At 45.7% G+C, this 72,089-nt stretch overlaps 2 protein-coding genes across 2 annotated transcripts; both read left to right on the top strand.

Moving 5' to 3' along the window:
* Positions 1-39,436: 39,436 nt before the first annotated feature.
* Positions 39,437-41,470, top strand: LOC115321534. Its single transcript, XM_040208703.3, has 3 exons — positions 39,437-39,494; positions 40,519-40,704; positions 41,072-41,470. Exons 1-3 carry the CDS (start codon positions 39,461-39,463, stop codon positions 41,308-41,310), a joined length of 459 nt encoding a protein of 152 aa, XP_040064637.1. The 5' UTR covers positions 39,437-39,460; the 3' UTR covers positions 41,311-41,470.
* Positions 41,471-53,295: 11,825 nt separating this feature from the next.
* On the top strand, positions 53,296-55,550 carry LOC115329681 (piggyBac transposable element-derived protein 3). Its single transcript, XM_042290582.1, has 2 exons — positions 53,296-53,381; positions 53,629-55,550. The coding sequence occupies exon 2, from the start codon at positions 54,365-54,367 to the stop codon at positions 55,265-55,267; it is 903 nt and encodes a 300-aa protein (XP_042146516.1). The 5' UTR covers positions 53,296-53,381; positions 53,629-54,364; the 3' UTR covers positions 55,268-55,550.
* Positions 55,551-72,089: the final 16,539 nt, after the last annotated feature.

The following is a 72,089-nucleotide window of genomic DNA, read 5'->3' as shown; positions in this document are numbered from 1 at the left end:
ACCCATTGTAGCTCTAAATGTTATAAAATATTTTATCATAGTTTAATTATTTCTTCAGCGGCATTTGAAGTACCATGCCTCGAAGCACAGAAAAGTTCTACGTTTGATATAAAATATCTAAACAAAAAAATTTTACACAACATTAATTTTTTTTTGCATATTACCAATTATAAGCACTACATCTGTAGCTAATTTCATTGCCCTACCGCGTGTCATTAAAAACATATTTGTGTTGAAAAATGTCAATTTTAGGGACATATTTGGAGTGATGAAAAAAACAAAGTAGTGCAAATGCCATAAAAGTGTATCGTTACATTCTGCTCCGACATCATCTTAACAAAACTGCTATATTGGAACCGTGTTATCTTTAATGGATCGTTCATAAAACATGAACTAGCGGAGCAAGTGAGGGTCCGCACCATCATATTCGCAACGCTACAAATGCGCATGAGCAGTAAAAACCAACACATACATAATATCAAATGAAAGAGAATTTCATTGCCTTTCGAATGACATCACTCCAACAAGACAGTATTTAAAGGGAGATGAGTAATGACCTGCCAAAAAGTACCTAAACTGCCAGATTCAGTGGGACTACAGTGTTCTAGAGGGTGTAGTGGCAAGAGCGGCGCCCGCTTACAATGAAGCGCGTGAAGACGGTCGACGTAGATACCGCGAGTGGCGCTGGAGTTCTGTGCCCTAGGAGAATTAATGGCACGTGCGCGATGAACGAAGAAGACGACGAGGGTGACGCGGTACGCTTCTCCAAAATGTAGCACCGTAGAACTTCTTTCGCAGCTATTAAGCCTGCACCGCAAGTGATAGCGTTGCTGAACGATGTGTCAGTACTAGTACTGGGGGGGGGGGGGGGGAGGGGGGGGTCGATATTTATTAAATAATCTCCCTCAAAACACGCGAATATTTCAAGTAGAGGATAGCACACACTCTAGAGGCATGAGTTCAAATGCAGAACTACAATTTACTATACTTCGTTTCACCTTATGTTGTACCGCAGCGTAGGCTAGAAGCGCGAGCTCATAGCGTTGGCAGCTGCTCTTAATTCACGAGAGCTTGTGCCGCCGAGATGTGCCCCAGAGCAAGGAGCTCGCGCTTGTAGCCTTTCCTGCGGTACATCATAAGGTGAAACAGAGTTTAGAGAACAACATTAGCAGTTGTTTCGCACCGCGAAAAGCTCCAGTCAAACCACAGTAGTAAGCGCCGAACAGCGCTGATGATGGGGCTGACGGGGGCGCGCTCCTAGGGCACAGAACAGCAGCGCCATGGTGTCGTCTACGCGCAAAATCTTCACAAAGCGGCCGCCGCTCTTGCCACTACAACCCCCTCTAGAACACTGTAGTGGGACTGTGGCCTTAAGGCTGGTTCACACATTTGCAACGGTTGCGGTCGCATGCAACCGAAACGACCGTAACGACCAAAACACCGTAAAAACCGATACTCTGGATGGCTTCGCGAAGCTACCCCTCGCATCGCTTGCCATGCTGTGTATACGGCGAACACTTGTCCCGGTGACTTTGTCGTTACAGTCGTTCCGGTTGCATGCGAACGCAAACGCTGCAAATGTGCGAACCAGCCTTTAAACTGACACAAATGTAGGAGCGTGCCTGCTCTGGTGTAAAACGCGAGATTATGAAGAAAATACAAAGAAACAGTAAAATTCGAATGCCGTCGAAGCACTGGTCAAAGCTAAGGCGCTAAAACCGTGAGCCGGAAGACGCCGTTTTACGCGTTCCAAAGTAAAAAAAAAAAAAAAAAGACGAACAAAGAACAATGAATGTTCGGGACGCCAGATGTTATGACGTCTCTACCTCTGTCTCTACCTAGATATAAGAGACGTATACTCTAGCGGTGGTGGCATGCATATGGCACTTTTGATTGTTTTGTGACGTTGAATCTAATAACAGGCTGAAGTTGAGCTAGTTGGTACACAATTCAAAAGTAAGCGGTCAGCTATACGATAGGAACAAAGCACAGACAGGGAGAAACAGAAACAGAGACATACACACACTCTAAAAAAAAGGGTGTAGTACTTACACCCAGTGGGGTGTATGTGACTTGTCCCATATACGACACCCCCATGGGTATATATGCGACACCCCAAAAAGGGGTGCATACATGCACCTCATTTGGAGGTGCACATGTGCACCTCAGCGGGTGCATAAGACACACCCCACCCCGGGGTGTACATATATTCCGTTTCTCACTTACTGGGAATACTGATGCACCCCATTTTTAGGTGTACATATATTCCGTTTCTCACTTGCTGGGAATACTGATACACCCCAATCTTAGGTGTACGTGTATTCCGTTTCTCACTTACTGGGAATACCGATACACCCCATTCTTAGGTGTACGTATATTCCGTTTCTCATTTACTGGGAATACTGATACACCCCTCTTTTAAGTGCACATATATTCCGTTTATCACTTACTGGGAATACTCATACACCCCATTCTTAGGTGTACATATATTCCATTTCTCACTTACTGGGAATACTGATACACCCCATTCTTAGGTGCACAGATATTCCGTTTCTCACTTACTGGGAATGCAGTTACACCCCATTCTTAGGTGTACTTATATACCGCTTTCCACACCGTTCTCACTTACTGGAAACCGATAAACCCCACTCTTAAGTGTACACGTGCGAAGTCAACAAAACTAACTCTAGAACATTTTCCATCAAATTGACAGGAAGTGTCTTTGCAGCTCTTTTCCAAGCTTTTAACCGTCAAACGACGGTGTTTTGTGTCATTTTCATGTCCCATTTGTCAACCCGAAAACAATTAAGCTGGCAATCCCACATTCTATCGTCATTTCATGATGTGGCCTGGCATCATTTTGACGTCCTAACTGTCAACCTGAAATACAATTGAGAGCTTTTGTGTCACTCCTGCGAATATAATATTGTTAGGATCATGCAATATTTTATAAAATAAGCTACGAAAATTGGTATCTGTTCCTACATATTTATTGCTCATAAACACTGGGTGAAACATACTACAAAAATACACATTGAATGCATGCGCCAGAAACGTCGCTTGTTTCCTTTCTTCTTTTTGCATGTCTTATCTTTTAGTCTTGTGCCTTGGGTGTTGACCACCAAAAAGAGCCATGGAGCATTCCTGAAAAGCAAAACCCAGTTGTATGCCATGATTGGATACATATAGGAGTCCAGACCCTGTCTCGTGCGAGTCCAGCTCCCAGTCTCGTGCCCCGTGCAAGTGGGAGCACATCATCTTCACACGCACCTGGTTCGCTCTGGCCACACCCATGGCGAGTCGCTACCACACACTTCCAACATTATTAAAACTTTGATGAAGTGTTTAGTGCTTCACCAACTTCACGATAGACTAGTTTCGAAAACTGTAAACTCGGCGTTTATTTTTTAATCAGCCGTGTTGTGTCGATCTCCATGTATTCTCCCATAGAGCGGGCCACCCCTTGGAACCCTGAGTACCACGTGACTCGCGCCGAGGTGGTCTGTCGGCCATGTTGTCGGCGAAACACGCGGATCAAAGGATTGCGCTACTCTGCTCCGTAGGAGCTATATAGGGAGTATTCACTGGCGGCCATATCTGTATGCGCGACTGCTGAGCACGTGCTGACGGCGAGCTTCCACAGTTCTTTTGCCACGTGCATTCCGCACCATCAAGATAGCCGGCCTTAGCAAGCTATTAATGTGAGCTCGTTCTGAGCATGCGCTCTAAACATCAGCCTCAAATATGGCGTCCAGTGAATACCCCCTATAGTGCTCTAGTGAAGACCATAGCAGCGGGGCATTTATCAGCTCATTGCCATGCGTGTAAATGCAGAACAGCGCTCAACAGCATAGCAGTGCTTGCACGATACAAGAATTCGTATGCACGCGAGATGCTTGAGGCACTGGTAATCGAAGAAAGAATGAATGACGTTAGAGCGCGGCTATTGAGGAAGGTACGGGGAGGAGGGTGTCCTTCCCTCCTCCTCCATACCCTCTCCTCCTCCCCTCTTTCTTGTCTCCTCCGCCTCCCTTCCGCTCGTCCTCCTCTCCTCCTTCCTCGTTCTCCTCCCTCATCCTCTCCTTATCCTCGTTCTACTCCTCCTCCCCCTTCATCCTCCTCCTCCCTTCCTCCTACCTCGTGACGTCACTCGTGACGTCACAAAGGTCACTAGTGATAGTGAAGGCCTTTGTGAAGGTGGTGACCTTCGTCGTGACCTTCACCCGTGACCATCGTGACACCACTTGTGACCCTCGTGACGTCACCGGTGACCGTCGTGACGACACACGTGACGTCACGTGTGACGTCATTATGAGAAATGTCATGTAATGCAACGCGCGGTTACGCCGACGGCGACGGCAACGCCGCTCAATCCGGAAACGGGCGCTAAGAGCCGCGCTCTAAAAGCAGAAGAGTTTGTTAGCAGCGACAAGCATAGCACTCCTAAGACAGAGAAACGATATCTGTGGTGTTTCAAGCCTCAGTAAACTGTGTTGTAATGTGCGTGTGGATTACCTTTGACTTTTATCTTATTTAAACTAGGGTGCCTTCACTAATTTACACTAATGTGGTATGTGTAAAAGCTTTTTGAAAACGAAGTGATCAGGGTTAAAGACGAAAAGAAGGAAGTACTTACGGTCGAAAAGGAACAAAATGAAAACCGAGTTTTCAGTCAGCGTTGTGTTTATCCCTTTTTATCCTTTGTGTTCGTGTCTATGTTTAGCTAACGCCTATACCTATGCTGAAATACTTTGGAGCCAAAAGCTTAAAGGTGGTCATGAAACGAATTTGCTACTTCTTCCTCCTTAGCTTTAATCCTCAACTCAAATGCGAATTGTGAAATCACGTGGTCGTGACATTCCTTCGGCCAACGTAGCAGCTTGGGCGAGTTGGTTGCACATGATTACACACACCACAGCGCACTATAGCAAACAACACTCACATCTTTCACAAGAAAAATAAAGCAAAATTTTGCTTTATTTTTCGTGTGAACGGTGTGAGTGTTGTTTGCTTTAGTGCGCTGTGGTGTGTGTATTCCTTCGGCACCGGTGCGACGACTCCTAGCTTCCACCGTGCTTTTTATGCACACCATAGAACTTGTCATTCACCAGTGACAATAGTTCCGTCAGGGCACTCATTGGCCACGAACGCGAATCCAAATATTCGTCGACAGATTCATTGTTGACGAGCGCATACGTCCGAGTGACGGATTCTCGTCTCCAATGCGTGAGCTGGGCTCTGCTGACGTCAGTTTGGCGCCGGTAACGCGCTTTTGGAACCGCGGATGTATCATAGTGAAAAGGCGGAGAGCTTTCGAAGGCAAGAAGGTACAAAATAGTCCGCTATATTTTCAAATGTTCGTACCGAAAAGCTGGTTTTTGACTTTTTAGCCTCTTTCTTTTGGCCAACTAAACGATATGCGATTAGTAAAGTCCCAATTTAAAATAATTCATCCAAACCAAAAATTTGTTTCATGGCCCCTTTAAAGGTCGCACAATTCTAGGCTTGTTTTAAAGAAAACGTAAGAAACAAGAAGTCTATGCACAGATAAAGGCGGGATGTGTAGAGGCAGATTTAACTTTGTATACATAACACATGATAAAATATTGTCTCCTCTCCCCTAGAGACATTTTGTGAGTATCCGCGTACGAGCCCGTGACAGGCAAAGTCCGAAATGTTCCTGTAGCAAATTGAAGGCCGAGATGAAGGACAGGATCTAGCATTTTCAAGATAAAGTGCCGTGGTGATTCGTACACAACTCCACCATAGTCCAGGCGGGAACGAACCAGGGATTTTTACAACTGGCTGATCCAGCGCATGTAAGAACGGAAATAAACAGCGCGCAGAAATAGACAAGGACGAAGGGAAGATGCGAACGACAAAAGCGCTAGACTCACAACTAAACATTTATGAAAAAAACACCAACGAAGTAAACCGCACTATCACGTCAGCACGTGTCAAGATAAACATTTTTTTTTGTGTGAAGAAAAACCGATATTTGGCTGATGCATGCAACTTGCCCCTCTTTTCTTATTGCATACGCTTCCAATAATTCTTTGGTGTTTTTGTCTGCGCCCCTCCTGATAATGGTGATGTCGTTTAATTTGGTTTGACATTTACAAGCAGCACAATTCAGTCAGATGACCCGCCAGTTTGGCCGATGTACAGTCTTCCGCAACTTAGTGGTATCCTGTATACCACCCCAACCACGCAATCAACATACTTGTTCCTGTGCTATACGGCGCATTGACTCTTGACCCCAGCCTTTTCCGTAAATGTAGGGCAGAGTTGCGCCAACTTTTGAGGTGCCGAAAATACAACGGGGACGTCAAACCGCCCAGCTACCTTTTTGTCGTTCGCATCTTTCCTTCGTCCATGTCTATTTTTGCACGCTTTTTGTTTCTGTTTACCATGAACCAACTCGCCTACATCATAAAACTAGTCCATGTCAAAACCCCAGGACATGTGGGAAAGTACTTCGACGATCCCTCGACGTGAGCCAAAAAGGTAAGTTTCGTGAATAACACTTATAAATGTGTGCTATTGCTTTACAGGTATACAGCAGTGCTATTGAGTTGCAATCGAGGCTCAAGAGACAGACAGCGATGCAGTGAAAAGGGCACGAACACTGTCTTATCAGACTAAAATTAAAACCATTTTCATCGGCCCATTTACTCATTTTATTTATCGATACCTTAAGTTGGCGCTCGCAACTTGAGAGATTGCCGGACGAAGACGTATTCTGCTCTTTTTCTTAACTGCAAACAAAGTAACACTCAATACATCCCCTTGGGGGACCCTGCTTTCTTGAATAAAAAATATTGGAGAGCCTGGTGCCAAACCTAACCTTAAAGGTTCGGTTAGTAAAAAAATATTGTATACAACGCATCACTCTGACACGTATGCCATACGTATGCAAGTCCTTAAGAACCTTGTACCGACAGTTATTGTCGTAAGCGTTCTCTAGGTCGTAAAATAACGACACGCAGTGCGGTCTATGAACAAAAGCTTTATGTATGAAAGTTTCCAGGTGAAAAAGATGATCCAAAGTTGAGCGACCCATTTTAAATCCCCACTTATTGCTATCTAAGACTCTTTCTTTTTTTAAAAAGTGCTCCAGTCGTCTATTTATCAGCCGCTCGTAAGTTTTCCCGAGACAACTGTTAAGCGCAATGTGACGATAACTCTTGAGCAGCGAAGAGTTTTACCGGGTTTCAGGAAGGGAATATGAGCTTGTTTCCAGCACCAAATAAAAACAGAAGGTACGCACAAATGGTCAGAAGGTTTAAAATATTCTCGGGATTCAAAGGACAAGTTTCTAAGTTTCTCAAAAGCTGTATAGAGAGAAAAATAAACCTTCAATTACTTTCCGTTCTACAGTTAAGCTCTCTTTTAATGTTTGAACCAACGAGGTAGAGGGGCTTAGAGCGATAAACCGGGGTTCCGTTCCGCACACGGAAGTGACCCCTCCCCCCAGGCCGCTGCCATTGTACGCAAATGCGACTACTCGTCATGTGTCCATACCAAATACGTGACGTGAAAGGGAACATGGCAGCGCCCAGGCTGGGACAGGCTCCAGCTGAGCCGGATTATTGCCTGGAGCTTGTCTTATTCGTCGTTCGTTGTCGTTAGTCTGAGCGAGTTGATTTCAGATGCGGAAGCTGTCATATGAAGCCAATCGAAAACGACTTCTGTGTTCAGCATGGTCTCTCACGTCGGTATAACGTGAAAATATGGAGCAGTGGTGGGCATTTCGCTGGCGATCGACGGGGATATAGGCCTCCTGCGTTGCCCAGGGGACGCTGCGAAAAGGAACTTGTTAGGACATGTTTTAAGCATTACAAATTTGAGCGTCTTATACTGAACCAAGGAATTCAGTGTCCATAATAAGTGGCGCACGTTCTTTCCACGATCCAGCAGCCGCAGGTGTGCGCGAGCACACGCAACAAAAAGGACGTCAAAGACCTCCATTCGCAGTTAAGATGACAGTGAAATGTATGGGCTTCGGGCCAAAGGAGAATAGAGACAAGTTTTTCATCTACACAGTGGTGTCTGGTGTAAAAAATAAGCAATTAATTGGTCTAAAAAGCACGTAGCTTTCATTTGTAGAGATGAAAAGCCTGTCTTTGTTCTCCTTTGGTCCGAAGCCCATGCATTTCACTGTCCTCTTAAGCGCGAATGGAGGTCTTTGACGTCGTTTTCGTTGCGTGTGCTCGCGCACACCGGCCGCTGCTGGCTCGTGGAAAGAGCGTGCGCCACTTATTATGGGCACTCAATTCTTTGGTTCAGTATCCCTTTGAGGCTGCGGTCCCACGGCAGGCATCTTGAACTAGGCGTTAGTTCAACAAATAGATGGCGACACGCACCCGTAGGGTGGAGGGTGCCTAGATGTCTGTCTGTCTCAGGGTGAAGACATCCATTGTTGTCCGGAATGTGCCAGCGCGTGACGCTCTCGCGCACTCGGTGCGTGACTTGGGCGGTAAGATGGCGTCTATGCATCAGCCAAAGCTACGCGCTCGAGCTGAGTGACACCGGATTGCGCGCACTTCAAAATGCATAAAAAAACGATTGGGCGGAAAAATGGCTGAGATGTCACCACTCAAGCAAAAGCGCGCGTGTGTATGAAGGCACTCTAGTAGGGTGGCCGAAACATTGGCTACGTTTACATGAATGCGATCGTAGCGGATCGAATCGAGCAGGGACCAATCACACGGCGCCTTTTTTCTTACTTCTTCCTCTTCTACCCAACTGCTACCAATCAAAATGATGAAATCTCGACTCGATGCGCTACGGTCGCATCCATGTAAATGCAGTCATTGGTTCACAGTGGGATGGCTCGAGCACCATCACGTTCCCCTAGTGGCCTTGCTCGCGCCGCTGCCAGCTGTGCTCAGCTAGCTCAAGTAGCGTGGCCCATCAAACGGATGTATGCGAGAATGTCAGGCTGGGTATAAATTGTTCTCTGATATAGGGACATGCGGTTCGGCGGTTGTAACGGGCTTTCGCAATAAATCTTGCCAAGAGGGAATCAAATGTTGATTGACGTGTCAATATTCTATCAATGAATATTTCCTCTGCAGGAATGCACGCTCAGTAGACTCAATCTTCCAAGACACCAGTGGAAGCGGACGTCAAGTAAACTGCTTCACATTTTAATGACGACTAAAAAGTGACGTCACAAAATATTATGTTTTACGGGATCCGGGAGGTGTTGTAAATGTTGTTACAGTACAGTTCCCAGAAAACAAACGCCGTTCCAATATTTTCGGAAGTACCGACACACATAATGTTGTAAGTACAGCTTAGGAGCAATATGATGAAAACCATCAGAAGAAATAGGAAGACGTTTATTTGCGATGAAGACGCTATGAATGAACAGCGTTTAGCGACGGCAAGTTATGAGCGTTCGGGAATATATAAGTTGACGTGATTGCTAATTATGGACATACGGACAATGAAGACCAGTTTTGTCGGGAGATGGCGTTGCGGTGATGACCTGATTAGACCTGATATCGGACGACTCATGGCAGACGAACAAGCAAGTTTCTTCTCAGCGAATGGTAAGTGTCCAGTGTCAAGCACAACACGTGGCTACCGATGTTGTCGACGTTTCGAACACTTACCGCTTTCAACAAAAGTCCAGGCACCTGGGCTAACTCTGTGGAAAGACTCGAAGTCTTCCTTGAGTCCAACGCCATCATGAACAGTAACTGAAAACGATTCACTATTCAGTCGGTGGGTGGCGAAACGTATCCACATCTGCGGAGTCATGGGCGATGCGTACTCTAAGTGGCTGGAAGTTTACACGATGCCTACCACGACGTCCAAACACGTCATTGACGTTCTACGGTCTCTTTTACCTACTTTTGCCCTACCGAAAATACTTTTCTCTGATAACGCGCCAAATCTTGCTTCAAATAAAATAAACAAGTTTTTGAAGAAAAAAAACCGGCATCAGGCATCACATTAGTGCACCATACCATCCTGCAACTAACGGGCAAGCAGAACAGATGGTGTGCGAAATGAAAAAAAGGCCTTTTGAAGCTTACGGAAGAAGCAGTTCAATGAAGAATCTCCAGGTTCTTGTTCCGGCAGCACGCGACGGTCTTATCTTACACGGAAAAAAACCCCGACGAAGCAATATTCCGCGGACGAAGAGCCACACCCCTCAATCTCATGATACTATGGCCTACGAACAAAGATCGAGAGATTCCCAGATCGGGAGTAATGGCAGCTTATTCGGTCGGACAACTCGTCTACGTGAGGAAGTTCAGCGGAAGTCGGGCCTTCCATGTAAAAATTGAGTAGAAAAGGCTCTATGTTGGTTGACCAGGAGGTGTCATCTCTTTGAATACGTTGGATATCAATGCCCTTAAGTGCAAACATAACTAAATCGCTAAAATCTCTTTGTGTATTGTGTAACTGCCCTTGTATTTGATAGTAGAAGCTATGGTGGTGATTTTGATATTTCGCACCAGGCTCCTTGTTCTTATTTTTCGCGTCATACTCCTTTGCGGTTTAAGTATGCTTCAAGAATCTTTTGGAACGGGGACACTTTACGTCAACGAGGCCACTTGTTCCAAGTAATCAACCAGGGAATGCTGCTAGAAATCCGTCCCTCATATTAACGAATAAACCGCACTTCTGTACAGTGCAGTTTTCCTATTCCACGTACAGTTGTAAAGCAGCATCCTCATTGATTCTACCATATACTGTTGCGGGTGAAGAAGGTCTTTGGGTACACGATACTTGAAACAAGTCTGGCAGTGTACGTTGTGATACGACACCCACTAATGTCGTCGTCCTTATAGAGCCTCATCATTTAATCATTACCTCGTCACCTCATACTTCTCTTCATCAACAGTAAGTGCAATAGGCTACCGCCATATTACAATCCAAGAATTGAACAATTTAGTCGTTCAGTCCTTCAACAAGTTTATAATTTATATAATGTTATTACGTTACATTACCTCGAGACGACCGACGTCCATCGTCGATCTTCAAATACTTATACCTGTATATAAATTAGACGCACAAGGGGGGGGGGGGGGGGGAGAGGGGTCGGTGGCCGAGTGCATGGTCTAGCGCACACCAGCTAGTACTTGGAGCGAAAGCTCGCGCTGCAGAACCCACCCCGCTCGTGCCCGTTTCGATCTGGAAGAGCATCGTACCAGCGTGGCGGTCGTGTATCACTACTGCGTGGTGCACGTTAAAGACCCCAGGTTTGTGTTTGTACCGCACTGGCTAAATTGCTCATCTACAGCTGAGGCACCAGACGCCCACTAAGGCAGACTAACTGCCGAATTCAGAAACCTCACTCGAACTACACTCAAACTGAAGGGCCCTTCCAGTTCCTCGAGGAAGGCGCGAGGGCCGGCGCTGGCCAATCGCGACGGCGGATCCGTCCTCGTGATTGGCCACCGCCGGCCCTCGCGCCTTCCTCGAGGAAGTGGAGGGGCCCTTCAGTTTGAGTGTAGTTCGAGTGAGGTTTCTGAATTCGGCGGTAACTTCCGGCTGTATAAATATACACACAACAATTTGCAAATAGACGCATAATAACAAAGAACACAGCGTGCCGCCTCTTTTCTTTGGATGCCTTTTTTTTTTTAAAACCAGCGCAAGCTGGTGCGTTCTTTCTTTTGAGACGGTTAGAACGGTCGCACATAAAACCCGCGTTTCTCCAACCCGCCCGCTTCCTCCTCTCATTATGTGTATCTGGTTATAACTAAATAAGCTATAATAATGGTGTATTATTCACATTTCCTTTCAGTTTCAGTCAGGGAAAAGGAGTTTCGCGGGAGCTAGAGCCAATAAATGAGCTGCGCTTAGGGTATTGGCACTCTCTTCCCCGACAGTGTTGTGAACGCCGCCATTTTGGTGCTTGTGCAGAGCAGGCGCAACTGCCGATCGTCATTTTTCAAAAGTGCGACATCCTCAGCATTAGATTCGGTGTTAAAAAGCTCATGTAAGATTGCTTTGCTTTGTCGCAAACTGTTTAAAGTGGAGGACGGAAAAGCGTTTCTTGTGATTTCAGATAAAGCTTCAAATAACTGGCAACAATGATTTTAAGAGACAATAAGGCCAAGTGTTGCTGCTCTGAAGCGTAGCTTATTTAATGACACTATTCATGCTCTTGTTCAAGAGGCTTGTAATACCTGGAGGGGCCATGAGGTGAGCCCCGTGGATTCCACAGGCCACTACCTTTTGACACCTGCCTCTTCTTCATTGTTCCCGCTTGTGCCAGTAAATTAGCTACGGTTCAGAGTAACGACACTTGGCCATATTTTGGCTAAAAATCATGGTTGCTAGTTATATGAAGCTTTATCTAAAATCACAGGAAACGCTTTTCCGTCCCTCACAAATGTTTAAACAACCCGCGACAGAGCATTGCAATATTGCATCAGCTTCCTAGCACCGCATCTGATGCTGAGGAAGTCGTACTTTTGGATCATGATGATCGGCAGTTGCGTTTGCTTTGAGCAAGACCCAAAATGGCGGCGCCCAAAACAATTTTGGGGAAAGGAGGGGCGATCCTTTAAAGCTCATTAATGAGACTAGGCATAAAGTGAACTCATTCATTTAATGATCAGGAAAAAACAGAGAAATTAACCGAAGAAGTCTCGGTTGGCTACTCTGCGTGGGGATGGGGAGTGGGATAACAGAGGACAGGGAAGAGGAAAAAATAAAGGTAGCAAAATGTAGAGCGCATACAGTCTGGTGCAAAAAAATCAGTTATCACAGAATAGTGAAAATTTGTAAATATATACAAAATGAATAGAAAAAAAAAGATCGCTTTTGTAATGCGACAGTGTTAGTTAAAAAGCCCATCTTCATGTATAACAGTCTGTAGCATTCAACATTGTGTTCTGTCGAGTTCAACCGTGAGGTCTCCGGACACTTCACACCGTCACATAAGAGATGTCACAATGAAGCACATATTCAGATACTCCTACAGTAAAAAAAGATGGGGGCTCAGTGACTGCCGTTTCTGCCTCATAAAGTATCTATTGCACACAGCGTCACCTTCCTGCGTTATCAAGAGCTAGAAGTTATTTGGGTAAGAAATTTAAATCAAAGACGGCTAATTAGGTCTGTTTTCTCTAAGTAAACCACTAAGGCGTCTATAGCGCTCTGTTGGCTTTTTCGATCGTTCCAAGGGTTAAGGATCTTGTTTAGGCTGAATAGATCGCTACTTAATTTCTGAATAGTGTCGTGAAGTGCGCGTCTCTCAGTGTTAAACAACTCGCACTCACAGATGACGTGGTGGAGGTCTTCAGGAACGTTGCATTGTAGACAGTTTGGACTTGAAATAAACCCGAATTTGTGCATCTGAATATTTGTGAAAGCAGAATTCAAGCGACATCTATGCAAACAAGTTTCCACGTTTCGAGGTAATTTTTTAGGAATAGAGTTTTCTAGTCCCGGGTCGATTTGATGGAGGTATGGGTAGCAGTTTTTGGTGGACGACCATTCACCCAGGAAAGTGTTTTTACCGAATGATGCCACATGTCTTGCAGCCTCTTGTCGAGTGAAAGGAATGCTTTCAGATGGAGCAAGGTTATGCGCATTTTCTGCTTCAGCGTCAGCCGACTCGTTCCCAGGAATTCCTGTGTGTCCGGGTACCCATTGAAAGTCAACTGTATGACCCTTGTTTGTTGCTGCGGCATAGTTGTAAAGTGTTTTCATAACCAGCACTGGGTTTGATGATTTTAAAGGTGACCGTTGTAGCATTTGTAATGCCGCTCGTGAGTCGGTGAATATCGTCCATCTCCATCTCCTTGTAGACTTGGTAATGTAGCATAGGGCCATGTTCAGCGCGCAGAGTTCTGCTGCGGTAGAGGAGACAACTCGACAGTGTTTCAGTGCCTCCACAACACCTAGTCTAGGTATGACGAATGCAGATGATGAACTTTCCGAGCGCGTGGACCCGTCAGAGTAAACATGAGTACTGTTACGGTACTTGTCATGTAGAAGGTTTAGTACGTGTTGCAGTACGACTGGTTGAGCTTGAGCAGTCTTTTTGGTAAATCCAGGAATATTAAAATTTACGTGGGGTACGGCTAGAGTCCACGGGGGGCACCTTGGGACTGCATGGAATTCAGCATATATTTTGGAACGTTGCTGTTACATATAAATAATATTCTGCCAAAACTTGACATTGGTCGCAGATTTGTTATGTCTGACAAGTGATGTTGACGGTGTTGTAATTTGTGTCTCAAGTGAATACGTAATGCTTCTTGTTTTGCCATAATCGCTAGAGGCAATGCCCTTGCTTCGGCAATAGTGCCGATACTTGATGTGCCCGGGGGTACACCTAGGCAAGTCCTGAGGGACTTACAAAGCTCTGCCTCAATGATTTTTGTGCCCGATACACATATGTTAGTTAAAACTGGCAAGCTATATCTGAGAAGGCTATTAATTAAAGACGTTTGCAGCATTAGCATAGATTTAGAGGATTTTCCCCACGTGGTGCCAGTCAGGAAGCGTAGCACGTTGCCGGCTGAGGCCAGCTTGGATTTTAGTTCTTTTGTATGGTGATTCCAGGCTAGGTGTTTGTCTATTGTAAAACCGAGAAATTTGTGTTTTAGAACAAATGGAATTACTCGTCCACCAAAGACAATAGGAAATCGCTTCATCGACATTCGAGTGAAGGCTATGGCTACCGTCTTCTCGACCGATAGGCTCATACCACAACGATTAAGAAAATGATTGATTTTTATGAGTGATTTATGGAGTTTCCTTTGAGTGACAAAGCGATTTGCATTGGTGGCCCATAAGCAAATATCGTCAGCATATATTGAAAGGCGGACGTCTTTAGAAACCTGACGGGGTAAGTCGAAGAGCGCAAGATTAAAAAGCAGCGGACTCAGGGCTCCCCCTTGTGGTACTCCTCTTTTTACATTATGTAAGGTTGTTCGGCCCTCAATCGTTTCCATAAAAACAGTACGTTCACTTAAGTAGTTTTGAACCCAGTTGAATATTCTGCCTCCAAAACCTTGATTTTTCATGGCGTTTAGGATACAGTGATGGTCAATTGAGTCAAATGCTTTCTCTATGTCTAGAAAAACGGCCGACGTTATCTTGCGTTCATGCAGGCCTTGTTCGATAGAGCTGATAAGTTCAATGACGTTGTCTACAGTTGAGCGTCCTGCTCTGAAGCCAGCCATCTCCTTTGGATATAATGATCTGTTCTCGAGAAACCATGACATTCTTGCGAGTATCATGCGTTCCATGACCTTACATATGCAGCTAGTGAGTGCAATAGGTCTGAATGATCCAAGGTCGAGAGGAGACCGACCGGGTTTAAGGATAGGAACAATTTTTGCCTGCTTCCACTCTGTGGGAAGTGTGCCCGTGAGGAATGATGTATTATAATATTCCAGGAGTCTAAGTCTTGCAGATTCGTTTAAACAGGCCAACGCAGAATAAGTGACCCCGTCTGGGCCAGGGGAAGTGTGCTTTTTGATATCTTGTAAAGCGTAGTTTAGTTCATTTAATGTGAGCGGAAGGTCACAAACTCGGGTGTATTCTTTTCCTCTTCGTCTTCATTGTTTATTGATTTCAATCGTATCGAATAATGAACAGATTATATCACGCTACGCTTGTGTAAATATTTTTCTTAGATTTATTAGCCTGACCCAGTACTTAAACCATTCGGTTGTCGATAGTGAATCTTCCAATATATTTTTAAATGTGAGGGTAAAAAGACACGGGAATTGATGATGATACAGACGCCAACGCCGCCCTCGGAAATTTTCTGAACATTAGAAATCAGCAGTTTGTCTGCCATCCGCCAGGTAGCGCAACAAAACACGCAAACAGTTTTTAATTGGTCTTAAAATTAGCTAAGTTTACACCTATTAAGAAACCAAAGCAAGATCATTGTGAAAATTTAATACATCGCAATGTATATATATTCCAAACAATAAATATTATTAGATGCCAATAAATCTGTTTGATGTCCAAAAAAGATATGCGTCAAAACCGGTAAGTTTGAAACGCTCCAGGAGCGTTATGACTTTGAAAATGAAAAAAAGCCATCGTCCACCTCTTGGGCACCCATTGTAGCTCTAAATGTTATAAAATATTTTATCATAGTTTAATTATTTCTTCAGCGGCATTTGAAGTACCATGCCTCGAAGCACAGAAAAGTTCTACGTTTGATATAAAATATCTAAACAAAAAAATTTTACACAACATTAATTTTTTTTTGCATATTACCAATTATAAGCACTACATCTGTAGCTAATTTCATTGCCCTACCGCGTGTCATTAAAAACATATTTGTGTTGAAAAATGTCAATTTTAGGGACATATTTGGAGTGATGAAAAAAACAAAGTAGTGCAAATGCCATAAAAGTGTATCGTTACATTCTGCTCCGACATCATCTTAACAAAACTGCTATATTGGAACCGTGTTATCTTTAATGGATCGTTCATAAAACATGAACTAGCGGAGCAAGTGAGGGTCCGCACCATCATATTCGCAACGCTACAAATGCGCATGAGCAGTAAAAACCAACACATACATAATATCAAATGAAAGAGAATTTCATTGCCTTTCGAATGACATCACTCCAACAAGACAGTATTTAAAGGGAGATGAGTAATGACCTGCCAAAAAGTACCTAAACTGCCAGATTCAGTGGGACTACAGTGTTCTAGAGGGTGTAGTGGCAAGAGCGGCGCCCGCTTACAATGAAGCGCGTGAAGACGGTCGACGTAGATACCGCGAGTGGCGCTGGAGTTCTGTGCCCTAGGAGAATTAATGGCACGTGCGCGATGAACGAAGAAGACGACGAGGGTGACGCGGTACGCTTCTCCAAAATGTAGCACCGTAGAACTTCTTTCGCAGCTATTAAGCCTGCACCGCAAGTGATAGCGTTGCTGAACGATGTGTCAGTACTAGTACTGGGGGGGGGGGGGGGGAGGGGGGGGTCGATATTTATTAAATAATCTCCCTCAAAACACGCGAATATTTCAAGTAGAGGATAGCACACACTCTAGAGGCATGAGTTCAAATGCAGAACTACAATTTACTATACTTCGTTTCACCTTATGTTGTACCGCAGCGTAGGCTAGAAGCGCGAGCTCATAGCGTTGGCAGCTGCTCTTAATTCACGAGAGCTTGTGCCGCCGAGATGTGCCCCAGAGCAAGGAGCTCGCGCTTGTAGCCTTTCCTGCGGTACATCATAAGGTGAAACAGAGTTTAGAGAACAACATTAGCAGTTGTTTCGCACCGCGAAAAGCTCCAGTCAAACCACAGTAGTAAGCGCCGAACAGCGCTGATGATGGGGCTGACGGGGGCGCGCTCCTAGGGCACAGAACAGCAGCGCCATGGTGTCGTCTACGCGCAAAATCTTCACAAAGCGGCCGCCGCTCTTGCCACTACAACCCCCTCTAGAACACTGTAGTGGGACTGTGGCCTTAAGGCTGGTTCACACATTTGCAACGGTTGCGGTCGCATGCAACCGAAACGACCGTAACGACCAAAACACCGTAAAAACCGATACTCTGGATGGCTTCGCGAAGCTACCCCTCGCATCGCTTGCCATGCTGTGTATACGGCGAACACTTGTCCCGGTGACTTTGTCGTTACAGTCGTTCCGGTTGCATGCGAACGCAAACGCTGCAAATGTGCGAACCAGCCTTTAAACTGACACAAATGTAGGAGCGTGCCTGCTCTGGTGTAAAACGCGAGATTATGAAGAAAATACAAAGAAACAGTAAAATTCGAATGCCGTCGAAGCACTGGTCAAAGCTAAGGCGCTAAAACCGTGAGCCGGAAGACGCCGTTTTACGCGTTCCAAAGTAAAAAAAAAAAAAAAAGACGAACAAAGAACAATGAATGTTCGGGACGCCAGATGTTATGACGTCTCTACCTCTGTCTCTACCTAGATATAAGAGACGTATACTCTAGCGGTGGTGGCATGCATATGGCACTTTTGATTGTTTTGTGACGTTGAATCTAATAACAGGCTGAAGTTGAGCTAGTTGGTACACAATTCAAAAGTAAGCGGTCAGCTATACGATAGGAACAAAGCACAGACAGGGAGAAACAGAAACAGAGACATACACACACTCTAAAAAAAAGGGTGTAGTACTTACACCCAGTGGGGTGTATGTGACTTGTCCCATATACGACACCCCCATGGGTATATATGCGACACCCCAAAAAGGGGTGCATACATGCACCTCATTTGGAGGTGCACATGTGCACCTCAGCGGGTGCATAAGACACACCCCACCCCGGGGTGTACATATATTCCGTTTCTCACTTACTGGGAATACTGATGCACCCCATTTTTAGGTGTACATATATTCCGTTTCTCACTTGCTGGGAATACTGATACACCCCAATCTTAGGTGTACGTGTATTCCGTTTCTCACTTACTGGGAATACCGATACACCCCATTCTTAGGTGTACGTATATTCCGTTTCTCATTTACTGGGAATACTGATACACCCCTCTTTTAAGTGCACATATATTCCGTTTATCACTTACTGGGAATACTCATACACCCCATTCTTAGGTGTACATATATTCCATTTCTCACTTACTGGGAATACTGATACACCCCATTCTTAGGTGCACAGATATTCCGTTTCTCACTTACTGGGAATGCAGTTACACCCCATTCTTAGGTGTACTTATATACCGCTTTCCACACCGTTCTCACTTACTGGAAACCGATAAACCCCACTCTTAAGTGTACACGTGCGAAGTCAACAAAACTAACTCTAGAACATTTTCCATCAAATTGACAGGAAGTGTCTTTGCAGCTCTTTTCCAAGCTTTTAACCGTCAAACGACGGTGTTTTGTGTCATTTTCATGTCCCATTTGTCAACCCGAAAACAATTAAGCTGGCAATCCCACATTCTATCGTCATTTCATGATGTGGCCTGGCATCATTTTGACGTCCTAACTGTCAACCTGAAATACAATTGAGAGCTTTTGTGTCACTCCTGCGAATATAATATTGTTAGGATCATGCAATATTTTATAAAATAAGCTACGAAAATTGGTATCTGTTCCTACATATTTATTGCTCATAAACACTGGGTGAAACATACTACAAAAATACACATTGAATGCATGCGCCAGAAACGTCGCTTGTTTCCTTTCTTCTTTTTGCATGTCTTATCTTTTAGTCTTGTGCCTTGGGTGTTGACCACCAAAAAGAGCCATGGAGCATTCCTGAAAAGCAAAACCCAGTTGTATGCCATGATTGGATACATATAGGACACTGTCAAGGCCCCACACCTTACTTAATGAGCATTACCAAAAACCAGGAACTCAGCCAACTTCATAAATATTTTGCACACCATTGAAGAATAGTGGGGTGGAAAGTTTACCAGTTTAGATACAGGCGCAAGGCTGGCAAACCGAAAACACAGATAAAAAGCATGTGTTTTCAATATACTTAAACAACTGATTTTGGCGGTTTTCAACAATGCCAGCCTGTTTCTTATTGCAACTGTGTTTATTTTTTACTAATAAAATGCACAATTAGCCGAAAAATGCCATAAGCAACCTTGTACTGTGGCGCCTAACCAGATAAACGAATGTCAACATCAGAGGTGTCCTAATGCAAGCTTCCTTTAACAAAATTTTGGACCATCTAAAACTGTGCTCTCAAACACATTTGAGTGTAGAGGCCAGATAGCCCACCCCCAAAAGATCGAGGGCTTCTGTAAGGCATGGGGGTCAAGAAATTTGTTAAAGGGACCTTGCGCTCTCCACATTTTGTAACTTGCAATCTTGACAGTGACATTTTTAGCCGTGATTCATTTGTAGTGCTCCCCTTATCCCTTTCCTGATGCAATCACAAGAATTAAAGTGGTACTGCCGCCAACATACTGGCATTTTGTAAGAGGACAAGAGAACAAGTACACTGTTGTTGCCGTTGCTTATTTCACTCAGGATATATTCAAGCTCAACATGTCTCGAAAGAATGCCTTTTGCTTTTCTGAGAATTTCTGATAGCACCAGTCTGAGCGAATACTTGTATTTTACTGGAGATATTTTCTGAGGGCGAGAATCCAGAGCTCATGAATTTATCTTTGGTGGTTGCTTCGGACAAGCGATAGTTCATGCAGTTGAAGTGCATCCTTGGGCAAAGAGCTCGAGGTTGCAGCCTACCAGCGGAATTGTCGTGCAGGTGCTAAATACTAAAAAAAAGACGGGAAGGAAAAATAGAGACTAAACACCTGAAAAATAAAAACGAAACTACATTAACTATGGGGATATGTTATAAGAGCATAGCTACGTTTTCAGCGTAAATGAATAGACCGATCCCACCAAGTTTTCCACGTATGCGTGACGCCGCCATAACTGCAGTTCGTAAGAGGCAGACTCCAGTTCACGCGACAGGTCATGCTGCCTCGTGGTCTGCTCGCGCAAACCTCCAGCATGGTTGTCGCGCGTGTAGAAAGACTACAGCTCCCACGATGCATATCGGCAGCGGTGGCGTACTCAAACTAGCTGGTGAGATCGGTCTATTAGCGACATATTATAATGCATGCGATTTGTAATGCTCGCTATGAGAACGGGAGGTTGCAGCTGGTTTCCTGTGGGCCGTGTTCAAGCAAGTCGCGAGCTGCGCCTTCAAGCACTGAGCAGATTAATTTTACCCAGTTATCTATTACCTGCCAGTGCATCATAATCTGTACAATGGTGAATTTATTCCGAGTCACTACTTGCGCGCCGCACAGGCTAAGGCAATGCCCGAAGAGGGGAAAGGGCAAGCGCTAGAAAGGCGGGTGAGGAGAGTAACCTCCTCTCCTATCTAACATTCGTAGTGCTTTCCCCCTCTCCCCCAGCCCTGCCCTCCCCTCCCATATGCCTTCCTATACTCCGTTTCAAACATAGCGTGCAATGTAGTCAAAGCTAGCGCGCCGGTTTGCACAGCCGACCGCGACTACGTTCGCTCCACAAAATAGTGCGGCCCCTGAAAAAAACAAAAAGTAGAAAAGTGTACATCTTTGGAGCTAATAACTAATAGTGGCGTTATGATTTCGAGGGAACACCGATTCTTTTTCAATAAAAAGGAAAAGATAATGTAAACTACTCCAAATTATTTTCCGTTTTCGTTCGTGCGGCACTCGCACTCGCTTCGGGTTTTCGGGTTGTGCGGCTGCCCCTGCCTCGCCGGTTTCGTGAAGATGGCGTCTTACGCGGGAAGCTTTCTTTTCCTGCTCGGATATTTTCGAAGATTCGTTGTGTAAAGATCTCGCAAAAGTGCAAGCAGGTGATCGCCAACGTGTACGCGAGTTCAAGAACGTGTTTCCCGGAGACGTCGGTCCGTGAGGTCCTGGAGACGGTCAGTAACGACACCGGAGTGTCTGGCAAGGTGGCGTCCCCGAAGCGAAGACCTCGCAACGTGAAAGTTCCGAGCACGCGGACAGTGTTGTGAACTGCCACCTGTTATTTCTGGTGTTAAAATCGGCCTTATGGCTTCAAAGTGAAACAAGCCTCAAGAAGGAACTGTGTCGGTGATGAATCGTGCCTACGGCTCCGTCTGCTTGCGGGACCTTACAGCAGGCGATGCCCGTGATTGCATTCCGAAGTGTCTGGGTTCTTCAGCCTGCGGGACCGTAACCATGGTCGGCTCCGTCTGCCTGAGGCAGCTTAACCTTGGTCGGCTAAGTAAACGACGCACATGCCCGTGCCTGTATTCCGAGGCCCCTGCTTTCCTCGAAAAGGAAACAACACTCGATCCTGATCTCGAGTGCCGTGTGTTGTGTACGCGTCTATTGTGAATCACTCCCGGTTCATGGGGGCGCCGGCACCAGAGCACCGAGATACTGCCTTCTGGATGACTTCTTCCATACACCGGCGAGTATTCTGACTCTGAAGGAAACTTCCATGAAGTCACATCACGTGAGGGAATGCCAAGCCGTCTGAACAATGGCAGTGCGGTCCCCTAATCACAATATTCGTTATATAAAGGACCGTCCACCACACTCTCAAGGTACTCTCTGATTTTCACGCTACCATGTAAATAAACGGCTTTAAATAGAGACGCCCTGGATCTCGACCGTTCTTCCGTTTTGACGAGGCCGGCGCAAGTTCGAGCGGAACACCAGCCCCTGGTCTACCTTCTTATAAATAAAAATCTACAAGAAAAGAGGAATTGAAATATGTACTTCCGCAATACGCACAATCTTGCACAGAAAATCGGCCGAGGAAAAAAAAACAAAAAAAAAAACAACCTTTGCGCTCTAAGTGGATTCGAACCACCGCCACCGAGATGTCGACATGGCCGGCATCGCCAGAGCAGCGCCTTGTACCGCTTGTCCACGAAATCTCGCGGAGTAACACAATTTTGTGTGTTTTTTCATGCGCACTACTTCAGTAGCTTTCCCAGCGTTGCACGCGATGTTTGAAACGGAGTTTAGTGCTCGCCTTTTCTCTCTTCGCATGGCCGTTGCATTCACCTGGACTACACACAACTAGTCCCTTAGCGAAAAACCGGGGCTCTTAGAGTATACTTTATTTGCACTTCCAGAAGTATGCTTGTTGCTCTAAATTGGCCGGTTTTTAGTATACTTCTGACGCACTTCAAAGTAGCATTTCGCCATACTTTTAGTATACTTCTAAGCATACCTGTAAGAGGCATTTTAGTATACTTCTTACGCACTTCAAAAGTAACATTTCGCTATACTTTTAGGATACTTCTAAGCATGCCTGTAAGAGGCATTTTAGTACACTTCTTACGCACTTCAGAAGTAACATTTCGCCATCCTTTTAGGATACTTCTTCTAGTACACTTCTGAGCAGAATTTTAGTATGCTTTTATGCAGGCCTTTAGTACTATAAATTGTACCCCGGATTAAATTTGGAAGCAGGCTTTCAAATATAATCGGGGGTACACTTAATAGAACTTTTAAAGCATTTCACCAATTTATTCCTGACCCATTCCAGATAAGAAAAGTAGAAAATTATATTGATTTAGCAATTGCAGTGGTTTGCAGTTATCGAAACTGAAATGCATTATGTTACAGGCTTTAATGTAGACGAGTTCAAAGTGATGACAAATTAAAGTAAGAACTTTTTATTAAACAAATATTTTTTTCAATATAATGAACACATGCCGCCTAAAACAAACACTTATGATGGAACAAAAAACATAATACTTTTAGTGGCTTACAAATATCACAGATGCACTTAAAGCTTAATAAACAAGCTCTTATTAGAAGAAAAAAATAATTACAAACTATCATGATGAAGAAAAACGAGCAAAAATAGTATTGCACCTGTTAATATAAAACCTACAATATTTATCATCTACCATGACTGAAGTAACATCACCTACATGACTGAAGTAAAATGAATGAAAAAAGTTAATGCACTTGTTAAATAAAATCTAAATTAATCGCTAATCAGATTTAAGAGAAAAAAAAAAGCCATGCGCAAAATAAATGAAAATGAAAGCTAATTTTTTTTTTTTTTTCATTCTGCAGTTTTCTTTTGTGTGTTGGAGGCTTTGTTTTGAGTGTAGGAAGCATTGCTGCACTTCCTTTACAGGTATTCTTTCACGGACTTCCGAGTTTCTCCAGGGAATTGGCAGTAACAAAAGCTGAAAAGAGAAGACAATAGACAATTAAGGAACTTGCCTTAAGACTCCATATTTACTTAATACTACTTAAAATTATACTTCAGGTCCACATAATTTTAGAAAATTTCACAAAAAGAAACCAACAACAAAAAGTTAATCATCTAAATATATTGAGCACGGGGACCAATGACTATGTTTATTGGCAACTGTGAAATATTGCTGCTGTGAAATAATGTAAAACAAGGCATTTCGTCAATTTGCAATGCATTAAAGGGATCATGAAACAAGTTTACTGTGGAAACAGTCTGGAGCTCGTTACTTTTATTTCTTTTACCTTATCACAAGTACGAGAAAACACACCGTGATCCCTCAAAATGTCGCGAGTGCACTGCGTAATCAGAAAGGAAAAAAGGGTCCATTTTTCATCATGCAGCTTATGGTGGCCACAGGAACTACTGGCTTGGCGCCAATAGTGGTTGAGTTTGCGGGTTGAGCAGGTATCTGCCCAATTTGAAGCTAAGGTTTTTATAAAAGTTGTCATTCACTCATTTGGCCCCCAATTCATGTCACACGCACGTGACCTGGAAAGGACTCTAAAGGTTGAGGGGCCCCCCAAGCTTAAGTCTATTTAATTTTTTTAATAAAACTAGTGCACCTTGGAAAAAATTGTTTTCTGATCTTCACTGCACATGCGATGGTGAGATACTGCCACACTTACTTGGCCGAAGTCTGAGGACTATTTCATAACCCCTTTAAAAGCCTGCAAACATAACATTCTTTGTGACAGGGACTCTCAAACTTTCTGACATCAGCGAACAAAAATTTACTAATGTTATTGTTAGCCAAGGAGCCCCTTCCACTCTTGGCATTGTTGCAATTGAGTGTATGACAATGGTATAGGAACGATTGAGGAAGTTCAGGTGCTGAAAGAACCCTCAGTATACTGTACTAGGAACCCTGTTCGAGAACCAGTGCCTCAGGATATTTGGCTAGAAAGTCGGAGATAGCGTAGCTAGACAATAATTTTAAACACACAGATGACCACATTTTTTTAATTTTGATTCTGACATCTATTTTATATTATAATTCAGGGTTTACTGATATAAAACCAACTGAGGCCATACTGTACCAAACAATTACTTTAAAAACAACTGAACAAGCTGAAAGCTTTTGAAAGATTCAGCAGCCTAAAGCTGGGGTAAACAGTCAGCTATCTTCAGAAAATTGTACACAAAAGTAAACAATACTGAAGTTTCGTTAAGTTTAATCGCTGATATAAATCGACGATCAAAATTAAGCAGAAGGAACATCAGAGTGAATTATAATCTAGGCAAAAATTAAAGTATGCTAGAACTGGGGCACATTATTGCAAACCAGAGGTGTAGCGCAAGACGTAATGACACAAAAAGACAAATACCTCCCCCAACATAAGCCAAAAAGAAACAACCATCCATGAGTACCGAGACACAAGTCCAATGGTGACCAGACAAAAGCTCACCGGACAGAAGCTCACCCGTTTTTTTCTTAGACCCACACAATAGCTCACCCCCTTTTTTTTGGCTACCCGGTGAGTCACGAGCTGGGCCAAAGTGCGGACGCAATGGACATTGCACTATTTTTAGAAGAAGTGGTACCCCATCTCATGCAACGGTGTCGACAGGTAAGCCATAACAGGCACAGAAGCAACGATTTGGGACAAAAATTTAGGTCACCAAAATGAGTGGAGCTGAAGCTGATAAGATCAATCTGGGTTGACTCAAGGTATGCCACAACCGTCTGGAAAATATTTGCAAGGGGCTCCAGGTACACGGAGATCTACCAAGACTGCTGGAAACAGCCTGTACGGGACTGCATTTCCTTCTAACCAATCGAAAAACTTGTTTCCAGTCTAATCAACAAACCATGTGCCTATCAGATTTAATTCATTGTTGTGTTTTAGTGTCGCACGCATGCACCTAAGTTGTCTGCACTCGTGTTAAGACCAACATGAAATTTTCACGTGGTGAGCTTTTGACCAGTGAGCTTCTGTCTGGCGAGCTTTTGTCCAAGATTTAAGTCCAATATATGTCAAGAGTAAACTTAGTATTTGTTCCTGTTAAGTTTGATTGCAATAGTGCCTTGCCATTTCCTCTTTATGGCAATTTACTCACCTATCAAGTCCTTAACTCCCTTTTTAGGAAGCTTTCCCTTCATTGCCGACCCCGTAAGGCAGCAGTTTGTCAGGGCCTCAGTTTCAAATACCATGACCGCGAGTTCCTGAACGTAAATGGATGGCTGCTTCGTGTCGACATGCTTCAACTGCGCTTCAGGAAGCGCAATGTCTCCAAAGGTTATCTGAAACATAAAAATAGAACCAAATACGGTCATTACATCCATATGAATGCCTTTTAGATGAGCGCATGTGCACGAATGGCCGTGACATGCTGGTGGTAAGGAAGTGTTTGATGAAGAGAGCTAGCTAATAGTAAAGAGGGTAATAAGGCTAGTTTGAACATTTACTATATAAAGTCCACTGGTCAGGCTAGCCACCATCACATTGGCGCAAAGCATTTTTGTTTAATAGGGCGATTGATGCCTCACTCACACGCTTTTTTCCTTTTTCCCAAATTTCATATGCTTCATGCAGTTCTCTGCTTGTTCTGTCATTGTATTTGCGAGAATCTTAACATAATGCAATACCGGGGAACAGAGGCATCTGCTGCAGTGAATGGCGAGGTGGCCAGACAGGCTGGCTGGCGTGGCAGCCACATGCTCACGGACAGGGTCATTCCCACATCTGGCCCATATACACTGCCCCTCACAATATTGGTATCTGATACACAACGCCCAAAACACACCCAGCAATTTTATCCTTGTGTTTTATGCTGCAAGGCTAAGACGGCGGGGCTTGGGCCTGTTGATTCTGTGGCAGAGCCAAGCCATCCTATTGTGTGCCGAAGACATCACAGTAGTGCGGTACCGCTGACCGACTTCCTTGAATTGTGTGACACTGAGTGTACATACCTGCCAACCTGTGGAATTTCAAATTCATAAAAGTCGCGCGGCTGCGGCCGGGGGGGGGGGGGGGGGGTTACGCGAAGCGATGTGCAGCTTAATGTCAGCCTGGCCAGCGTGCGAAACGCTTACATCACACGTGTACGTGCTACACAATCCAAACTTCTCTTGCTTTTTGGGCGGCTTGAAGCACGGTAATTTCAACGTGTAGGACTTCAGGAACACCTGAAAGTACCTCTTTTGAGGTTTTGAGTTCGGCATTGCGCCGCGAAGCCACAGTGACAAGGAGAATGCTACAGTTACACGCGCAACAAACACAGACGCCATACTTTTTGCCTCGAAACGGGCCGAAACAACGAGGCCCCAGCAACGTCTGAACACGCCGAACCAACTTGCACCTCTGCACCGCCGAACACACGAACAAAGGCTTTGAGCTTTGGATTGGTTTTCGATTCGTGGCCACCGGATAGACGGATAGTAAAAACCACGACGCTGCTGTGGACGGTACCTATCGCCCTCTTGTGGCAATACAAGATACCACCAACAACGGAGTTACAAAAACAACAACAAAAAAAAATAAAAAAATTTTTTGTAAGATTTGAAGCAAGATTCGTAAAATCGTAAAATTAGTCCCAATTTGTACATTTTACGAAAAATTCGGAAGAGTTGGCAGGTATGATTGTAAGTATGGTACCACATCTGGTCTCACATTGGGCCTCTCACGAGCAGGCTTGCTTATGCCTCAACTTTATTTAACAAGCTTTTGGCGACCTGAATTATACACATCTGCAGGTAGCTTGCTTCTGGATAAACAAACCCACTCGTGAGAGGTCCAATGTAAGACCAGCTGTGATACCATACCCTCAGTTTCACACAATTAAGGAAAGTCGGTCAGCGCCACCGCATTCCCGTGGTGTCCTTGGCATCCAATAAGATGGCTCGGCTCTGCCACAGAATCAACATCATAGAGCAGCCGTCTGAGCCTTGCAGCATAAAACACAATAATAAATTTGTGGATGCATGAATGAACGTGCCCATGAGCATGTGGCTGCCACGTGAGCTAGCCTGTCTGGCCACCTCGCCATTCACTGCAGCAAATGCCCCTGTTCCTTGGTGTTGCACGATGTTAAGATTCTTGCCAGATACAATGCCAAAACAAGCAGAGAACTGCATGAGGAATATGATATTTAGGAAAAAGGAAAAGAGTGTGTAAGTGGGGCATCAATTGCACTATTAAACAAAAATGCTTCGCGCGAAGTGATGATGACTAGGCTGGCCGAAGAGGCCTACATAGTAAATTGTCTTTCCAAATAAACAACAGTTGCGAGTGTGCCAAGGCTAATAGTAATCAATATTATTGATTATTATTAGCTATATTCCTAACAGCCATGCAAGTGTCCCTTTAAGAGAACATGCACATGGACTGTAGTAAGTGCCTCCAACTATAATTACGCTTCACTCTGTGATTGCAGCCTCCGGAAGTTCTGAATTGGCAATCTTGCAGCATGCAGCAGTCGACTGGGGAAGTGTTATCGAAGCTGAAGAAAACATCCGCTGTCGAGCACATTCCAGGCTTGATCTGCGTTGTTTATTAAAGCAGTTTTCTGATTGTTTTTTTTTATTTTGAAAATGCTAGTCCTTAAAGGCAACGCCCAGAAATTTTTAAGAAACTTCTACACATTATGCGATCGAGAATGAAATGTGTCCCACAGTGGATACAGTAAAACCCCAATTATGCGTCCCCGGTTTATGCACAACTGGACGAGTCAGCAGAAACTCACTGATTTCTTTTGAAGTTCCAATGTGATAATAAAGATTGATTGGCACCTCTATTACACAATTTCTAGGTTACATTCATAGTTGCATGAGGGTTCTAGCTTCTTCAGATTCCAGCAGATTATCAGCTTAAAGGCTGTTTGGAAGTTCTGTATGTCTTTGACCCGTAACTGTTGTTTTTTGGATTATCCAATGTTGTCGCGCAGTCTCCTGAAAGTCACATAATCGAGGCACCACTATATCCTCCAGCTTTAAAACGCCTCAACCGATTGAATGCTGCGCGCCCTACAGTGGCTGAATGAGAACTTCCGCTGGCCGCATTCGTGGAGTGTGGCAGCATCACTCGGAAAATCATCGAAAGATAGTGGTGAACCTAATACACTATTTCCATCCAGTTCCCAGAATTTAGAAGGCGTGCGTAGAGGCAATGAGGGATATATCTGTTGCAAAAATTGTTCCCTGGGTTCTAACTGAATTATATTTAGGTTATGAAAATGATCAGCAGAAAGCAGTCCTGACATTGTTGGGATGGCCTAAGCCTGCATGAACAGACACCCCATATACAGCATCTAATTAAAAAAAAAGAACCTTTTAAAAAAGAGGACGGGTCTGCTGAAACCTTGCAAACCACGAACAAAGCAAATCACTGAGATTTAAGGACACGACAGAAACAGAGACAACACAAAACAATTCAGAAATGAAACCAACAATACGGTTAGCACTGTTTGAAGAACCATTACCTTTCTATGCCTCAACATTGCTAAGCTTCTTCCATAGATTCCAATGCTTACCTCTTCGCACATCCTGGTGGAATGTGGAAACTTAGGCCTCACATTAAAAGGTCAGTAAGTATAGCTATGGTTCTAATAGTTGAACCTCTCTAATAGGCACATTTTTTGCTAGAACATATGGTTCGTTCACACTTTTAAAAAGCAGTCTTGCTGCCGACCGAATTTGGTCACCAAAAAAAGACCGAACTGTTCAGGCTTAGCAGAATGGACAATTGGGCGAGTTTACGGTAGAGATCATTATAACTTACAGTGCGACTAGGACAAAGAGAGACAGAGGAGAAAACACAGGCCAAGCGCTTAACGAGCAACTGATTCGATTGAAAAGGAAATACATATGATGATGCTGCTGCTCGTCCAGGCATGCCCCTCCGTGGTCCTGGCGCTTTTTCTTTCACTTAACACGATACCAGACGAATTATCCGAGATACAAAAAGCCGATCTCGCTCTTTATCAAAGTCACTGTGGGCTGGCTCACACACAAGGATCCGTTTTGTGTTATGTAGTACGTCTGCATCATTTCTCGGGGTAGTTTCTGGTTGTGTCGGAACATCACTGTCGTGTTGTTCAAAAGGGGTTGGCATCCGCAATCCCGGCAATGCATTGTGAGATGTGTGTGAGCGGTTCCTTTCATAGAACTGTGGTGTTTTCGTAGTCTTATGTTGAGGCAACTCCCAGTTTGTCCTATGTAGGCACGCCCGCAGGAAAACGGGATCTTGTAGACCACACCTTTTATGCAGGCGACAAACTGCATTCCGTGTTTGATGCTGCAGCGGCTGTGAGATGTAGGATCGTCATTTCTCGCACGTTTGTTGACTGTGGAGCACACAGATCTAAGCTTGTGGCGGGCGGAAAAAACAACATTCACATTGTATCTCGTGGCAGCTTTCTTGAGTCCGTGGGAAAGACGGTGGATGTACGGTATGACTGAAGTTTTCCTTTTCTCTTTCTGCTCGAGGTCACATTGCTCGATCTCTGGATCTGTTTTAAGGTATTTCATGATTTTTTCGCAAGCTGAAGTAATGACCGAATTAGGATACCCCGAATCCTTGAACCGTTGAATTTGGGACATGAAGCTGGAACTCAATTTGTGGATGCATGTGCTTGTTAAATCTGTCCTCAGACAGGAAAATGCGATGCCTTGTGTGACGAGTTTGGAGTGGGCTGAAGTCCACATTCATCGGATGGCAGGACAAGGTGTACCTACAGAAGTCCGGAGTATGCATAGGGTCGAGGGTAGCCTCTGTGCTCAGTAACATCTTCCTAGGCAAGATCCATCGGGATCTGGAACCTTCCTTGGAGAAAAACACCAAAAAAGTGTTTAGGTACGTAGACGATTATTTGGTCTTCGTTGAGAGGGCTAATTTCCATCAGAAGCTTGACGATGTGCTGAAGATCTTCACGAAAAAAAGGCAAGGACTTCGATTCACCTATGAAGCCCCAAAAAAGAACCTTATTGAGTTCCTGGATCTCCGCATCAAAGAAGGGGATGATCATGTTTGCTGGTGTTACAGTCCCAGAACAGCAAAGGCTCTTCTAAACTTTCAGTCAGCCCACTCTAAACTCGTCAAACAAGGCATCGCATTTCCCTGTCTGAGGACAGCTTTAACAAGCACATGCATCCACAAATTGAGTTCCCACTTCATTTCCAAAATTCAACGGCTCAAGGATTTGGGGTATCTTCATTCGGTCATTACTTCAACTTGCGAAAAAATCGTGAAATACCTTAAAACAGATCCAGAGATCGAGCAATGTGACCTCGAGCAGAAAGAGAAAAGGAAAACTTCAGTCATACCATACATCCACCGCCTTTCCCACGGACTCAAGAAAGCTGCCTCGAGATACAATGTGAATGTTGATTTTTCCGCCTGTCACAATCTCGGCTCTGTGTGCTCCACAGTCAACAAACGTGAGAGAAATGACGATCCGACATCTCAGCCGCAGCAGCATCAAACACGGAATGCAGTTTGTCGCCTGCATAAAAGGTGTGGTCTATAAGATCCCGTTTTCCTGCGGGCGTGCCTACATAGGACAAACTGGGCGTTGCCTCAAGATAAGACTACAAGAACACCACAGTTCTACAAAAGGAACCGCTCACACACATCTCGCGATGCATTGCCGGGATTGCGGATGCCAACCCTTTTTTAACAACACGACAGTGATGTTCCGACACAACCAAAAACTACCCCGAGAAATGATGGAGACATACTACATAACACAAAACGGATCTCTGTGTGTGAGCCAGCCCACAGTGACTTTGATGAAGAGCGAGATCGGCTTTTCGGATCTCGGATAACTCGGCTGGTATCGTGTTGAGTAAAAGAAGAAGCGCCAGGGCCACGGAGGGGCATGCCTGCCTGAGCAGCAGCAGCATCATATGTATTTTCTTTTCAATAGAATCAGTTGCCAGTTCAGCGCTTGTCCTGTGTTTTCTCCTCTGTCTGTCTTTGTCCTAGTCGCACTGTATCTGGGAAATCAGTTTCCTTAGTACAACCCTGCCGTGCCAGTGTGCGTCGGCGGAGGAAGTTAGGAGGTCAACTTTTGACAAACACCATGCATTACTTTGAGTAGGTTACCTATGCTCATTGCTCAGTGACAACCAAGAAATATGCGAGCACCGAACGAAAGCTGTCCACAGCACGGGGTCTGATTTTCGTCTTGGCGAGAGTGAAGGAGCTAAAAGACTGTTTGCAAATATGTTGCCTGTCAGTGCGAGAAAAAGAAGAGTTTGGGAAGTCAACGCACTGGATTTTCTGTGACCAAAAGGGGGACCGAGCAGAGCACAGATTTAAGATTAATAATTAGTGAAGCATCATCAATCAGGTGCGACTCGTGTTCTCACCGAATGGGCAGTCAAGGCTGACATGACACTCGTGTTCAATCCGCGCTTCACACTGACTCCTTTTAGGTAACATGGAAAATCGGTGCTAAAACCTCAATTCGTCTAAATTGTGTTGGTTTCGCCTGCCATGAAGTGTCAATCACCGACGAAAACAGAACAAAAAAGACATTGATGTATCGTCTGCTAAACGAGATTTAAAATGATTTGTGAACGTCTGCTATATCACAAAGGATGCAATAGACCTTTTTTAAAAGCTGCATCTACCTACCCTGGCACCAAAAGGCAGTGTGCTGTCGCAAACCAACTGTAGCTGAGGACAGAAAAGGCCGAGCAAGACAAGGAAGGCAAGCGGCAAGGCCATTGCAAGCTGAGGAGGCATGTGACAGAGCCTTGCACGAGACCTCCTCGCGCCGCCGAAATTCATTTTCTTGCTGCACATAAGCTGACATTCCCTGGTGTGACATATGGTAATAGAATTCCTGCCTTTTGTTCTAATTAAAAAGTTTTCTCCAGCAAAAAAGAAAAAAAAAGATAAAAAAGGTCTTTGATCGATCCGCTTGCCACAGGATATTCCACAGAGTTCTGACACCCAGCGTCAAAAGTCTGCAATTGTGGTTCGAGCATCAAAATAATCTGATCAAATTTTGACGCCCAGCGTCAAAATTTCGTGTGAATGAGCCATTACGGTTAGGAAAAAGACAAGATAAAAGATTCACACCTTTAACTGCGATGTGAAGAAAAAAAATTGTTACATACCATATTCTACACAATATCCTCTTGAACCACAGGGCCTGCCACTCCACGAGTCTCCATAGCCGCAACAAGGGGTGGCACACCTGCCGGTAGGAAGCATCAAATTATAAGAAAATTACTGGTTCAACAGTCAACACTGAAATCACAGGCGCTTTGAAGTTGCACACATGTGACACCTGGTTTAACATTAAGGAAAATTAAAAGTGCACACGATTAAAGCAAACACTGCACCAAACTTGCTCCTAGACTTCAAACTTTTAATATGAATGGTGGGAAAGCATGAAGCTGTGAAATCCAAGCCTGAAATCCCATGCTGGACATGTGTATACTCACCATAAAGAAACCATTTGTGAAATTATCCGAGCCCTTTAACTTGCACTAGAAATATTGCTCTCCCTTCAGACTGCTTCGCCACCCCAATACCCCTCAAATCTCATTCCCTGATCTTAGTCAGCTCAGTTCAGTGGCTGTCACTTTTATTTTCAAAATTTCTCTCCTAGTGCACATTCAGTATTTTTGTGCATATTTCACTGCTTTCAACACGGGCACTCACTGTCAACACGCCGCTTCACAAACCGCTCCCAAATCGAGTAAGAATGCTGCTGCCACTCTATATCATACTATGAGTGGCCCCATTTCACCTATGTACAGCTGCAACTTTAAAGAGAAATGCACAAGCTATTCCTGTAAGGAGAACAGCAAATTGAGGCATGAAAATTGACACTGTGTGTAAACATAGAGACACTCAAACTCCAAACCCAAGCAGGGTCAGCTCTCGCATCACGATTCAGTGCTTTACCATCACAGATATTGCCTACCCTGATTTTGAAAAAGTCTCTCCTGTATCAGCATTCAGTTTAACGAAAAAAACTTACAGAATCACAAAGAATGGTAGCAGCAGTAGTACTCATTTTGGGATATGAAGAAGCTTGTTGACCATTTAACGCAGGGAATTAAAGCAAAGTGTAGATAAGAAAAATGTTTTAAACTTTATTTTTTTGCTTTGTATACATCTTTGTAAGTATGGCCTATGGGCGCCGCCATCTTGCTTACTGGGGGGTACTTAGGTACACTGTGGGCCGCGCCATAATCTGACTACGTCTTCTTCTCAAGGCATCGTAATTAGGTTATGGCGCAGCTCACGCGCTCTCCAGCTAGGAAGATGGCGGCGCCCAGGGGACGTACCTGCAAATGTGTATATGTAATCGATCACTAAAGTTATTTTTGGTGCAAATGAACTTCTAAGCAAAAAATCTTTTAGGTTGCAAATTTGCGACATCGAGCAGTTAGGCCTGGACAAATAGGTTAAACTGTTTCACCTTACATCCGGGTGCAGAGGACGCTACGTTACAACCTCGACCTCCTGTGCTCTGGCCTCGGCCGCCCTAGCCTCAGCGTCCCCCAGTCAGGTCGGTCCTGGTCTCAACCTGCTCCATGCTGGCTTCAGCCTCGGTGGCCCTGCCCTGGTTTCGGCCTCGTTGGCCCAGGCTTTGACCTTATTAGCCCTGGCTTCGGCCCCGGTCTGAGGCTCACTGGCCCTGGTCTCGACATTGTTGGCCCAGGTCTCGCCCTCCTTTATCCGGGACTCCTTGGACCTAGCAGAGGCCTCTTCAGCAGAGGCCAGGGCAGGTACAGCGAAGACAGGTCCTCGAGCTCGTGATGCAACGTCCTCAGGATCCCCAGAAGATGCACGGAGCTATAAACAGAAAATATAAGCAGTAATGATAGATTATCAGAGTTGTACAACAAAGTATAACATTGGAAGTCCTAAGCAACTGCTTCCCAGAAGTGACCTCTGACTGACCCGCAAAGCTGCATTCCCGTTGCCACCAACTTTTTCTAATGCTGAGGAAAATAACATCATATGTCATCTGCCCTCACAGTGCAAAGGTTACTGAAACAGTATATCTAGTCTCCAATTACTTCAGCATTCTGAACAGCTTGCAGTTTGCATGAATGAATAATTGATAAGTACACTTGAAAAAGCAATAATGACATTGATTAAAATATATCTAACCAAGCACCAAAATGGCAACATTATATAAATCTGATGCGCTCTCCATAAAGCTAACACTTTCTAACAAAAATGTTGTTATACATACCCTGTGACCTTTCAGCTCCTGGCGAAGCTTTTTGAGAAGCTTGTCCTCCACAGTGTCTTTTTTTTTCTTGTGGGCTGCTTGTTCTGCAACGAGTGATTTCAAGAAAAAAAAATCAGCAAGTTTTTGCAAAATTTCGAAAGACGTTGCGAACGTCGCTGTTGAAGCCGCAGGATCACAGCGTGGTTCATGTTCCGAAGTTCCGCGATTATAAGCTGCGCCATTGTAAACTCATTTCCTTGACGTCACACTTCGAGCAGAAGAAGCTCTTGTCGAAAAAATAATCAGCGACGGACTCACCCGGTCTGTGTCCGCCGGAGCATCATCTTGTAGAGTGCGAATCGTCATCATCGGGGAACACCATCTGTAGTTCTTCAGCCCATTTCGACCAAGTTTCCAGTCGCTTCCCGGTCGTTGGATGCCACTCAAGCCGTCCCGCTCACCTTCGATGAAGCAACAGCGAGCGTTATTTCATCGCTCCACCCGGACTGCGTTGCGCCGCCACCGTGTTGATATGCGCCTCCCAGTCCCGCGCACTTCATGGCGCTCGCTGCCGACGACGAGTCAGAGAAGGCGGGAATGGACGCCGTCAAGTCTGGCATCGCGGTCACCGATGCGAAGCCCGGTTGCGACGCCAGGGTCCGTACGAGCTCACGGTCCGCGGCCATGGCTGTGCTTTCTCGTCGAGTCAACGGGAACACTGAACGGCCTCTCGTCGGTGGCGGAAACAATGGACGCGCACCACCGCCCGCGAAGAAGACTCACGTTCGTCGGCGTGAACGTGGCTGTCGCAGCCACCACTGTTCCGGGGAGGCTCAGCGGTAATCCCACTTCGGAATGCTAAAGTTTTCGAAGTAACATCATCGAACGTTCATAAAAAAAACTGGTTTATTTAACGACAACAAAACTGACGGCTGATCAATCCGGCACCATCTGGATGATTGTATGGGTATGGATACCACTGCGGCACCTTGCAACGCACTTTGTAACGGGCGGTAGCTTGCGCCACCTAGCTTAAGTCTAAAAAGCGACGTATTTGCAAACGTGGTCGGTCACGCTCGCGACTGATAGAAATACCAAGAACTCAAACGCGTCACGACAGCAACAGACCCCAAATCATTCGAATTTTAACACTGCAATGAAACCACGCGGAGCTCTCAGACGCAGACACGATGAAGCTTGTTTTTTCTGCGTCGACGAAACTCAGGAGCATCGATTTCGCGACCCGGTGCACCACTACACAAACTGCACTGCTTTATAATCCGACTGAGAACTATCGACGACAGAAGATTGCTCGTCGATGTTGGTGGGGCAAATAACACGTAGCACTGATGATTAAACGATGGAATCACAGACGTAGTCGGTCATGCTCGCATATTTGTTGATTGTCACCAAGCAATCACTTTCTTTGTACGCGGTGTTCGGATTCATCCGCCAAGCGCCTGACTTTTGCGGGTTGCGATGTGATATCAGCCTCCCGAAGCTGGTGGATCAAACGGTATTAGCGTATCTCACTCGCTGTTGCAGGCTGCTCACCGCGTCCGTGTAACCAGAACGAACTGGAAACGACAACAACTACGCTGAGACTGCAGCGGCTACCTTTCATATTCCTGAAGATATCAACTAAACGTACCTTTCACAGTTTTTCTTGCGCTCTTGTGAGGGGTAACCACTGCGTCAACGCAACTATTGTTGTCGTTTCCAGGCGGCTCATTTCTTGATCGCCACGCCGGGAAGCTACGCGTCCACAGCGTGTGCGCAACTTATAATGGTCACTACACTCATTCTGGGACGGTGCAATCGCAGACGTAGTCGGTCACGCCTGCCACCGGAACGCTGAGAACTTGATCAGGGGGCTCACGTACAGCACTGAAACGCCACAGCGCTCGAAACAACGCGAGCTGCTGACGCCATTTCATGACACAGACACAGCGACGAAGCACAATGTTGTCCTCATTTCATGGTGAGCGCAGCTAAGCATACTCGGTGCATGCTCTGATTATCCTTTCAGCGCACTTCCATAGTAAACTTTTCGTTCACTAAAAGAAACCTTAGAGAGGCAACTGATAAGTCACTGCACGAATACTTACAAGATCCTTCCAGCTTACTTCCATAACGTTCTTCTAGTGCACTAAAAGATACCCAGGACAGGCTACTAGTAAGACGCTTCGCATGAACTTAGAAGCTACTTAGGTCTTAGCTAGTTTACTAAAAGCATACTATTACAGTACTTACTTCAAGCATACTAAGAAAGGACACTAATAGTACAAGCCTACTTCTGGCTAGCATCCTTTAAGGACAATTTTAGTATACTTCTTGAGAATGAGTATCTTAAAAGACCGTAAAGTATACTTAAAGTAACCTAGTTTTCGCTAAGGGGTGACACGGAGTATAATTGAAGGACGGTACACTCACAGATGTCAAAGCACTTGAAGAGTTCGCAACTTCGGTGCAATGCCACTGGTTGCACTTTTGTATCGCACTTCAGATGGGTTGATTTGCCCGAAGTACCTGGAAAATAATAAGAATGATAGAATAAATTAATGTGCCATAAACCAGGGCTGGGCAGACACACTCCAAAAAGTATTCGGGAATACTGAGATATATCTGCTTTAAAGCTAAAAATACAGATACTGAGATACATTGTCTTTTATGCAATGCTATATCCCCGAGACGCTTCCGCGAAACTGGTGAAAAAGTATTCAGGAATACAGATACAATGTGTAGTTGTATCTGTATTGTGGAGGGTGTAGTTCGTGGGGAATATGTACGGTCAGTGGCGTTCCAACTTGTTTTCCAGTCAGGAAAGGGGGGGAGTGCTCTTAGTATCCCTTGGGCGCCGCCGGCCAGTCTTTAACCTGCCCTGTGGCGGCTGTTTTAGGGGGGTGGCAGGGCGGGGGACAACACAGGACAGGAGGAGGCGAAAGCGGGGGTATGCACACCGAGGCGCTTGCACCGTCGGCGAAGCCGCCGTACCGGTGGCTTTTTTGCACGGCATTTGGAGTCTGCTCCTCACGTGATCGGATATCGGCAAATAGCGGCGCGGCGGCACGTGGAAACCAGACGCGCAACTCTGGCTGGAGCCTATAATCTCAATGCTGCACTAGAGTACCAGTTCCTGTATAGGCTCCCTGCGGGAGCCAGAGTTGCGCGTCTATTTTCTACGTGCCGCCGCGCCGCTATTTGACGAGATCCGACCACGTACCGTGCAAGAAAGTAACGTTGCACGCGCCCCGCCGTACGCACCGCTGCTTTTGAGCGCGCCGCGCGCCTCGTCGGTTCGAGAGTCAATGGTTCCAGTACCCTCTCCCCCTTCGAAGTGGCCGAGCAGGGAGGGAATATGGTTTTGTTGTGTTGACCTCGGGGGCGGAAGATTACGCACGATGGGGACAAAGGCGAGTTTGGGGAAGCGGTATGTAGGTCACAGCGCCTCAATGGTTGAACAGGATGTAGCTGACGTTTTGGGTGTAGAACGGGTGGGAGAGGCCTTGCGCGCGCGTTGTTTTCTCGACACTTAGCCTCGTGTCGAGGTGGCAGCACATATTCGCCAAGAGGTCCAAAAGTCGCGCTAAGAAGATGAACGCGCAACTCTGACTCCCGTAGGGAACCTATAAAAGAACTCTAACTGCCTTGTCTTGAAGCGCCACCTTAGTTCACTCATCCCCACTGAAAATCGCATTGCATAACCACACGTGCGAGCGAAGCCGGTAACAAGCGCGAGCATGTTGCTCTGCAATCGAACGTTTCACCGACAGATCGTTTTATAGATACGCGTTGATTCATCGCCAGAATGCTTCATCGACAACACAAACCACCTTTTTTCTGTAAGGAGCTGCCTCACACTGTTGCCACGAAGCGGATAGTACGTGTAGGATACACCCGCGACGAAATGTCCCTACAACGCTAAATCCGCGTAACGACTGTCGATGGAACGGTAGTGTCGACGAACGAGAGTCCATGAAACATCTGTCCACAAAAAGTGTTTTTTGGCAAAAGGATAGAGACCCGTTGCTCTGAATGACGCCAGCTCTACACGCAAGAATAATGTCTCGAAGCTGCGATGTCGTGCTCGTTTGTACACTCAGAGAGCCGGGCACCGCCACCGCGCACACATGCCACAAATACAAAAGCGAAGAAACTCTGACATAAACAGGAGAAAAAGGAAAGCACGTCCCCAACTAGCAGGCCCCATGCCTCGCAAAACGCAGCATCCAACGAGTGCATGTAAACGGTAGACTTACCTTTATCGGGCGGGCACATCTTGGTTTGTGACTGCAGTGCAGCTACGTGCCAAGCATCACTTCGTGAACACGATCCGCTTTGTCCAACCACCTTCTAAAAAAACACGCAATACAAAATAGCGCGAATGAACAAAGGCGATGTCACCCGCCAGCCGAAGCAAAAGTATGGCCGCCGAAGCACGCCGAGATGGAATGCAGGAGGTGAGGAGGTCAAGTCTCCTAGCAACACGAAGGCCAGATAACGCGCGAAACGCGATCGCTATCGTGATAGGTTGTCAGTCGGATGACGTGTAACCAGTGACTGCTAATCAGGACGCGCGCTCTACTCTATACGGAGGGAAAGCCGTCTGCTCTTTCGCGCAGGTCGGTGCCGTGACGTCACATCGCCGCGCTCTGATTGGAGGATGGCTACGAGCGGGAGCTCGGAGAATCTCGGGGGTAAACAAAGCGGTCCTTCTGCTCTCTACAAGTCGTAGGAATGGCTGCCCCTTTGCCATTTCTGCGGCTTTCTGAAATCCACCGCTATTTCAAGGATGAGGACGTGGCCTTCGAAAAAGGAGAGCGAAAATACCTCGAAGGGTACGTTCTTTCGTTTGACGCGGAAGAATTTACCCTGAGAGCACATGTACAAGCCTCATTCAAAGACTGCTCCTACCTGGTAAGGCTCAGTCTTTCTCACGGAGGCGACATCTTAGCTTGCCAGTGCGAGTGTCCCCGTGGGGCAGCCAAGTGCAGCCACATGGTGGCCACTGCCTTGTACGCCGCGCTAAACGGCTTTTCAAAAACGGACCTCCCCCAGCAGTGGCTACGGCGCCCGAAGAGTAGCGCGCCACGACAGGTCGCCCTCTCGGGTAAGTCAGCTGTGCCGCTTGTTATTTTGTTCTCTTCGCGTTTCATCGCTAGGGGCTCTTAGAGAGCACTTTGGTTACTGATCAATCGCACCCCGTTGCATACAGCGTCCCACATAAAACGATAAAGGGGATGGCAGCTGATATGATTCGGGAAAGAAGCGATCGGTGAAGGGCGATCGAGCGAGTGTTCAGTTTTCGCCGGCGCTGGTGTCGTCGCTCGCTAAATCACTTACATGCGGCGATAAGAGTCAGCGACGAGCGACGGAGATTTCTCAGTTTCTCGTCGCGTCGCTCGGTTCTGGATTTCTAGAAAATATCGCTCATCGCGTTGGTCGCTTGCTTCCGTCGCATTCATGCGGTTTGCTTCGTTGCGCGACTGACCGAGCTACAGCGGATTCTTGTTGCCGCCGCTTGTCTCGTCGCTCGCCAAATCGCTTACATGTAGTTTATACACGAGGCACCAACATGACAGTAAAGTGCTATGTTGGTATGATTTTTACCTGTCGCTGAAAAATAGGACAAAGTGCTTATATCATAATGTTCACATTTACTGTGTTATGCAGTGTATGTCTGCAAATACTTCAGTTCGCTGTGCTCCCTTATCCCAACAGAAGCACACTTCCCTGGCAGTGCCACAGACTACCGGGCTACAGGAAGGGCCGTCAGCGAAGAAGACGTGGAGGTTCTCTGCAGCGCCCTGGCCACATGTCCAACCAAATGGGTCGTGCAGAGGAGTTCTGCTTTGCAGCCCCCATCCCCAGCAGAGAAGTTTTCTGTGGCCTCTGTGCTCGCGTCAGGTGAAAATATCACCAGCAAGTGTTCTAAAATCCGTCTTTGGCACATCAGAACATAAGGGGGGTATGTCAATGAAAGGACAACATAGATAACGCGTAGGCAACATGCAATGACAAGGCAACCAAGCGCACGCCGTCATTGGTTGTGGTCGGGGGAACAAAAGGCATGTGGACGGATTGAGAAACATTTGCGATTACGGAAATCGAAAATGTTCCGCGGCTACCCAATAGATGGTGTCAGTGTGTTCCCTTGTCGTAAGAGATCATAAGACTGCACTAGATGCAAGTGTGTGAACCAGCCTGGAGGCACAAGTTGTTCTGGCTATCGTTTATCCATTTTTGCTTTGAAGCAACAAGTTCTCCTTTCCAGGAGCCGACTTCTCGGTGACCACGGACAACCAGGGGACCATCCACGAGATGACGGTCGGGCAAAGGACCAATCCAAGCTGGAGCCTGCTTCGGAAGTACCGCCTGACAGCTAGCAACTTCGGTCGGGTCCTGGACAGCTGCAGGCGTAGTTCATACCCGCCCTCTCTCTTTAAGACGCTGTTCGGTAAGATTGCATCAGTTTGCAAGTATTTACATTTCGGAGTTTGGTCAGTAGAATAACTGCTGCATCTCCTCATAATTTGGGCAAGGTTGGTTACATAAGCCCCCTCCACCCCACCCTTTACACAGTCTTTCAGAGCCCTGCACGTGCCAGCTGTTCTATCCCACTCCAAACTTTGTCTCTTACCTTTTGTTCCAAAATGCAATTCTCCGCTGCCAAGTGTCCACCATTCATGAAGGCTTTTTTTCTGTAATCAAATTTTAAGCTTCCCATGACTTTGGAACATATATTATAGTGGTTTTTACACTGGGGTTCATGGTACGCCAGCAGCCCTCGAGAGTGGTCAGGGGATTCTGCACCGATACAAGATATGCCCTGATGAAACAGAATATTAGCAAGGCGAGGGAGCCGTTTCGCAAGTCCCCGTTATGGTTGCGTTCATGTAAATGCAGACGTAGCCATTGTCAAATTTCGCGACTCCAGCGAAATTTGGGGGGCGCACTGGTCAGACAAAATGGCGGACGAAAGGAGGTTGTTTTCGTCATTCAGCACGCAGACCAGCATACATTTCTTGCACTGCTGCGAAAAAAGCAGTGTTACATATAAAAGCAAAGCGATTTTTCAACGGTAGAAACCTTCTTCTAGTCAGTGCATAAGAATGACACGGCGGAAGCATAAAAATAGTTACTGGAAACAATGTTTGTTTCTATGCTGCCCATGAGAACCAAGCAGCGATAGCAGACGACGGAGTCGAAATTACCTCCTTTCCTGGGCCTCTCGGCGTTGCCGCTACGCGCCGTCAATTTTGCTGAAGTCGCCAATACTCAGGGGTGGGTACCCATACAAACTCTGAGTGGGTCAGCGGGTCTATGACTGCCAAAAGTTTAGCTACTGATGGGGCATCAATATACCTAGCTCTAATTTAATTAGTAAAATTTCGAATTCGCTGGTGCTGATCCTCATGGAATCAGACACCAGGGAATCTAAACTCGTCAAATACAAAGTTGGGGCCGAAGTTCACAGAGCGTGCCGATTGGACTATCACGACGATGACTTCGCGCTTTTTTCGCCAGCGTCCGATTGGCGCGCACCACAAACTTTTGGTTCCAACTTTGTATTTGTCGAGTTTAGAGCCCCAGCCACAAGTTGACCAGAAAGGTTTAATCTAAATTCATTATGTGTGAAAGCGAGCACAGTGCCCAGGCATAAAAGTGACCCGTTAAACTACCGAGACGGCTCTCTTTACAGGAGAGTACAACCTCTCAACCAACTGCGCAGTAATCTGGGGCCAAGTTCATGAAGAGGAAGCTCTCCTGAAGTACGAACAGCAAAAGGGTTTGACGACCACTAAGTCAGGTTTGTGGCTCCACGAGAGCGGAGTTTTGGGTGGGAGCCCCGATGGGTTGATTGGTACAGATGGCCTTGTGGAAGTGAAGTGCCCCTGGACCTGGAGGGACCACATGATTAAGGAGGCCTTTGGGGCCAAAGACTTCTGCCTTGACACCACAGGCTCCCTAATCACGTCGCACCCCTACTACCACCAGATTCAGGGGTGCCTCACTATTACAAGGCGGAGATTTTGTGATCTTGCACTGTGGACAAATAAGGATCTACATGTCCTGCGTGTCGAAGCAGACGCCATGTGGGGCCAGGAGAAGCTGCCACAGCTCTTGAATTTTTATTACAATAGAATGCTACCCCTTGTTAAGGGCAGGCTTGGCCTCTGAGGTGGTGCTCCAGTAGTTGGTAAAATCAGCCTGAACTTAGGGAAGAAACGTAGAGAGAAAACAGGAGAGCTGAAGACAAGGAAAGACAACGGAAGAGATGAGACGAGACAGCCTTACTGTCTCCATCCTTCCCGTTTTCTCTCTACATTTCTTCCCCAAGTTCAGGCTGTATTTTCCAGGTATGGACCAAAGCTCAACTCATCACCATTATTTGCACCAGTAGTGTACGCATTGTCGGAAGGGCCACTCCAGATTTCAAAGGTTTTTGTTTCGTTTAAGGAATGATGCACAACATACTGTATATACTTCCACGGGCAGTGAAATCGTGATAGTGGTTAGGCCTAAGAACAGCCGCATCACTTCCCGTGCCTAGTGAGCTTCATAAGGCGCTTGAAAGCCACTGACAACCCACGCCTCATGGCGGGAAGGAACTGGGACATCACTGCCTGCTGCGATTGATCAGTGCCACGCCATTAACCAATCGCATGAGGCGGCAATGGCCCGGTCCCCTCGTCCTGCCGTGTAGCTTAATGCCCTAGTGAACTCCATACACTGCTTACTCCGAAGGATCATGCTTGTGGGTTTCATTTTTTGCTTTGGATGAGCTTGATTCTGTCATGGTCATGTAAACACAACTGCATTATGCATGCACACTAAGAACCCCAGGTTAGCAATTGTGATGCTTCTAAATGTTGAGTGGCCAATTTGGATTTCACTTACCATGTCAAAATGAAGCACATTTTTTGGGATGGAGTGGCCCTTCAAATCTTAATTTTTTCCTTCAAACTTGATTCCTGCCAAAGACTACAGCCTTTTTTTTTTTTTTTCTGTGTAAAATGTTTGAGTAGCAAGTAGAGACATAAGGTGACTTTGCTAACCATACTTTGTACCAGTCATACTAGTCATACTTTGCACTAGTCATAGGTTAAATATTTAAAAACCTTGGATTACAAGTTTCCCTGAACATTTAGTTTGTTTTTTTGGAGCGAAAGGAACCACGTGAGCTGGGCACTGGCTAATTACGAGATTAGCAGCTGCAAACATCCGGCTATCCGGCCTTGGCGTGTTCGATAGCACACACCTATTTTAAATGATTTGCCACCAATCAGCACCCGGCTCGCATGGTTTCTCTTGTCGCTAGCATGATGCGCGTGCATAGCTCCAGACCGCACAGTCCTGTGGCTTCGTTGGCTGTTTCCACCATACTTCCTCTAGTCATTTCAAACAAATGTGAATGTTCAGTAATAATGCGTTTATTTTCGTAAACTTACAAAATTTCCTGTGAGCATCTTTGTAATTACTTTTCATGCACTCTTGAAGAAAAATAAAACCATTCCATAAAAAGTGCTTTTCTGTTTACATTAGTAAAGCCTAGTGCAGTGCATGCATCATCAAACAGTGAAGGGTGACAACTTAGCAATTTACCACTTGAACATGCTTGGCCCAAATGTTAGTTATTATAGCTGATACTAGTTGGTGCACCATCCTAATCACATTACAGCCTACAGGAGGCATTGGTTGTTGAACTGTATAGCACAGGGGTGGCCAAACCGCGGCTCGCGAGCCGCATGCGGCTCTTTGCTGGTCCAAGTGTGGCTCGCGGATCCCTCGTAAGAGGACGTTTCCGCGTTTCACCAGAATAAAGCACACTGCAGCTTGCAGTTTGGCAGCCTTGTACTCCAATACGTACAATCGTACAGCCTTGTGCCCCCATACGTACAGTCGGACTCCAAACAAAAGTTAAATTTGCACCCCCCCCCCTTCCCGCGGCTCTTAGAAGTTCCGTGGTTTTGTTTGCGGCTCTTAGGCCAGGCCAGCCTGGCCACCCCTGGTATAGCATGAACACTCAATAACCACTTGATCCTAATTTGCACGGCTTAGAGTAATGAATTCCTGTACCGCTTTCAGCAGATAGATTACCCTGTTACATGTCAACGGAATGTTATGAATATGCACCAACATTGCCTTTAAAGTTCATCCCGCTATCAATACAGCAACTGACACTTCAGGGGACTCTAAACAATTGGAATCTTACAGTAAGCTGAAGCAAATTTTCAAAGCTATTGATTATCGCTGAGAACACATTCTGTCGTCGTCCCACTCCACCAATAAAATGCACTAGCTACCTTAAACATTACATAAAATAATTAACCAGAGGCACAAAATATACAAACATGCAAAACTTGCACAATTTAAACCTTAGAAAGAAAGAAAAGACACAAACACAAAGCTCCAGGGGTGGTGGGCGCAGCAGACAATACTTTGCAGCGACAAAAAAACAAATGGAGGTGAATTAACACAGCAGATACGGTGGCATCCATGCAAAGCTGCTGTAAAGCATCTGAATATATAAAAAGCATTGCAAAAAAAAAAAAAAAACTGGCAATCAAGCCATGCTGCCACTACTGAGCAATAATAAAGCTCTGCAGGTTAGCCAGGCAGCTACATACCCGGACGAGCTTCGTTGCGAGGGGCCTTTTGTGAGCTGGCAGCTTTCGCAGCACTCTGTAAATTTTGACACGTTGGATGGCCCGCTCGACGTGCACCCTACAGGCAGCGATCTTCTTACAGTAAGAAACTTCGTCTTGTGTGAACTGCCGGTTCCCTCGCAAAAACGGTGGAATATTTAAGGAGGTCCCGCCTGGCATTATGTCGAAGATGGTAAAGCCTTTGTCTGCCAGGATCAGGTCTCCTGTGGTCAACCGGTCAAGAATGCCGCAGTCTTTCACCACCTCCCTGTCACTAGTGGAGTCAAGGTAGCAGCCACTCGTGTAGATTATTGCCCCGTTCGGGGCGACTGCTACAAGGAACTTGACCGTGTTCCTTGACTTGTAGTTCGAAAAGGTTACACTTTGAGAGACAACGCTGCCCCTTGGGATTTCGATTTCGATTTCGGAGCAATCGATGCTTGCCCGACAGTTGGGAAAGTCCTTGAAGGACTTGGGCATCTCTGATACTGAGTATGAGCCTGTGGGAAAATTTTTGTCCATAATGCCCTCAAACAAGACCTCGTACAGGACATGCAGAAATGTCATAAAGACATTCTGCACAGTCGTGCGGCTGACACCAAACCGGACGGCAAGGTCGTCGTCTGGAACCCCGAGCTTCAGCTTCGTCAAACATAGCAGCAGCTGGTTGGCACGTGTCAGCCTAAACACGTTTGTGCCGCTGTAGTAGTTTATCTCAAAACGGTCAATTAGGCTAACAAGCGCTGTGAAACTCGATGGTGGAATTCCAGTGTACATCTGTAGCATCCTACCATTAAGATTTTCTACAGAAAACACTCTGACTTCCAGTGTTCTCACCCTTGCTGTGAGCTCCAGAATTTGAGATGCCATGTCACCTGAAACATAATGCAGGGTCATGAAACACTGTTTTATTACATTTGTGAGGCACACGCAATTTGGCTGTGGGTGTGAGTTTAGAACTGAAAGCTCCACTCACTTGCAAGGTACAAGTTTTCACCTGAATAATCATAGTAAAAAGGCTTGGTTCTTCATGAAGCATTCCTAATTTAACTCCTTATGAAACTAATATACTCCAAGCATGTTGAATATTACATATTTCTTCTTTTATAGCGACAAACCAAATTGAAAAAGCGGCTTTTTTTAATAGCAAAAAGCAAATTTTCTTACAAATACTTCGTACAACATATGAACTATTACCAGCGACACGTTAAGAATGCAGTACAAGCTGTGCCTCCAGCCAGGCTTCTCCCTTTTATACCTCTACAAAGAGGTATAAAAGGGAGAAGCTTGCACTGGATGCTAAGCATCTACTGCATAATTAACCTGTCGCCGAGTGTATGAATTTTTGGTTGGGAATAAAGTGCCATGACGACATCTAATTTTATGGCGAGCTGGCATACTTGCGCGGATGTCCTCAACTTCTTTGACAATGTTGTCGGTAGCGGAACACACTGGCCCACAGTCAGCTCTTGCTTCCTCGGTGGCTGAGGGTCATAGGCAATAATCTAGTTATGTTATTTTAGTTCCAACAGATCCTAAGTCGTAAACTTGAAAGAACCCAGAATTATGATGGGAATGAAAGTAAACAGTTGTGTCATTTAGAAATACAACACACCCTACATGTTAAAAATAACAAGAACCTTTGCATCAATTGCATTAACATCATAACTAGGGTTCAGCGTTTTCGGTTTTTATTTTTTCAAAATTCGGCATACTTTTTTCGGTGTTTATTTCAGAATTAAATTTTCGTGTTTTTTTTTGTGTGTCTGTGTATATTTATGCCCACAAAAGCTTACCATCTTTTTCAGTGAATATGAAATAAACACCAACAGACACCAGATCAGATGATCCTTGTTGCTCTGATATTTGGGATCACTCAAAGGCTTGCATCCAGTGTTTCCCTTACAACGAGCTTGAAAACACGCTCGTACATGGCGAAGTCATTGGGCATTTCTGACCTCGCATTTTGATCAATGATGAGCACACTAAACCAAAACGTTGTGATGGCATCCGTGTATCCCATACATTCGGACACGTTTCGATAAACACTGTCGTTCCCCTTTTTCGCCGTGGCTCAGCGGTGCGACTGAAAGGTCAAAGCAACCTTTTTCGATTAACACCAAATTTTAGAAAATGAATTCAACATATTTTTATTGGTTCAAACCGAGAACGCCAAACCTACAAGCTGCCCTTTTTCGGTTAAAACCGAATTTCTGAAAATAGATTCGGCGTACTTCTATCACTTTTTATCGGTTTGATCCGAAAACTCCGAAACCTGATCATAACCCAGAGGGTACATGCTAAAAAAAGTGTAGCACACAGCATTTTAGGGGTAAAATGTTACAATGTTTGTCCCAATCAGTAAACATATTGTTTATGAGGGGCACATGATGGTGTTTCAACACTTATTCTCTGTGGAATTGACAGGAACTCAACTTTCTAAATAATGGTTATAGATACCTGAAAATAAAATATTTGCACCTGTCGGTGAGCTTTCCTCGTCGAGGCCCTGTGCGCTACAGAAGCAGTCGAGGCACTGCCCAAGAGGATCACAGTGACATGCATAGCAGCTGACCTCGATTTCTTCAGGAGCAGCTATTTTATGGATTTTGAAAGGAAACACTATTAGTAGACATGTACACCCGCCGGCAATATGAAGGTGAACACCTTACCTGGTTTCTTGCCTGTTTTACGGCACTCTAAAGCTATATTAACTCAACGTCTCAAATGGTACATGGCTTGGGGTCTAAACTTTGCGTTCTCGCCCTCTTCTGGAAAAGAGCTTGTTCCAAAACTTGCAGGAGCATCAAAAACAAGAAGAGGGTTGTTCACCTTCATATCGCTCACGGGCGTACACCATTTATCCTTGAAAGTTATGAATGTTACTTCATACCTGCAGGGGCACCCTCTGCATCACCTTCACTGAGGAAACATTCAAGGCACGTGCCCAATGAGTCGAGCTCACACGCAGTGCACACTGCATGTGAATTGCACGTTGGTTCATCTAAAACGGATGAATACACCAAATAATACCCATCAAATTTGACTTACAAGGACAGACCACAAACAACTTTGCATCCAACACTGAAGTACCTTGGTGGGCAACGAATGAAAGGAATGTGTCACCGAAACCGCTGGCACAATTTGGTGACGGAGAGGGCGCGTGTCTCTGGGCTGAGGGCACATCTAGGGCAACGTTGAAGCAAACAGGGACTCTCAGCGAGTGGATTAGAAAGGTGCAACAGTGATAGTCTTTTGCATGGAAGACCGAAGTACCTGGGTCGGTGCCGAGTGAAGGTACTGTGCAACCAAAATTGCTGGCACTGTCAATGCTTAGTGCTGCTGAAGAAACTAGTAGAAGATCCTGGGCTGCGGTGAGATCTAGATTAATGTTGAAGCAAAATGTGGGCCGTCAGCGAGTGGACTGGAAATGTGTAACACTAATAGCATATGCATGGAACAATAAAGTACCTGGGTCGGCACCGTGCAAAGCAACAGTTGCAGTAATACTGCTGGCACAATCCTGTGACTGACACGGCGCAAGCCCTTGGGCTGCGGGCAGATCTAGGGCAACATTGAAGCGAACAGGGACTGTCAGCGAGTGGACTGGAACGGTGTGACACTGATAGCATTTGCATGGAACACTAAAGTACCTGGATCGGCACCGTGCAAAGCGACGGTTGCAGTAATACTGCTGGCACAATCCCGTGACTGACAGGGCGCGAGTCCTTGGGCTGCGGGCAGATCTAGGGCAACGTTGAAGTGAACAGGGACCGTCAGCGAGTGGACTGGAACGGTGTAACACTGATAGCATTTGCATGGAACACTGAAGCACCTGGATTGGCACCGTGCAAAGCGACGGTTGCAGTAATACTGCTGGCACAATCCTGTGACTGACACGGCGCAAGCCCTTGGGCTGCGGGCAGATCTAGGGCAACATTGAAGCGAACAGGGACCGTCAGCGAGTGGACTGGAACGGTGTAACACTGATAGCATTTGCATGGAACACTAAAGTACCTGGATCGGCACCGTGCAAAGCGACGGTTGCAGTAATACTGCTGGCACAATCCCGCGACTGGGAGGGCACGAGTCCTTGGGCTGCGGGCAGATATAGGGCAACGTTGAAGCGAACAGGGACTGTCAGCGAGTTGATTGGAACGGTTTAACACTGATAACATTTGCATGGAGCATTGAAGTACCTGGATGGGCATCATACGTAGGGATGCTGTCACCATAGCAGCTCGTACCACTGGCACTATCATAATCTAGTGCAAGGGAAAGCAGGAGAAGACCCTGGGCTGCAGTCAGACCTAGGTCAATGTTGAAGCGAACATGGCTCATGAGTGAATTGATTGAAAAGGTGTTACTGACAGCCTTTGCATGGAACTTCAAACTACCTGGGTGGTCACTGTGAGAAGTCGCGTTAGCACCGAAGAGGCTCGCGCCAGTGTCACTGGGACAATCCAGTGCAGGAGGACATGCAAGCCCCTGGGCTGCCGGCAGATCTATATAAACATTGACAAGGTAAACACGGGTGATCAGAAAATCGAACTGAAAAGGTGGATCACTGATTAGTGTGGCCTCACACCCTTTACAGTACCTGAGTGGACACCATCTGTTACGGTGCACTCCCAGATGTCGGTAGAAGCTCCAGCTGGCTGACTGGGACCTAGAAGCGAGCAATGAAGTTAGAAAGTGAGTGGTTAGCCGATGAGGTTGCAGGCAGATCTAGGGCAACGTTGAAGTGAACAGGGACCGTCAGCGAGAGGATTGGAACGGTGTAGCACTGAAAGCATTTGCAAGGAAAACTGAAGTACCTGGGTTGGCACCGTGCAAAGGGACGGTTGCAGTAATACTGCCGGCACAATCCCGCGACTGACAGGGCGCGAGTCCTTGGGCTACGGGCAGATCTAGGGCAACGTTGAAGCGAACAGGGACTGTCGGCGAGTGGATTGGAACGGTTTAACACTGATAACATTTGCATGGAGCATTGAAGTACCTGGATGGGCATCATACGTAGGGATGCTGTCACCATAGTGGCTCGTACCACTGGCACTATCATAATCTAGTGCAAGGGAAAGCAGGAGAAGACCCTGGGCTGCAGTCAGACCTAGGTCAATGTTGAAGCGAACATGGCTTATGAGTGAATTGATTGAAAAGGTGTCACTGACAGCCTTTGCATGGAACTTCAAACTACCTGGGTGGTCACTGTGAGAAGTCGCGTTTGCACCGAAGAGGCTCGCGCCAGTGTCACTGCTACAATCCAGTACAGGAGGACATGCAAGCACCTGGGCTGCCGGCAGATCTATATAAACATTGACAAGGTAAACACGGGTGATCAGAAAATCGACCTGAAAAGGTGGATCACTGATTAGTGTGGCCTCACACCCTTTACAGTACCTGAGTGGACACCATCTGTTACGGTGCACTCCCGGATGTCCGTAGAAGCTCCAGATGGCTGACTGGGACCTAGAAGTGAGCAATGAAGTTAGAAAGTGAGTGGTTAGCCGATGAGGTCCATCACTTTTACACTGCTTTTCTGTTTGCCACAGTCTGCCGTGCACAGACACAGGAAAAGACAGGAATTCTTAAAACTTCAATATAGACACCGTAAACGCGAATAGTTATCGCCCAATAGTACAAAATACATAACTGCCCCTGGCAAAATCTGTACCCACAAAATGTCAAAACACATACTGCGCAAAAAAAACGGAGCCCGCAGAAATAGCGCTCGCTAACGAAGCTTTGACAGAGAACGACCTCAAACGTCTCGCGAATTGCACGACACCGCACAAACAAGCCACCGGTTCTTTTTCGTTCGGAACAGTTCAATTCTGACCGCATATTTACCACCAATGTCATGTTCAAGTCGAAATTAGAAAAAACCAGCGACCGCATGTTCGTGCCACGATACCAGCTCTGTCGCAATTCTGCGCCGAAAACGCGGAATGTCTACGCCCTATCCTTATTTGAAGAAGGTCAAAATGGCTCGGGAATTCGCGAAGGCTACCCTGATCACAGCAAAGGATTAGGAAGACCTCATAGGAGGCAGAAATAGTTAAATATTTGAAGGTAGAGAGAGACTGACAAGGGCAACTTACCGGCACGATTGGTCGGCGCTTTTCTGTGGCTCCTAGAAGTCGGCGTTCCTTTGAGCAGCAAGGTTGGACAAGCACCCTTTTTTAACTGAGGCCTGTTTGTCCTTTCTACCTCGTGATCTTCAAAATGTCTCGAGCAGACGACGGCGGAATCTGAAGGTTTCCAGTTAGCCCTATTTATAAGACGGATCCACTTTTTCCGGAGCTTGGCGTCTCTAGGAAATTTGAAAAACGACAAGCCGTCGTACATGCACCCAGTGCATCCAAAGACGCAACACGTCTTCATTGCCTCCTGTGAGGGAGGTCAAGGGGTACAAAACTACTCGATCCTGGCAGTCCAGCAATTATCACTAACCTGCAGTAAACAAAGAACCAACGCGAAGAACTCACGGACGACGCTACGGCACGGCCGCCATTACCGACGCCGATGTTTGTTTACCCCCCGGCCTCCCGCGACATGTGCGAGGGCGGAGCTTAGTAAGAATCGTCATCAACCTCCTCTCCCGCCTTCGCGCCTCCTTTCCCATGCGCAGAACACGAAAATGAGCCCACTTGCGAGGCGTATTACCGCGCGCATTTTGTTTGTTTTCTTGCGCTCTCCTGATAGCACTCCCTCTCCCCTTTTTAAAAAAGGAAAGGAGAGGGGAGGGTGTAATGGTGCACCTGGCAACACCCTCGCCTCGCCCGCCGATTCCTTTGGGAGAGGAGGATTCGTGTGACGGGAGTGCGATTACGCTCGCCGGGTGTCTCCAGTCGAAGGGAGGTGTAAGGGTGCGCGATACACCCACATACACCCTTTTTTTCTGAGAGTGCACCGCTGACTATCAACTAAGACTTGATAGTTCTTCATCACTTTGACCTAAAGTAATGCCAATAAATCACCCTAAATCCTTACATTAGACTACTAAATTAAAACACTAAGTTAAAATTAAAATAAAATAAAATAATTAAATTAAATTAATAAATCTGGTCACTAACACCTCCTAAAGCCCCTTGATAAAAGCGTTTTCTACAAGTACCGCCAACCATTGTTGTGGAAGCGCGCGAGACACGTGCCATGAGCGGGAACTCCGCCGCCATTCACTTCCAATTCCCGCTCATTTCAGTGCTGCGCCGCCATTTGCTTCCAAGGGCCGCTCGAGACATGGGCCTCGTGCACTCGCGCATTTGACGCTACTTGCAAGACAAGCTCAAACACATCGAGGGGCTTTAACACCTCCATGACCCTACCCACACACCACCGCCGACACATTAGTGACAGAGTCAGGGAGCACGCGGCGTCGGTGCAGGGCACGCGGGGCTGGGTACCTTGCAGCCCATTGCCGCACGTGCGGGTGCAGGCCAGGTTTTAGCAGCGTTTTCATTGTTAAAAGACACAGAAATGCCTTTGCGCGCGAGATTCTCGAGGCCCTGGCCATTGAGGAAAGCGCCGATGACTGCGTCAGCATGCCCTCCATCACGGTCAGCAAGAAAGAAAGGCAGTTTTTGCAGTGTGGAAGGGCCCGTGAAAGGGAATAAGAGGGATATGTGTCGGGGCGGTGGTTTGTGGGTTGGGTCAGGGAGGTGTTAGTGAGCAAATTTATTATTTTAACCTCTTCTAGCCGGTTGTCGCGAATTCGCGACATACCGGTTGCATGCCTCAAAACCGAAACTGAAACCTCTGAGGCGCAATCGTCACGCATGGGGATCATCATCGAAAAGTTTGCGAGCTAGGAAAAAAGTGGCGCCATCTGTGATTCAGTCAACGAAGCACTACGAGCAGCTCTTCCAGCAAGGTGCAACGCCGAATGAGGTACAGCCGCAGCAATCCGTCTGCATCGTTCTACAGTTGCAATAGGCAAGTATTTCAACTTCATAAAATATCAGATGACGGACAAAGCTATGAAGAATGGATGCTATTTCTTGAAGGGGATCGTTTCTGAAATATAAAATTGGCATTTGAAGCAAATCATGCTTTGTCGCGTTTTCGCATCATTCGGTCGTTAGGTCCCCTGCAATGCGCCACCTTTCAGTATTTTCGTTTCACGTTGTAAGCCGCGAAATATCTTCCTCTTTTAGTAATGAGTGACTGTTTTTACTTCAAGATGGACCCGAAGGCTTTCTATGGAGTCCGGGTGCCTCCTGCTGAGGAAAGTGAGGACATCTGCCTTAGCGACAGCGACACTGATGAATACAGCCCAAGCACGTATTCCGCCCTTCCAACCGAGGAGTCCGACAGCGGAACAGGTGAGCAATTGTGATGACTAGACAGTGTTTTTATTGCAAAAAATTGCATTCGAAATCGATAGAAGCGCCTGTTCACTAAAAGTATTTCTTTTCTCGCGCTCCTGTGCAGACGTTGATGAAGATGAAAGCAACGAGCCTTCCGAGCCTTCATCATCAATGCCGAGAAGTGTGCTCTGGAAGCGAGTCAGCGAGCCACGATCTTGCGATCCGTCCTGGGGAGATTCGCTGCCAGATCACCCCGCTGAAACCAAAACGCCGTTTGGATATTTTCGCTACTTTTTTGACGACAGTGTTTTGAGCCTCATTACTGAGCAGTCAACTCTCTATGCAGTTCAGAAGAATGCAAACAAGCCGTTGTGCCTGTCGTGTCTCGAGCTTGAGCAGTTTTTGGGGATAACAATGTATATGTCGATCTACAGCCTGCCAAGGTCCCGGATGCACTGGAGCCATTGTACAAGAGTGGAGAAAGTCGCACAGGTCATGCCCCGTGACAGGCGGTAGAACATAAAAAATAACCTCCACCTGAATGACAATGACCTCTTGTCTCAAAACAATGGAAAAGACAAGCTCTTCAAGATCCGGCCGTTAATTGACATGCTTCTGCCCAAGTTCCAAGGACTACCGAAAACCCAGAAACTGGTAATCGACGAACAAATGGTCCCATTCAAAGGCAGATCATCGCTGAAACAGTACCTCCCCAGCAAGCCCCATAAGTGGGGCTACAAAATTTTTGTCCTTTGTGATATCCATCGGATGGTCCATGATTTCTCCATCTATACTGGGCAAATCCTCCCCGTTCCTGGATGGCCGGATCTCGGCGCAAGTTCAAACATAGTGCTTCAGCTCTCTCAGACCATTCCAGTTGACAAGACGTACTTTCTGTTTTTCGACAACTGGTTTACGTCCGTGAAGCTTCTGGTCGAGCTGCACCACCGAGGCATTTCTGCTATGGGGACTATCCGTGGCAATAGGATTCCTGGTTGTAGACTGCCAAGCGACAGCGAGATGAAGAAGAACGGGAGAGGGAGTCACGAGGAAAGGCAGGCTACCTTTCAAGATGTAGACGTCAGAGTTGTCAAGTGGTATGGCAGCCGCCGAGTCACAATCGCGAGCACGTTAGGAAGCGCAGAGCCACTGGGACATTGCAAGCGTTACGACCGCAAGCGAAAGGAGACATGTGATGTGCCGCAACCAGCTATTGTGAAGACGTACAACTCATTTATGGGTGGTGTGGACCTGCTGGATGGTCTGATGGCATACTACAAAATTTTTCTAAAATCGAAAAAATTCTACCTCCGATTTTTTTTCCACTTCGTGGACATGGCTCTAGTCAGCAGCTGGCTGATGTACCGGAGAGACTACGACGCCCTGGCTGTTCCAAAAAAAAGAGCAGCTAGACCTGCTAATGTTCAAGGCATCTGTAGCAAGCTGCCTGTGCGAGCAAAACAAAGACCTGTCAAGAAAAAGAGGGCGACCATCTCTCTCTGTGGATGCTGAGATTGAGAAAAAAAAGAAAAGAGGGCAAGTAGCCACAACACCGCACCGAGAAGTTCGTCAAGATAGTGTGGGACACTGGCCTGAGGTGGCACAGAAAAGGCAGCGCTGCAAGATGCCAGGTTGCACAGGTCAACCGGTTTCCTTCTGTACAAAGTGCAAAACGCACCTTTGCATCAGCAAGAAGTCAAACTGCTTCATCTCTTTCCACAAGAATTGAAGTAGTGAGTGCTGCTGCTCGAAAGCACGGGCAATAAAAATGTCTAAAAAAACAATTTTTTTGCCACTTGTGACCTGTTGTCGCTTTTTCGCGACGTAGGTACAAATCCATTTCTATTGCAGCAATTTCACTAAAACATTTTTTATGTCTTTCTGGCACACTAACTAGGAGATTCAGGTGCAGTTTGATTTTTTTCACGCGGTACGCTAAATTCAGGCCAGAAGAGGTTAATGTAATTTAATTTTTTATTTTTATTTTAATTTAGTGTTTTAATTTAGTAGTGTAATGAAGGGATTTAGGGTGATTTATTGGCATTACTTTAGGTCAAAGTGATGAAGAAGAAGTATAAAATCTTAAGGCCCGTTCACACGATGCATTTTTCTCGCGCATCTATAGTTCGTTTCAGCTTCGGTCCAGACGCAGCCGATGCTACAAGCGCGAGCATGTGGCCCAGAACAGTGCTTGCACTGCACGATCGCGCGTGCTTGGCAGGGATGCTGAAAGCCCGGAGCTCGCGCTTGTAGCTTTGGCTGCGTCTGGACCGAAGCTGAAACGAAGTATAGTGTCACGAAACGTAGTTTCGCGAAATGGTTGTGCCGTCTGAACGAGTCCGAAAAGGACGCGCGCATCTAAAACACGTTGCGCGCACACCTCGCTTCTGGAGCGAGCTTTTGCTGAAACTTTGCCGAGTCCTGTCAATCACTCTGAGGGCGCCGCCAATGGCCGCTCAGAAACGCTCTCACGTGGCCTTTGAGGGGGAGCGAGCTGTTTGAGAAGGCCACTTCACTGCCGGTGTTGTAGCCGAGTCAAATCCGAAAAACACCGAAACCACGAACGACGGATACTGCCGGCGCTTCCGCATGCACGTCAAGCACAACTGAAGGAAAACTGAGTAGCATATCCGAAAAAAATCCAGCGATGGACGCAAGGCCAAGATTCCGAGACATTCGGGCTAGTTTCAAAACTTCCCACCACGCGGCGCTCAAAGACCAACCTGCAGAATATTTTTCAACCAGAAAAAAGTTCCCCTCGCCACACTTTCCATTTTCTCCTCTCCCACAGTTGACTTGACGGCGGGGAGACTCCTTTTGTTGCTGCATCTCGGGGCCAGATAAGCCAAGATAAGCGCATAATGGGCGATTTGCGGCGGGAGGCACAGCGACCCCTTTCCTCCGGCGGTACCAGAGAAGCGCCCGAAACCGAACTCTCCTTTCTGCAGCATTTCAGAGCCTAGCCTCTCGGTTCTGTCTCTGAATTTTTGTTTTGTTTTGCGATAAGCATGCTTGGCTACTCCGAGCATTTGACTGCTTCTGCCGTCCATGTAAAGTGACCCAAGGCCATGTGAGGATGGGCATAGGCTAAGGGCCATCGTCCAAGAACCCTAGAGTTCGAAGGAACTACCGCATTTTCCGGACTATAGCCCGGGCCCGGTGCATAGTCCGCAGAGAAATATTTTGCGTCAAAAATAAAAGTGCTTGCTTAGATAGTCCGCACCCGGTACACAAACGGCACCCAGTGCAAAGCCCGCACTTAGCACCTAGTCCGAACGTAAAAAGTATCATACTCAGCAGACCTTGACAAACGCCTACTGTATTAGCTCACGGTGAAGCTTTATCGTACGTAAATCAACATTAGTATAGTCCGTTACTCATAAAATCCTTCACGATTGTCATAGTGAAGGATCTAGAAAAATTATATCATTGTATTGTCCGCACCTGTAGATAGTCCGCATCGGGTGAATTTTCAACTTTTAAACTTATATAGTCCGGAAAATACGGTACTACAGAGTGTATTGTGACCCTGGGTACTTGAAGAGGAAGTGGCGAGCCTTACAAAAAGTGTTTACGGGACAGGAATTCATGCCAGCGTGCGTACTCTAACATGTCCGGTGCTTTTACCCCAACCCACCTGGTGTTGCCTAAATGGGACACACGTTGAAATAAACAGTGCTGGGGGCTGTCAGACCGTTGTTTTTGTTCTGAAATTTGACCGAAACTCCAAATATTGAGATCTGCAAAAATCCATAATACAAAGCAGAGCCTTTTTTTTCGGTTCCTTGCATTTTTATATTGCGTTTTGAGATCCTACTAGTGACCAGTGCCGCGTTTAGACGTCATATTGCACGTGGCCACACCGGTGACTAGAACTCCACCTTTCCGTAAACAAAAGTTTAAAGTACAAGTTCACCCGTCAAATTTTGGGAGTGTAATTACAATATTGCGTTAATTTTTCTCAACTCATTATCTCTTCTCGAAATGGTTAATCACTTTAGTACAGTCGCCCTCTTGAGATTTCTAGGCGAGAGATGGCAAAAGCATTTTCCAAAACTAACTGTTTTACATTACCGATTCCTTTCTTAAAATTCACTAAAATTTAATTATATCACATTACAAATTACTGATTACTAAAACTATGGGCATTCTCTTCGTATTACATTTAATTTTTGCAGGTAGAGTTTGCTTGTCGATAATGAAACATCAGTCTGCTGTTGCAAACAGTGCAATGTAGGCGATATATTACTGTCATGCCGCAACCTTGTTCAGGAAGCCGCCGATGACAACGAGGTTTTACGATGCGCTAGTAACTCCAAAGTATCTGAATCAGTGGTGTCGCCATGCTGTACTACAGCGCAACATATGAGATGAGACCATAACCGTGCTCTCGCAAGCTCGTTTTTAATAAAAAAAGAAGATAATATTTTTTTCTTTAATTCTCTACTTGTGCTTGTAAGTTGCAACACAGCAAGAGCTACTCAAGTCTATTGTAATGTATGACTGATATCCGATAAGCTGAGGTGGCGTAACCTGTGCAGCATAAAGTGCTTTGACGGAATCGTTTGTTCTTAGGTTCACGCGCGAGGTGCGAGCTAACCTAACCTATACCTACAGCCAAGAATAAAGGCTCCGAGCATTAATTGGAATGCGACGGAAGCACTTCGACTTTCCGGACTGCCGTGACTATATCTGGAATGACTTCTCTAATCGAGATGAACAACGCACACATATACCGGAGGCACTGTTCAAGTCTCAGGGGCTCGGGTTTGCGTATAGATTATCATTTGCGCCGATACCCGGTTTTCGCTTTGCTAAAATATTTCAACAACTGCCAGTCTTGAACGGGTCAACAAAAGAACTGATCGTTTTCACGTAGTTGGGTTAAAACTATGTGGTTAGGCTACTGTATGGGTGCACTACTAAAACCAATTATAATGACATCTAAAGCGACAATCACTTTCCTGTGTACTTTATCTTGTAAATAACACTTTTGCGATTGACATGTACTTTTGCGCGCGTGCACCGTCGGCAAAAGTCGCACCATTAAATGATCTTCCTTCTTTTTCTTTTCTTTTTTTCTGAGCGAGAAAGAAAAGGGGGGGGGGGGAGAGAAGGTTGTTGAGGGTAAAAAATGTTGGAGATATGTGCTCTGATTGTCATGATTGTGCATTTTTGATCACCCAACCTTTACTGCTCCCACACGAACGCGACGTCCCATGATGTCAACCGCAGAAACAGTTTGATCACTACTCGTACATCAGCCACTGCATTCGGCTTTCAGATTATTGTGTACCTTCGTGCGTGTGTGCGTGCGTGTAACTTTGATATTTGTATCTGATGTTTAGGAGTGCATATCTCGTAATATTTTCTAGATATAGCGTTGAATTTTTTTTTTGTATATTCTTTCCGGAACGGTAAATCATCTAAAAATATCTTTTTACTCGAGTTTTATAACTGAAAATATTTACAACGCTTCAAACGTGCTTCAATGTGAAAAGTTCCCCAACTTCAGCGTGCAATTAAAAAAAAAACTTCGTTTTTCTTTTTTTTTCGAGGAAAATATTTTACACTATATCGCGTGGTGTTCCATTAACATGTTGCATTATTATGTCTCCATGCGAAATGCAGCGCTTCAAAATACACGAACTAGGCAACTTTGACATTTTTACCCAATATTTGTGAGTTGTTATCTGGCAATGTCTTCAAGATATAGCATTGAACTATTTCTGATATTTTCTTCCCAAGAGGGCCTATCACCTACATAAAAATCATTACACTCCCTAATAACTGGACAAATTTACAGTGCGGCAAACAGCTTCCAGGGCCGAACTCGGTACCAAGCAATAACAAAAGTTACAAGTAAAAAAAGAAAAACGATACCGACATTTTCAGAAGCTTTTATTTCTACGCCACATAGTTTTATTGTGTCCAGAGTTTGCGAGCTCAGGCTGAACTCAAGCAGGATTTACCAGTGAACCACTCTAAGCGATCCATTATTCGCAAACACAAAGCAGCGTACTCTGTTACGATCCGTTCTACCTTAAAATGGACCGCAGCGGACGCTACGAGCCATCGGAGGTAAATCAGTTCCGAGTGTGTGACACGTGACATGCGCTGAGTGTGGCACGAGGCCAAATGAAGCGCTCGCAGCGCTGCATTGGCTGGAACGACTTGCAGCGTCCGGTGTGGTCCATCCCTGGGTATACAGAACATAATCTTGTACCAAAGCAGTATGTCTGACTTCTCGGATTACCCAGAAGACATCTCCCAGCAGCTCACAAAAGTGTTATTGTATATTGTCAGAATGTCGAACCGGACAAAACCATTATCACGGAGTACCTTCCGCACAGGACAAGGCGAGGGGTTAAGTGCTCGCTCAAGCGTTGTGAGAGCCAGTCCTTTGAAGACAGGATATAAAGCTACGACCCTCGTGAGCCAATCGGGGCATCGGAGCAAAGCACTTGACGATGTGCCATAGAAACACGATCCTCCCACGGAGAGCTGTCTCGTGCGTCGCTCCCTTGCTCTGATTGGCCAACGGGGATCGTAGCTTTCGCCGTTTACCAAGTTATGGTGAAACGGAGATACACTCAGTCCGTGTAGCTTTTCTATCTGATCGTTTTTTCCGTTCCACGTATTTTTAAACTTCAATGTCACGGTTTGAGCGGAGAACGTAACGTGGCTTTTCGAAGCTACTGGAGAATCCAGTGTATGTCTGTTATCTGTTTCAACGGTCGTTTACTTACAAAAGCAAGCCGGGTCTTCCTGACAGAATAAAGTGCTCCTCGCCGACATTTACGATTCTGCCCCATTCTATGATTAGTTTAAGAAATAATCCAAATCCGAAAGCCCCGTTTTCATACCCCTGCCGCAAACCCCCGCGTTTTGTCACACATCTTCAAGATCCCCGGCTTTTAAAAACCAACGCCCGCTTAACAATTTTCCAAGCTTCTCCCCTTATATTGCTATCAACGCGTTTCTTCCTACGCATTGTATACATGATTAACCAAGGGATGGAGTTGACGGTTCCCGGACATTTCATCGAACGCCGTTTCGTCGAACGCCGTTTCATCGAAAAAATGGACGTTTCATCGAACGCCGTTCCATCGAATCGCTGACGGCCGTTTCGTCGAATGTATTTTATACAAAAAGTGTGAAAGGTGCTCTTTTACGCACGGATCGAGTGCATTTTCGTGTCATTTACCCATTTCACCGTCAGGTTTTTTTATGTCCAAACTTGTAGCCGTTACAATTTATGTTGATGCAAGAAACCCATGAGGATGTTTGTACCAATTTTTTTATGTTTGTTTTTCATATTGTGTTTATCTGTTCCTCCCTCTGTATTACCCGATGGGCCTTGAGGGTATATTGTAACAAATAAATAAAAAGTCACACTCCCGGTAAGAGCGCACTCCAACTCATGGAGGCCAGAAGGCGACTTAGGTTTTGCGCAGGCGCAACAACCTTAGCCATGTGAGCCTCCTAGCCTCTCATGTCTTTCTATTGATACTTTTTTACTGCCCGAAGCTTGCGGTATATAAAGCTGAGGTGCTATTTATGAAACTACAACGAAACATTTTTTTTTTTTTTTTAGTTCTAAAACTTAATGAAGTAAAAAGTAAGTACGTCACTTCAAATTTTATTTGAAAACTTTCGGGGGTTCATGTGTTTGTGCGACAGCCATTCACCGTTTTAAACGATGAGCAGTTGCTCCCAAAAAGTCCCCCTCAGCCATGCTCGGTCGGTTCTCATGAAAAAGGCGGACCTTCTAATTTCTTGCCGATATGGCCTTCTTCTGGCGAGGAGGCCCTTGGGAACTCAGCATCGCCTCCAGTTTGTCTTCCGTCAGATGATGTTCTGCGGCAATGCAAGTCAAAAACTTCCAGAACCCGGGATGGGCACCTCCGACCAGCTTCAGGAAGCGGGAATGCCACCCTGGCGTTCGATAAGACGGCGTTCGATAAAACGGCGTTCGATGAAACGGCTTCAATGAGACAGTGTTCGATGAAACGGCGTTCGATGAAACGGCATTCGATGAAACGGCTTCGCTGAAACGGCGTTCGACGAAACGGCGTTCGATGAAATGTCCGGTCCCAGGAGTTGACAACGCGACAACAATTACTACTTTTGTGTACTTGTTTATCGAATGCGCTCTCGTGGCCCGAAGTCGTTATAGAGCGGAAGGTAAATACACTGCCAAAATAGTCTGTACGTCTGTAACAAATAATTACTAATAATAAACAGAAACAAAGAAGCAGGTCACGGGCCACCGCAAAAACGTCACTGATGGCATTTATAATAAAGTTAGGTCATTGATATTAGCAACTAACCAGATGAGGTGGTTTTATCCGTGGACTGAGCAGGGTAGGAAAGATTAACTCGTATTTCAAATTAATGCTGGTGATTGGGTCCGGACACTTCATCGAACGCCGTCTCATCGAAGCCATTTAATCGAACGTTATTGAATCAAACGCCATTTGATCAAAGCCGTTTAATTGAATGCTTTAAAATAGTATTTGGAGATCGTTTCTCGTTTTCGGAAATAGTTCCTTTTGCATCGAAGGAAAACTATATTTTATGCCATATTTTCAATTAAATGTCAGGACCAAGAAAAGAACTGCTTTTATATGGCAATATAATGGTAGTCGCATGAGGACAAACACGCGTACACTATGCAGTGCTGACTACCCCGCGACAACCAGAAAGTTTCTGGCTCAGTGACTTGGTGTGCGCCGCCTATTTGTGTCACACTTGTGCTACTAAGCTTGTCTAAAGTAGGGAACACCCAAGATCACAATTGTTTTAAAGATGTCATTTACGCACAAGAAAACCAGAAAGTTTTAGATGAGGCGACGAAAGGGATAAAAAAAGGGTACAAATATTTTCGGACATTTCATTATGCACGTAGTTCGTAGCTCAGGCTCAAATCAATCACGATTTCCACAAGAAGCTGTCTGGTTTTTGAAGCTTTCTCCCAAGCCTCCCTGTTATTTACAGACTTGGGCTTGAAACATTGAACCCAAACACAAGAACGCAGTGGCGACTCCTCTCCCCCCCCTTCCCCCTCGAGCGCCTCGATACCATGAGACATCGGAGGTGACTCAGTGCTGGGAAAAGTGACACGTGGCATTCGGATTTGGTGCAGCGATGCGCGCCAAGGAGCGAGAAGTCATATGAAACCCTCACAGCAGTGCATCTGCTGGAACAGCTTGTAGCGTCCGGATGTCCTACTTCCATCAAGCCCCACCTCAGCGACCCGAAGGCATTCCGCAAGCAGGCTCTAAAGCGACCCATTGTGCGTTTCGAAAACCTTGAACGGGCAATAATGTTGTCACAGAGTTCCTGGTATACTGAACAAAGAAGAATAATAAGTGCACCCCCCCCCCCCCCCCCCCCCCCCCCCCCCCACCCTCTTCCTCGCTTTCAGCATGAATCACACACACCCCGTTCCGGTATTGCTTCTTTCTTTTTTTAATTCAATATTTCCAAGCGCGGGAGGCATGGGGTAGTGCGAGAGCGCACTGTTTCAACGACTGCTCTTGTGAAAGATTGCATAAGTTTTGTTTTTATATATTATTATGAAGCCACCAGTCGCTGCAGTTATGGCTTAAATCTCTGATGAACCCGGATACTTGGCGTTTTAGAAATTTAGAAAAATACAAGGAGAGTCAAATGGCTCTGTCTTTATTCGCAAGGTTGTTGGATTCTTCAGACTGGGGATCCGAACAATTCAGTGTAGGAAGTTTTGGTGTAGGTCGTTTCGGTGCCGACATTTCGAAGCACGGACGTTTCGGTGCAGAGACTTTTTGCTGCATGGATATTTTTGTGTAAATACACGTTTGGAAGTTCAAATAGCTGAGCTTTCCAGCAGGCATTGCGGACGGCTAGCGGACATTTCATCGAACACCGTTTCATCGAATAAATGGACATTTCATCGAACGCCATTTCATCGAACGCCGTTTCATCGAATCGCTTAGTGCCGTTTCATCGAATTTCTCTGTATCGAGTTTTGAGGCATAACAGTGCTTTGTAGATGTTTGACCTTACATTTTGTAAGACTAAGGTAGTCACTTAAGAAACAGTCTTTAGGGTGGAGCCAAATTACTAGAAATAAAAACCATTGGTATAAAAACAAATGGGTATGCGACTTACTGAAAAGTTTTACTCATGTACCTGTCAGAAAACATGATACTGGAGGTAAAGGACCGACACTTAAAACACTTTTGAATGTCTGTCGTTTTTTTTTACCGGCTGTCCGGGGGTTTCGGTAATGTGCCATTCACACCAGCTCATTTGCACACTTACGCTTAGTTGAAGGTTTATTGACGAAAAGCATTTAACTGCCAGGGCAGCAGGCTTATAATAAAACGATGCTCTGCCAGGAGAGCACACGAAATAAAATATAATGATACTCTGATTATCAGCTTTATGCTCAGATTGAACGTTTCTGCTTTTTTTTATAAGTTTTCAAACTCTACAGAGTCGAAAGCTGCACAAAGTGTCAGCCAACATGGTTTCGGGCTACACCTGGACTGGAACCACCTCCCCTTCACTGTCAACTTTATTACCGACCCTTTTGCCTATTATGAATCATCTTCAGGACGCTTTCTTAGGAAGGCCAACCCGCACCAGACAATAGTAAAGCCCTGGGTGTACTCTGTCACCCTTTCGGATCCTCACATAACCCAAGGTTACAGGTACACGCTGTCAAACAATAAAACACTACCCGCTTCCCAGAAAGTACATCGTGCTTTCTGTTTCTTTTGTTGTTGTTGTTTTTTTCTAATTTTTAATTGTTTCATGTGACATGAAGAGGGGTCATTGTTTCATGAAGGCTGTCTTCTCGAAGCAGGACATGTTCACAATGAAACTTATCTCGTCACTGCATAGTGTGATTTAAAAAAATGGAGAATTAGATGACGTTGTGTATAAAAATCAAAATAAATTGCAAAAATATTGCAGGCTGTAAAAGCGTTCGATGAAAAGGCGTTCGATGAAGCGGCTTCTATGAAACGGCGTTCGATGAAACGGCGTTCGATGAAACGGTGTTCGATGAAACGGCTTCGATAACACGGCGTTCGATGAAACGGCGTTCGACGAAATGTCCGGGCCCAATATAAGGGATGTAATTATCGAGATGTCTTATTTGACTATGTTTTTCCCCCTAATGAAAATATACGATAGGTGTAATCAAGCAATTATTGGCCTGTGTGATCCTGTGAGGACATGTTCATAGAAGACGTAAGGTACACGGATATTTCGGTGTAAACGGCCCGTCATTTCTGGCAATAGCATGCTTTAATATTTTAAAGGTTAGAATATACGTCTAGGACATCTTTATTAAGATTTGTCATAATTATGTCTGGATGATAGGTATGTAACGTGCATAAGCATACGCATATGAAGTTATTCGCATGTGTGGCTTGATAATAATATATTCCGGAAAGAATGCCAGTTTCTAGCCCTCCCAAATACTATAACGGCCACGTATCACAAGTGAGTCGTCGTATACGTAATAAAGTCTGAGGCCAGCTGCCTTCAAAAGAAATATAATCATGCACAAAGGGTAATGTGGGCCCCTTTTATTTACAAAACGCGTGTGCTCACTGCTCTGTGACCTAATCGGCGTTGCTAGCAACGCCCCTGAGGAATCGTCGAGCACCATTGCAGTCCCTGATCCCGGCTTTCCAAAAGACGCTACACGGGGGTGCAAGTTTATTCATTGTGGTCGGAGGCGAGAAACACATGCTCTAACCCCCGTGGGGCGGTGGTATCTGCTAAAAAGTCGAGCAGAAAGAGAAGATGACATTTTTTAATGAAGTTCGGGCAAAAAATAATCGTAAAATAAGGACAAAAACGACTCTTTGCGTCGCTTTGCGTTCCACGACCATGCAACAAAAACTCCGCACACCAAATATTTCGAGCACCGAAATATCCTAGACTCTTCAGACTGCTAGATGAAGCCTAAAACAAACCATTGTACTATACATGGGCTGCACCTACGCCACAGAAGGACGTCGCACGCCGGTTTCGACCATGCTGGTGGTTGAGACGACCGCGATTTGCAGCGGAGCTATGGAAGACGGTTTTGCGTTGGGCTGCAGCAAGCGCTCGCGCAACAAAAAAAGAAGCGGAAACTACACGGCCAGCTTCTACCGTACTCCGGCGATCGCAACATCGGTGTGCACTGCGACGGAGATGCTGTCCAGAAAAAGAAGGCACGAATGGCATGCAGAGCCGGCTCAGGACAGACGTCGATGATGCGGCCGCTCATTATTGAGTTTGCGGGGCGCATTTATTTGTTAGCGGTGTGTGACGCACTTTCATAACGTGTTTGTGAATGCTGTGAGGGCCAATACGACACCGACGCGCTAAAGTTAGTGGCCCAAATGATGACTTTCCACAACACCACAAGTTTGTGTGGTAGAAAGAAACAGTCTAGTGAGGTGCACCTTGTGTTGTTGAGCAGCGCTTCGCAAACATGGAACTCAGAAAATGTGGTTATGGTTGAGTTGGAAGTCACTTCCTAATGTACACAACTTCACCATTCGAAAGAACATTCAATCTCGGCTCCTGCACCCAGCCGATCGGTCGTCAGGTGGTTCTGTGTGCTTTAAAGTGTTTGCGTACAATAAAGCTTCTTTTTCGGACAAGGTAATCAATCTCGTGACATGCGCTCTACTGGTCATGCGCTCTTGTGACGTGCACTCTAATGGTAAGCGCGCTCCTACCGCAGCGCTCTCGAGTCGCGCGTTCTAACGTCGGCGCTCTAGTTACACTGAACTAGAATATAGGGGCAGTGGAAAAAATGTCCACGGCGTCCCATCGGCCAGAAGCCAGAAGGACATGGCTACTTTAACATGGGATATGGCGTCGCGTACGTTCTCGGATGGTTTCTGTAGTGTCTATGGTCGTTTTTGCAATTTGTTTTTGTGATTATCAAGTGCTTGGCACTGTGATTACATAGGTTCGAGTTTTGTCGCTATGCAATGAAAACGAAGAGAAAGAAGACGGATGCGCAGCGCTACGCGCCAGCATGCAAGACTGGTTACCCCAGTTTTCACTAAATTGTGGAAGTAAGCTTTAACCAATTTATTCATACGCGTTGAAACACCCATGAAGCATTCAAAGGCCACACTAATGAACCGCTAATATCAAAAACAGCTACGCTTGGCGCGAGCTTCGCTGGCAGGAGTGCTCCGGAATCGAACACCAGCGCCACCTGGCAGGTTCTACACGAAGCGCCTCACCTGGAGGCCGGCTAGTGTCGTGCGCTCGAAAGGGCCTCTCCCGTCTCAGTCCACCTTTGGACAGCGATAACTAAATAAATTCTTGGCCGCTTCAAAAGCACTCGGGCATACGCGTCATAGACCTAGAGGAGATTCCTTATAATGAATTACACATACGCGTCATAGACCTAGAGGAGATTCCTTATAATGAATTACAGACTGCTGAGTGTCGCCATTGATGGTACAATGGACGGCGCGTATGCCCGAATTTGTGGGAAACGCCCCCTTTTTGGCCAATTTTGGCGTCTGAGGCAGCCTTTGGAGAGCGATAACTAAATAAATCCTTCGCCGCTTCAAAAGCACTCGGGCATACGCGTCATAGACCTAGAGTAGATTCCTTATAATGAAGTACAGACTGCTGAGTGTCGCCATTAATGGTACAATTGACGGCGCGTATGCCCGAATTTGTGGGAAACGCCCCCTTTTTGGCCGATTTTGGCGTCTGAGGCAACCTTTGGAGAGCGATAACTAAATAAAGTCTTGGCCGCTTCAAAAGCACTCGGGCATACGCGTCATAGACCTAGAGGAGATTCCTTATAATGAATTACAGACTGCTGAGTGTCGCCAGTGATGGTACAATTGACGGCGCGTATGCCCGAATTTGTGGGAAACGCCCCCTTTTTGGCCGATTTTGGCGTCTGAGGCAACCTTTGGAGAGCGATAACTAAATAAAGTCTTGGCCGCTTCAAAAGCACTCGGGCATACGCGTCATAGACCTAGAGGAGATTCCTTATAATGAATTACAGACTGCTGAGTGTCGCCATTGATGGTAGAATTGACGGCGCGTATGCCCGAATTTGTGGGAAACGCCCCCTTTTTGGCCGATTTTGGCGTCTGAGGCAACCTTTGGAGAGCGATAACTAAATAAATTCTTGGCCGCTTCAGAAGCACTCGGGCATACGCGTCATAGACCTAGAGGAGATTCCTTATAATGAATTACAGACTGCTGAGTGTCGCCATTGATGGTACAATTGACGGCGCGTATGCCCGAATTTGTGGGAAACGCCCCCTTTTTGGCCGATTTTGGCGTCTGAGGCAACCTTTGGAGAGCGATAACTAAATAAATTCTTGGCCGCTTCAAAAGCACTCGGGCATACGCGTCATAGACCTAGAGGAGATTCCTTATAATGAATTACAGACTGCTGAGTGTCGCCATTGATGGTACAATTGACGGCGCGTATGCCCGAATTTGTGGGAAACGCCCCCTTTTTGGCCGATTTTGGCGTCTGAGGCAACCTTTGGAGAGCGATAACTAAATAAATTCTTGGCCGCTTCAAAAGCACTCGGGCATACGCGTCATAGACCTAGAGGAGATTCCTTATAATGAATTACAGACTGCTGAGTGTCGCCATTGATGGTACAATTGACGGCGCGTATGCCCGAATTTGTGGGAAACGCCCCCTTTTTGGCCAATTTTGGCGTCTGAGGCAACCTTTGGAGAGCGATAACTAAATAAATTCTTGGCCGCTTCAAAAGCACTCGGGCATACGCGTCATAGACCTAGAGGAGATTCCTTATAATGAATTACAGACTGCTGAGTGTCGCCATTGATGGTACAATTGACGGCGCGTATGCCCGAATTTGTGGGAAACGCCCCCTTTTTGGCCGATTTTGGCGTCTGAGGCAACCTTTGGAGAGCGATAACTAAATAAATTCTTGGCCGCTTCAAAAGCACTCGGGCATACGCGTCATAGACCTAGAGGAGATTCCTTATAATGAATTACAGACTGCTGAGCGTCGCCATTGATGGTACAATTGACGGCGCGTATGCCCGAATTTGTGGGAAACGCCCCCTTTTTGGCCGATTTTGGCGTCTGAGGCAACGTTTGGAGAGTGATAACTAAATAAATTGTTGGCCGCTTCAAAAGCACTCGGGCATACGCGTCATAGACCTAGAGGAGATTCCTTATTATGAATTACAGACTGCTGAGTGTCGCCATTGATGGTACAATTGATGGCGCGTATGCCCGAATTTGTGGGAAACGCCCCCTTTTGGGCCGATTTTGGCGTCTGAGGCAACCTTTGGAGAGCGATAACTAAATAAATTCCAGGCCGCTTCAAAAGCACTCGGGCATACGCGTCATAGACCTAGAGGAGATTCCTTATAATGAATTACAGACTGATGAGTGTCGCCATTGATGGTACAATGGACGGCGCGTATGCCCAAATTTGTGGGAAACGCCCCTTTTTTGGCCGATTTTGACGGTTGAGGCAAGCTTTGGAGAGTGATAACTAAATAAACTCTGGGCCGCTTCAAAAGCTCTCGGGCATATGCGTCGCAGAACTGGAGGAGATGCATTATTATAGCTTATAGAGTACTGAGTGTCGCCATTGATGGTACAGTTGGCGGCGCGTATGCCCAAATTTCTGGGACACACCCCTTTTTTGCCTGATTTTGACGTCTGAGGTTGTGATGACTTAAGAGATACTGGGCCGTTTCAAAAGCTCTTGGGCGCACGCGAAGCAAACCTACATAAGATTGGTTAATTAGCAGTAACAGCGTGCTAAATGTCGGCATAAATGGTACTCTTCATGTCCCGTTTGCCAAAGTGTCTGGACCACGCCCACTCATTTTGGCATTTTTATTTTTAATACCATTCTTGGAAGTGGAATAGCTGGTGAAATGAAATTTGGACACTTCGTAAAAGATAGTTCGGATCAAAAAACGCTTTGACTCCTTAATTATTCAGCGCTTTAAGTATAATGTATTTGAGCTAATTACGCGATAAAAAAAAACAAAAAAAAACAACAACCTGCATTTAGGTTTTGTGTTTATCAATTAAGAAAATATTCAGTGTAGTTTTCGTTTTGTTATACATTACATATGTTGCTAAAAAATGTATTTAGGAACGCAACAACGTCACTGATTCCTCGAGTCTCCTCACCAACTGCGGATTCTTTTTGGTATTTAAAGCCCTGGGGAACCACTTTAAATTTAATTAATTTGAAAATAAAAACAGTTTCCATGGAGCTAGAGACATTGGCTATATATATACCAAAATGCAACTAAATTGATCGTGTGGTTTTTTTAGGGTTTGCATCGAATGTTGAAAAGACGTATGATTTTTCTGCGGTTCGCCATAGGAACCAATGAGTAAAAGTTTGGTTGCATTTTGGCCAGACTTAATATAAACGCAGGACCACGAAAATTCTCGTGAAGGTTGAGGGCAACGTATTAAAACGTGACACAAAAGTGCAAAGGGATTGAGTGATTAGTTTTCTTTGTATAAAAAAAGATCGCTTTGGTCCATTGAGTTACGGGCGCCGGCGCAGCGGCGGCCGATAGATGGCGTAAGTGGTAACGGCGCTCGCCTGTCCGAGAATCTTGGGGTTGAAGGCGTAATTGGTGATGATGGTAATTCGCGTCTATTTTTAGTCATAATTAAGAAATAAAACCTTGAGACTAGGAAACAAAAAGGGACGTACACCGTACCGTCTCAAAACCAGCACAACAGTCTTCTTCTTTGTCAACCTCCATCCAAATTATACATATTCAACAGTAAATAAGGTAAATGGCAGTAAATGACAATTCAACAACTAGTAAAAGACAATTTAAAAGTAAATTAAGTAAATGGAAGTAAATGACAGCTGTATGCTGTGCTGGTTTTAAGACGGTGGTGTGTATATCCCTTTTTGTTTCCTTGTCTCAAGGTTTTATTTCATAATTATGATTGTTCACCAGCTCGCCTGCGTTTTGACTCTTAGAATGTGGCGGGAGATGGAGAACACGACGCTGAATGGCTAATGGTGATGATGATGATGTTGGCTTTCTACTGAAGCGCCACTTTATGGTCAACACCCAAACTATTTTCGCGAGTCTAAACGTCATCGTTGTTGCACGTGAAGCGGTACGTGTGAACGAGCACATTTCGTGAAACTTGAGTGTCGCGGAACTGTTGCGCGCCTAAAAGATGCATCGTGTGAACAGACCATTAGTTGATAGGCCTTCTGCGTTGCCCAGGGGGTGCTGCGAAAAGGGACTTGTTAGGACTTGTTTTGGGTAGTACAAATTTTAGCGTCTCAAACTGTCACGCATGCATAAGCGTGCCTGCTCTGGTGCGGAGCGCGAGATCGCGATGAAAATACAAAGAAACAACAAAAATTCGAACGCCGCCAAAGCTAAGACGCTAAAGGCCCGTTCACACGATGCATTTTTCTCGCGTATCTAGTGTCGCGAAACGTCGTTTCGCGAAATGGTTGCGCCGTCTGAACGAGTCCGAAAAGGACGCGCGCATCTAAAAAAAGTTCCGCGCACAACTCGCTTCTGGAGCGAGCTTTTGCTGAAACTTTGCCGAGTGCTGTCAATCACTCTGAGGGCGCCGCCAATGGCCGCTCAGAAACGTTCTCACGTGGCCTTTGGGGGCGGAGTGAGCTGTTTGAGAAGACCACTTCACTGCTGGTGTTGTAGCCGAGCCAAATTCGAAAAAAACCGAAACCACGAACGATGGATACTGCCGGCGCTTCCGCAAGCACGTCAAGCACCACTGAAGGAAAAGTAAGTAGCATATCGGAAAAAAATCCAGCGATGGACGAAGACGTAATTGGTGATGATAATAATTCGCGTGTATTTTTAGTCATAATTAAAAAATAAAACCTTGAGACAAGGAAACAAAAAGGGACGCACACAGTACCGTCTCAAAACCAGCACAGCGTACAGCTCTCATTTACTTCCACAACAGTCTTCTTCTTTGTCAACCTCCATCGAAATTATACATATTCAACAGTAAATAAAGTAAATGGCAGTAAATGACAATTCAACAACTAGTAAATTACAATTTAAGAGGAAATTAAGTAAATGGAAGTAAATGACAGCTGCATGCTGTGCTGGTTTTAAGACGGCGGTGTGTATGTCCCTTTTTGTTTGCTTGTCTTAAGGTTTTATTTCTTAATTATGATTGTTCACCAGCTCGCCTGCGTTTTGACTCTTAGAATGTGGCGGGAGATGGAGAACACGACGCTGAATGGCTAATGGTGATTATGATGATGTTGGCTTTCAACTGAAGCGCCACTTTATGGTCAACACCCAAACTAATTTCGCGAGT

Source organism: Ixodes scapularis, unplaced genomic scaffold (genome assembly GCF_016920785.2).
Source record: "Ixodes scapularis isolate PalLabHiFi unplaced genomic scaffold, ASM1692078v2 PGA_scaffold1__304_contigs__length_218370807, whole genome shotgun sequence".
Classification (NCBI taxonomy): domain Eukaryota; kingdom Metazoa; phylum Arthropoda; class Arachnida; order Ixodida; family Ixodidae; genus Ixodes; species Ixodes scapularis.
Note: the sequence above shows the minus strand (reverse complement) of the source record. Positions and strands in the feature narration are given on the sequence as shown.

What these genes read in the sequence shown, in the direction of transcription:
- LOC115321534 (XM_040208703.3), top strand. Translation starts at nt 39,461, where the DNA reads ATGGCTACGAGCGGGAGCTCGGAGAATCTCGGGG. An exon ending in GAGCTCGGAGAATCTCGGGG is followed by an intron (nt 39,495 to 40,518) that starts GTAAACAAAGCG and finishes TTATCCCAACAG; the next exon opens with AAGCACACTTCCCTGGCAGT. An exon ending in GGCCTCTGTGCTCGCGTCAG is followed by an intron (nt 40,705 to 41,071) that starts GTGAAAATATCA and finishes TCTCCTTTCCAG; the next exon opens with GAGCCGACTTCTCGGTGACC.
- LOC115329681 (XM_042290582.1), top strand. Translation starts at nt 54,365, where the DNA reads ATGCTTCTGCCCAAGTTCCAAGGACTACCGAAAACCCAGAAACTGGTA.